We start from the raw sequence: 52331 nt of genomic DNA on the forward strand, positions 1-52331 counted from the left end.
TTTGACAGTCTGGAGAAACATATCAATCATTTCTAAGAATGATTTTTGTTACTTATATTCATAATAAAAGGACGTGTTAAATTTCAAATAAAGGCTAGTAAAAATAAAGATGTAATTTCCTCCCCCCCCCCATCTCTTTCACTCTACCATTTTTTCAATTCCTCTATTTTTGGTCCTGATTTTTCCCTTTCCATTGGCCTTTCCCTGAGTTTTTGACCCTGTCTCCTTGACCAATGCTACTATGATCCCATTACCCAGAGACCTTTAGGATTTTCACCTCCTTTGAAGGGGAGAAGAAATAATGGAACAGTATTTGAATAGCCAGAAGGAACCCACTGGAAGGAAACAAAGGGACTAAGGTCTTAGAGTTGTTAGTCTCTAGTCTCTTCAGTGGTCTCTTTGGCCTAGACACTATCCACAGGGTTGGGTTGGATGACCTGAGAGACATTTCTCACAGTAACCTTAATAATTTGCTTGTCTGTGGTTATACTAGTGAGAAGGAGGGATAGAAATCTCAGTGTGTAAATGGGCCTCTTTTCAATGCCCTTTCCCAGCCCTTAACTGTCTGAATGGAAAAAGGTGTGAATATCTGCATGTGTCTTTGAACTTCTACCAGCCTTCCTCCCTAACTCATCACTTACCTGGATGGTCTGCATGAGCTCTGACAGAAGGGACCACTTCAGTCATTTCCATGTCTCTCCCCTAGATAATGGTAAAGTCACAATGAAGACCCAGGGAATCTCTTGTGCAGCCACATAGGATATGGGCTGTGGGTCTGGAATATGGACACAGAGGCTTCCTTTTGGAGCAGACCCTGGGTCACAGTATAGTGTAAATTAGGAATGTCTCCCTGGATTATAATGTCTCCTTGGAGCACAGTCCTCTAAACTCCTCATTAAGGACAAAGAGTAATTCTTCATCCTCAGCTCCAGCTAGCCCTGGTTGGATCCCAAGGGACTCTTAGACAATGCAAGTGCAATCTTTCACCTGGTTCCCTTTTGGGGAGGGGCAAGGTTGGAGTGACACATTTTCTTGGGCTCCAGAGGAGCTCCTCTGTGGCCTGTGTTCAAGCACAAGGGAAAGACTTCTCTGAGCTTTAATTCACTTCTCTCTAAAATGAAGGGATTGGACGTGATGATCTCTAACATTCCTTCGACCTCTAAATCTCATGCTTCCATGATATTGACTAAGTGACCTTGGCCAGTGAAGCTGTTTAGCAGCACAAAGGGACGAATGAGAGCAAGATCTCAGCTACTTCACTATGTAGGGATTTCATAATTCTTCATTTTAAGAGGAGCAATGACAAGCTAGAGTGAGTTCAGTGGCAGGAGACCAGGATTCTGGGAGACTAGAAACTAGCCTATACAAAGAAGTCTTGTATAATGCAAAGTGATAAATTAGGAAGCAAAGAACCTGTGTTTAAATCCCAGATCTGCTACATTTGCTCTGTGTTTGGTTTCCTCATATTTAAAATGAAAAACAAAACAAAACAAAACACTGGATCTCTATTGTTCTTTCCAACTCTGAAATCATATGCATTCCTCTGTGTGATCTTGGCCAAGTCAACTCACCTCACTGGGTCTCGGTTTTCCCACCTGTGACATGATAGGGTTGGACTAGATGGCCTCTAAGGTTCCTTTGAGATGATTCTGTTATTTCTATTACCTAATAACTGGGATTGAGTAATTTGAAGAAGAGAAGACTTGGGGCAGAGACCAGGATTTCTTCCTTCAAACACCAGTAGAACTAGCAGTTGGATGAAGGGTTAGATTCCTTCTGCTTGGCTCCTAAGGGCAGAACTAAGATCAAAAAGAGAAAGTCGGGGTGGAGTCAAGATGCATGAAAATAGCATCTTACTGGAGCTGTCTCACAAGATCTGTCAGATTCCTATAAAAAAGTGAATTTGAGCAGATTTGAGAGAGTTAGAAACCATGAGCAGTCTAAGTGGGGCAAATTTCCAAGCCAGGAGAGTCTCAAAGGCCGAAGGAACAAATCTGTGGGCTTGAAGAGGGCTCAGCTTGCAGAGCTGCTCCAGACAGCACCAAAGCAGAAGTGGCTGGCCAGGAAGCCCACGTGGGAGATAGGCTGGGAGAAAGCTGAGCACCCGAAACCTGCGGAGATCCCCAGGCCTCCCAACACAGGGAGGCAGTCTGTGGAAGCGACGAGAGGCAGCACAACGCCCCCAGCTGGGAAACACCAACTCCTGAGGCTTGCAGCCCAAAGGTATGAAACGGGGCTTCTTGAACTTCCAGGAGACATAATGGCCAGGTAAATGGCTCTAATCCCTCCCCTCCTGACCCAGAGAATTCCTCGGGAAAAAATGCTGGAATAGAGGAGACAGAAGTGGGGCTTCAATGGCTGAGTAGTGGGAGTTCCTGAGTCCCAGAGGGGCAGAGCCAGCAGGGGTCAACACCAGGAGCCCAGACGTACTCTTGCTCCCCCAGGGGAAGTGCCAGACATCAGCTCAAACAACAAAGAGCTGAGACCATTGCTGAAGAGCAACAGTGCTGGAGAGCAACCCTAGCAGAAGAGACTTCAGGCAGCCAGACCCCTCCCCCACACCTCAGGAAACTGAAGGCTATAATTCATAAAGCCAATTAACTAGACTCACAATCCCCAGAATAAGAAAGCTGGGACAGAGAGCCCTGAGCCCCAAAAGCAGAAATTTATTGTAAAGCCAGGAGAAGGCTAACCAACATGAAGAAGAACCACCCCCCCCCCCCCAAAAAAAAACTGAGGACCATTGATTCTTTTTATGGAGACAGGCATGATCAAAATACCAATTTGAAAGAGGATAGCAATGACACTATAGCTACATCTGATACCTCAAAAGGTAATGTGAACTGTTCTCCAGCCCAAAAAGCATTGCTGGAAGAGCTAAGGGAGGATTTTAAAAACCAAATTAGGGAGGTAAAAGAAAAAATGGAAAAAAATCCACTGGTGAAATCAAGTCCTTAAAGAGTAAGATTGGTGAAATGGCTATGGAGATTCAGAATCTAAATAGAGAAAATGACACCCTGAGAGGTAAAATCAACCAATTGGAAAAGGACACTCAAAAGCAAAATGAAGACACTAACTCATTAAAAATTAGAGTTGAGCAAGTGGAAGCTAATGAATCTATGAGGCATCAAGAAGTAGTAAAACAAAATGTAAAGAATGAAAAAATAGAAAAAAATGTGAAATATCTGATTGGGAAAACAACTGACCTGGAAAATAGATCCAGGAGAGACAATTTAAGAGTTATTGGTCTACCAGAAATCCACGATGAAGAAAAGAGCCTTGACAGTATTTTCGAAGAAATTATCAAAGACAACTGCCCAAAGGTCCTAGAACCAGAAGGGAAAATAGTCATTGAAAGAATTCACCGATCACCCCCTGAAAGAGATGCCAAACTGAAAACACCAAGAAATATTATAGCCAAATTTCAGCACTACAAAGTCAAGGAGAAAATACTGCAAGCAGCCAAAAAGAAACAATTCAAATATCGTGGAACTACAGTCAGGATCACGCAGGATCTCTCAGCGTCCACATTAAAAGACAGGAGAAATTGGAATATGATATTCCAAAGGGCAAAGGAGCTGGGACTACAACCAAGGATCAACTACCCAGCAAAACTAAGCATAATTTTTCAGGCAAGGAGATGGACATTCAACGAAATAAGGGAATTCCAGAGCTTCCTGATGAAAAGGCCAGAACTCAATGGAAAATTTGATCTCCAAATACAAAACTCAAGAGAGACATAAAAAGGTAAACAGGGGGAAAAGCCCCCACAAACCTTATTAATCAATAAGGGCAAATTATTTACATCTTTATATAGGATTATATCATCTTGTGTATGTTTTATATATTTACATATATATGTCAGTCTTGAGAATAGTACAGCTATTATGACAATTGAAAGGGATACACATAGATTGTGAATGCCTGTATAAAATAACTGACATAAGGGTAAAAAACATAATTAAGAGATGTAAAAGGAGGGCTATGAGAGAAGAGGTAAGGAGGTAGTAGAAAAGGATAAATTACACCAAATGAAGAGGCACAAAAACATATTATAGTAGAGGGAAAGAAGGGAGGGAGAAGAGCAGTATTTGAGCTTTACTGTCATCTGAGCTGGTTCAAGAAGGGAATAACATACCCTGATAAGTATAGAAATCTAACTTGTCCTACAGGAAGTAGGAGGAGAAAAGGGGAAAAAAGGGATGGGGGTGGTCAGAAGGGAGGGGAGAAGTAGCAAGTGAGAAACGGTAACATAAGAGAGGGGAATAAAGAGGGAGGGTAAACTGAGGAAGGCGGCGGTCAAAAGCAAATCTTTGTTGAGGAGGGGAAGGGGGAAGGGAAAAATAAAAGCATAAACGGGGGAAATAGAATGGAGAAAAATACACAGATAGAAATCATAACAGTGACCGTGAATGGAATGAACTCTCCCATAAAATGGAAGTAGATAGCAGAATGGATTAAAAACCATAATCCTACAATATGCTATTTACAAGAAACACATTTGAAACAGAGGGATACACACAGGGTAAAGGTAAAAGGCTGGAGCAAAATATATTATGCTTCAGCTGAAGTAAAAAAAAAAAAGCAGTGGTAGTAATCCTAATCTCAGACAAAGCAAAAGTAAAGATAGATTTAATTAAAAGAGATAAGGAAGGACATTACATCCTGCCAAAAGGCACCATAAACAATAAAGCAATATCATTGTTTAACATATATGCACCAAGTGGTATGGCATGCAAATTCTTAGAGGAGAGGTTAAGGGAGCTACAGGAAGAAACAGACAACAAAACTATAATATTGGGAGACCTCAGCCTCCCCCTTTCCGAACTTGATAAATCTAACCTCAAAATAAATAAGAAAGAAGTTAAGAGAGGTAAACAGAATTTTAGAAAAGGCAGATATGAGAGACCTCTGGAGAAAACTGAATGGGGATAAAAAGGAATATATTTTTTTCTCAGTGGTACATGGCACATGCTCAAAAACTGACCATGTACTAGGACATAAAAACCTCACAATCCAGTGCAGAAAGGCAGAGGTAGTCAAAGCATACTTTTCAGATCATGATGCAATAAGAATTATTTGTAACAAATAACCATGGAAAAATAAGCTAAAAATTAATTGGAAACTAAATAATCTAATTCTAAAGAATGAGTGGGCCAAAGAACAAATCAGAGAAACAATTAATAACTTCATTCAAGAGAATGATAATAATGAGACAACATACCAAAACTTATGGGATGCAGCAAAAGCAGTTCTTAAGGGAAGTTTTATATCTCTAAATGCTTACATGAATAAAATAGGGGAAAAGGATATCAATGATCTTGGCATACAGCTGAAAAAGCTAGCAAAAGAACAAATTGAAAATCCCCAATTAAATACTAAATTAGAAATACTGAAAATCAAAGGAGAGATTAATAAAATTGAAATGAAGAAAACTATTGAATTAATAAATAAAACAAAGAGCTCGTTTTATGAAAAAACCAATAAAATTGATAAACCTTTGGTCAATTTGATTAAAAAAAGAAAGAAGAAAATCAAATTACCAGTATCAAAAATGAAAAAGGTGAGTTCATCTCTAATGAAGAGGAAATCAAAACAATAATTAGGAATTATTTTGCCCAATTGTATGCCCATAAATTTGACAACCTTAGACATATGGATGAATATCTACAAAAACATAAATTCCCCAGGTTAACAGAAAAGGAAGTAAAATTTCTAAATAACCCCATCTCAGAAAAAGAAATTCAGCAAGCCATCAATGAACTCCCTAGGAAAAAATCTCCAGGGCCAGATGGTTTTACATGTGAATTCTATCAAACATTTAAATAACAATTAATTCCCATACTTTATACACTATTTGGGAAAATAGGTGAAGAAGTCCTACCAAATTCTTTTTATGACACAAATATGGTACTAATACCCAAACCAGGTAGAATCAAAACTGAGAAAGAAAATTATAGACCAATTTCCCTAATGAATATTGATGCAAAAATTTTAAATAAAATATTAGCAAAAAGATTGCAACAACTTATCAGGAGAATAATACACTACGACCAAGTAGGATTTATTCCAGAAATGCAAGGCGGATTCAATATTAGGAAAACGATTAGTGTAATTGATCATATCAACAACAAAACTAGCAGAAACCATATGATCATCTCAATAGATGCAGAAAAACCCTTTGACAAAATACAACGCCCATTCCTATTAAAAACACTAGAAAGCATAGGAATAAATAGAGCCTTCCTTAAAATCATAAATAGCATCTACCTAAAACCATCAACAAGCATTATTTGTAATGGGGATAAGCTAGATGCATTCCCAATAAGATCAGGGGTGAAACAAGGATGTCCATTATCACCCCTACTATTCAATTTGGTACTAGAAATGTTAGCTGTAGCAATAAGAGAAGAAAAAGAAATTGAAGGAATTAGAATAGGCAAAGAAGAAGCCAAATTATCACTTTTTGCAGATGATATGATGATTTACTCAGAGAATCAAGTAAAAAACTACTTGAAATAATAAACAACTTTAGCAAAGTTGCAGGATATAAAATAAACCCACATAAATCTTCAGCATTCCTATACATTACTAACAAAGCCCAACAACAAAAGATAGAAAGAGAAATTCCATTCAAAGTTACTGTAGACACTATAAAATATTTGGGAGTCTATCTGCCAAGACAAACGCAGGGACTATATGAACATAATTATGAAACGCTTTTCATGCAAATAAAGTCAGATCTAAATAAATGGAAAAATATCAGTTGCTCATGGTTAGGCTGAGATAATATAATAAAAATGACAATTTTACCTAAATTAATCTATCTATTCAGTGCCATGCCAATTGAACCACCAAAAAATTATTTTACAGAGCTGGATAAAATAATTCATCTGGAACAACAAGAAGTCTAGAATATCTAGGGTATTAATGAAAAGAAATGCTAGAGAAGGTGGCCTAGCCATACCAGATATTAAACTGTACTATAGAGCAGCAGTCATCAAAACTACCTGGTACTGGCTAAGAAGCAGAGTTGTGGATCGGTGGAATAGGATAGGAACACAAGACGGAGAAGTCAACAACTACAGCAATCTACTCTTTGATAAACCCAAAGAGGCCAGCTTCTGGGCTAAGAATTCACTATTTCACAAAAACTGTTGGGTAAATTGGAAAATGGTAGGGCAGAAACTGGGCATAGACCAATATCTTACACCATATAACAAAATAAAATCAAAATGGGTTCATGACTTAGGAGTAAAGGCTGATACTATAAGTAATTTGGGAGAGCAAGGAATAGTTTACTTATCAGATTTATGGAAAAGAAAAGAATTCATGACCCAACAAGAGATAGAGAGCATTACAAAATGTAAAATGGATAATTTCGATTATGTTAAATTGAAATGTTTTTGTACAAAAAAACCCAATGCAACAAAAATTAGGAGGGAAGCAGAAAATTTGGAGAAAATCTTTACAGTTAGTGTCTCTGATAAAGACTTCATTTCTAAAATATACAGGAACTGAGCGAAATATATAGGAATACAAGTCATTCCTCAATTGAGAAATGGTCAAAGGATATGAACAGGCAGTTTTTAGAGGAAGAAATTAAAGATATCTATAGGCATATGAAAAAATGCTCTGGATCACTACTGATTAGAGAAATGCAAATTGAAACAACTCTTAGATACCACATCTCTCCTGTCAGATTGGCTAAAATAACAAAACAGGAAAATGATAAATGCTGGAGAGGATGTGGGAAAATTGGAACATTATTACATTGCTGGTGGAGTTGTGAACTGATCCAACCATTCTGGAGAGCAATTTGGAACTATGCCCAAAGGGCTATGTAAATGTTCATACCCTTTGACCCAGCAATACCACTTCTAGGGTTGTATCCCAAAGAGATCACACAAGTGGGAAAAGGACCCATATGTATAAAAATATTTATAGCTGCTCTTTTTGTGGTAGCTAAGAATTCGAAATCAAAGGGATGCCCATCAATTGGGGAATGGCTGAACAAGCTGTGGTATATGAAAGTAATGGAATACTATTGTGCTATAAGAAATGGGGATGATATGGACTTCATAACAACCTGGAAAAACCTACACGACATAATGCTGAGTGAGCAGAGCAGAGCCAGGAGAGCATTATACACAACCACAGATATATGGACTCTGTGAGGACCAACCCTGACAGACTTCGCTCCTCTCAGCAACACAAAGTACAAAGACAACTCCAAAGGACTCACGATGGAGAATGCTATCTACATCCAGAGAAAGAACTATGAAGTATGAATGCAGATTGAGGCACACTTCATGCTACCCATTTTTCCCCCTTTTTCTTCTTTTTCTCTCTTTTGTTTTTGTTTTTGGGTTGTTTCTTTTTTTTTTTTTGGTCCTGTTCCTTCTTTCGCATGATTCATTTCATTGATTACAATTCTTCTCCATAACTTGACTAGTGTGTAAATTAATTCAATGCAAAGTTATACATTGAAGTTATGTGGAATTCCATGCTGTCTTGGGGAGGGAGGGGGAGAGGGAGGGAAGAAAATCCGGAACTCAAAATTATGTCGAACCAAGTGTTGTAAACTAAAAATAAAAAAAAAAATTAAAAAAAGATAGTCAAAGGGAATTAGACTTGGTTTCAACATAAGGAATCATTTCCTAATAATCAGAGTTGTTCAACATCAAGTTTAAACCCCTTTCCCCATCACTAGAGGTGTCCAAGAAGAGTCTACTTCTCATGGGTGTTCTAGAGGAGATTCCTTTTTTAAGGCAGGGATTGTACTAACTGACCTCTGAGGCCCCTTACAGTCTTGGACTTCTATGTTTCTATGATATTAAAGATGGTGAGGAATAGGTGGAGAACAGAGGCCACCACACTAGTGGTACATTCTTATTTTGAAGCTATGATGGGGCAGTAGTGGTAACATACTAACTACGTACAGAGGTTAGTGATGGCAATACAGTGAATGGTGATTTTCAGGTGGTACCTGGACAATTGCTCAATACTCCCTCTGGGTGTGCCAAGCTATCTCTTATTTTCATATGTGGTGGCCTCTGTTAAAAATCATTTTCACATGAAATTTGAAAACAAGGAAATATAAAAATTTTTAAAATACCTGAGCTTGATGAATTTGATGTGATAAACTTGCTCTCTCCAGTTTTTTTCCCACTTGCAATCATCACCACCATTCTCGTCATTGAAATAATAATAATACATTCTTTGATGATCCATGATTGTACTAATATAAGTACTTCCTCCAATGGGGCAGATTACAACTCATTAGCTTGTTCTGGTTGTCCAAGTCTTTTCACAAGTCCTCCACAGTAGGTACACCCAATGTTCTTTTTTTTAATTTATTTTTTATTTTATTTTTATTTTTAGTTTACAACATTCGGTTCTACATAATTTTGAGTTCCAGATTTCCTTCCCTCCCTCACCCCCCTCCCTCCCCAAGATGGTATGGAATCCCATATAGCTTCCATGTATAACTTCGAATTGAATTAATTTACACACTAGTCAAGTTATGGAGAAGAACCGTGATCAATGAAATGAATCATGCGAAAGAAGAAACAGGACCAAAAAAAAAACCAACCCAAAAACAAAAACAAAAGAGAGAAAAGGAAAAATAAGGGGGGGGGGGAAGGCTAGCATGAAATGTGCCTCAATCTGCATTCATACTTCATAGTTCTTTCTCTGGATGTAGATAGCATTCTCCATCATGAGTCCTTAGGAGTTGTCTTTGTACCTTGTGTTGCTGAGAAGAGCGAACTCTGTCAGGGTTGGTCCTCACAGAATCCATATATCCGTGGTTGTGTATAATGTTCTCCTGGCTCTGCTCCACTCACTAAGCATTATGTCGTGTAGGTTTTTCCAGTGTTCTAAGGTGCTTCCTTTATATCTTTCTACATTGCATGAGTACTAATGAAACATATGGGATATCCCTTTGTTTTTTCGCAATATTTCATCTCCTTTTCAGATTTTACATCTCTCCTCTGACACATGCCCCTCTTGCTGTGAAATATATTTGAAAAGAGTTGCCATTTATCCACATCCCCCATGCACCTCTCCATTGTCTTTCATTTAAACCCACAACTTTAGTTCTTCAGGAATGGTGGTACAGACACATGGTATGAGCAGAAGAAATTGCAATACACACAGAAGACCATATTCACATTCCTAAATCCTCTGACTCCAAGTCTTAGGTTCTTGCTGCTACATCACGCTGCAATCAAAGCTATTTAGAAATGGAATACATTGCTTCATAGAGATGATGAACTTAAATGGAGAAAGAGGCATACGTTTTCAGACATGGCTAATGTGTGTTGCTGGATGTTGCAGCTATGTACTTAGGTCTTTATTTTTTCATTTTTAAAAATTTTACTGATTTGTAGGGGTAATGAGAGAAAGAGATTCATTTTTGAAAATGCTTGTTTGGGAAAAAATAAACTTTTTTTAAAAGAAAAATAAAATGTGATTATACACACATATGTAGCACTTGTCAAACATTATTCTTTTTTGGAACTTTTAAAACTTTAAAGCACTACATAAATGGTAGCTATTATTATTATTATTATTAAATAGGGAATTCAGAAAACAATTTTTGTGGGGAAAAGAAAGATGTTCAGTTCTATAACTGGAGGTGTCTAAGGGAATGTTTGAGATCCTTCTGGGAATGGCCAATAAGCAGTCAGTGATACAAGACTGGAACTCAGGAGAGAGATGAGGACTAGGTTTATGACAGTTATCTGCATAAGGATGATAATTGAATACATGAGTTAGTGAAATCAAATAGAGACAGTGTAGATAAAGAAGAGGGCCCAGAATCTAGTCATATAGTTGGTTGGTTGTGATCCTTTGTTCTAGAAGAGGACCAAAATTCCAGCACTATGTTGAAATCAAGGTACAGTGTGTCCAACTGTGGCTGATCAGACCAATATGAGCTAGGAAGGCTTTACCACAGGTCAGGTACAAATAGTTCATATGAACTTTTTCAGTAGTGATGTCTCTAAATTTCTACATCTCACTTTTCTTTTGACCTGCTGAAATTCTGCTTTGCTCATAGACCACAACGCCTTCTTTGATGTGGGCACACCTTTGCCAGTATCTCTGATGTCATACCATCAATTCCAAAGTTCTTCAGAGAGAATTTGAGAGTGTATTTGTATCACTTTTTCTGACCATCATGTGACTACCTGCTTTGTGTGAGTTCTCCATAAAATAGTCTTTTAGGCCAAGGTATGTTTAACATTCCAACAATGTGGCTGGCCCGAGTTGTGCTCTCTGCAGTAGAGTTTGAATGTTTGGCAGTTTAGCTCAAGAAAGGACATAAATGTTTGGTACCTCATTTTGTCAGGTGATCTTCAGAATCTTCCCAAGACAATTCAAATGGAAGCAATTCAGTTTCCTGGCATGGTGCCAGCATATATTTCTCTCTTATATTTAATAAATAATTTTTGTATTAGGACCAAGGTTTTTTTTTCTACTTTTTCTACTTCCTTATCCTGAAACCAACCAGTGTGAGAAATCTCTTAAAGGTTTACCCAGAAAGGATGAGGGAGGTGGGGTGAGGTGCGTTTGGGCCTCCCCTGGGAATTCCCCATGGGCCAAGGAAGTGGGGCTAAGGGGGGCCGGTCATGGGCCAGGCAGCCCTTGCCAACCGGGTCACTAAGGACCTGTGCGTGGGCCGGGGCAGCCTGGAGCTGTTGAGCTGACCCAGCAGCTCCCAGGCCACATCAGCAAGGACCAACAGGCCCCTGGGGTGCTTAGTGCTGGGGAGGGGAAGGCAAGGGCAGTGGCAGTGGCAGCTCGGGGCAGTCCACCACCAGCACCAGGCTGTGCCAGGAGCACTTGACCTATTGCAATGGGATTTGCGGCAGCTGCACCTCTGCAAGTTTTTCCTCTACTGAAAGTGCAAATTCTTGACATCTGTGAAACAACGTAAATATAGCCAGCACATTGATTCTACACACAGCATGGATGTCTTGAAAAGCCATGGAATTGCTGACCTAAGCTCAAACGAATTAAATCAGCTTTTTTTTCTGAATGATGGTATGCTCTTGACAGAGATCACACTATAATAAAGGAGACGGGCAACATGGTTCTTGTACCTTTAAAAATACTTGTGCCAAACTCCGCCTTTGCTAGTACTACTTGCAGGGGAACTGCAAGTTTGGCAGCAGTTGCAAGAGGTCCCATGCCTCTGATCCCACATGTCAGGAGAAGTTGAGAAAGTAGGGGCTTAACGCCACTATGATTAAAAGGTTGCCTTCCATTTGTAGAAATGCTTTTGACATCAAAAATGAAAGCCCAACAACACCTGAAAAGAAAGAAGATATAGTAGTGACTCTGTACCCATGGCCCCTAAAAGCAGTAAAGAGAACTATCAGATCTGCTTGCACCGCAATTGGAAGGCTTGTAGCTTTAAAGATAAGTGTTTAAAAGTCCATTTTCATTTGTTGTATAGATGGCAGTTCCTTGATGGGAACACATGGAAGGATTTGGAAGAAATGGAGAAGACTGAAAAAGCATACCGCAACCCCAGTAAAAGCCAGATCCTTACTAGGGTTGAATGGAGCCCTGGGATCACCTCCATGAATTAATTATACGACTTGTGCCCATAACAAAGCTCAATGCCTGTCCACAAGCTCTTCTGTTGTCAAGTCTTCACATTTCATCCTCATGACTGAGTGGCTTTGGTATTGGAAAAATGATGGTAATTTTGGGCAGGAGTATGGCCTAAAGGGTGCTAACCTCCATGTGGCTGACATTAGCAGAGTAATGTGCAGAAAGCCTACTTGAGTCATGAGTCACCTATCCTGCAGTTCTCATTTGGAAAGCACATGTATGAGTTGAATTTCAAAGCCATGACTCGGAAAAGCTTACTTTTTGGCACGGTCAGAAACTTTTATCAGAGACCGAAATTGTCTCTCCTGAAGATGTGAAACAGACTTGTGGTGACAAATCAGAAGCCCCAAAGGTTGTTCCATCTCATTGGGATATGTCTACATTGCCCAACCTGGGATTTATGCTATTCCCACTTTCCCCCTCCTCTGGAGAGTACCTGAAGGTCCAAGAACAGTTTTGTCATGCAATGCATAACTATATCATTCGTAAGATGGAGAGAATACAGAACTCAGCACTCTGGGAAGTATATCAGTGGCAGAAAGTACAGATGAAGAAGAGTAATGGAGGGCAGGAAGTAGATGAGAGTTTTCCATTTCATGGTGCTAGGCCCAAGTATGTCAATGCCATCTGCCATCAGAATTTTGACTGGAGGATCTCTGGTCTTCATGGTACTAGCTGTGGCAATGGAACTACTTTGTCCAAGATGCCACTTATTTTTACCCCTACAGTAACTCTTACCTGAATTCCCAGTCCATGTTCTTGGCCCAGGTTTTGGGTGGAGAGTTTACCAGGAGCAGTTCCTCCTATCTGAGGCCTCCTCCCAAAGAAGGTCAAAGCAACACCTTCTACAACATCTTTGTGAGGAGTATGAGCAATCCTTCCATTTTGTGGTCTTTGAGAAGCACCAGATTTACCCAGAAAATCTTATTTGGTACTGAGCCTCTCCATGGAAACTTGGTCTATCTGATTCTACTTTCTCTAAAGCAGCTAATACTGAAATGAAGATTTGGGGCCACGTACACTTCTCTGCTTCTTTTGGCATCTTCTTTCTTAAAGTGGAGGAAGAACCATGCATTGTTTTAGAAAAATATTTTTTAAAAGTTTTAGTGTCTTACTTTGAACTAATTTCCTTATACAGGTGTATCACTGACTTTTTGCTAAAGGAGAATTTTCTCTCATAGCTCTCCCACAGATTGTTCACTTCTCCTTCCTGTATTAAAACATGAACAACAGAGTAAGTGATGAATACATGGTGATAGCCAAGACCATTTTTCCTTTTGAACTGTGTCACAATTTTGTTTGTCTTCGTTAAGTATTCTGTTGTCAGGGTGCTTTACTGTTAAGAGCAAAATTGTGCTAATTCTTATAAAAAAAGCTTTTATTGAGATCTTGTGTGTTTAGATTACCTTCATTTCTGAATCTATCCCTTCCCTGCCTTACAAGCTGTGCCTTGTGACATTAACTAAAAAAGAGCAGCTCCACAATGCTAAACAATATATCAGCTTAGATTGGCAATATATGCAGTGTTCCTCACCTATAGTCCCCCACCTCTTCAAAGAAGGCAGTGCTTTCCTTAAGGGTTGGTTTTAGTTTGTGAATATACTAATGACCCAACATATTGCCCTATAATATCTGCTATTTGCATTTGCCTTGTCTCTCTTCCTACTCTTTACATCATGGCTGAAGCAACTGGAAATGTATCTGCTAAACCTGGCTCCTGTGTAGGGAAAAGCAAAAATGCTTCTGTGTTTTACTACATTGATTTGAGGCAGAAGGTCATAAATGATTCTTCCCTTACTGGGGTTATCAATTAGGATTTTTATAAAAATTAATGGCTACTCTGTGGTGTAGACTAATCATTTACACCCATCGACTCCCAACTTAGCCACTTTCTCCTTTGGTCAGTAGTATGAAATGTCATTCATGCTGGTTAGGAACAACTTTTCTGTCTGCATGAACTCGTGGGAATGTATGTCATGAATGAGCATGGAAATAAGAAGAAATTTATCTACAAATGGAAAAAAAGAGATTTGCCCAGGTCAAGTTGTAAAAACACAGTAAAAGAAATTCTAAATTTGGGCTAATGGGTGCATTCCTGCTCACTGTCTTTGCTCAGACAGGTCTAGGAAAATGTGAATCCTCTCTTTTGTCTTAACAAGTGATACGAAAATTAATGTTTCTTTGTCCAAGATTTGAGTGACAAAGGTCATGTACCTCAAGACCTTCATTTTAGTATAGCTCACCTCATATTGGGTAATCCAGTCAGGGTTGATTGCCATCCCTCAAGAAACCTATGTCTGAAGTGTATATAAAATGTGAACCCACTACCATGGTGGTCTTTGGTGTGAGAGAGACACACAAATGACCATTTATTAATTATGAGATGACCTTATTAATAAAATGAATAAATTACTCAGAAACTATGACTCTTAAACATTTTTGTGTGGAGTTTTTTGTATTTTTTTTTGGAGGGGGGAAGGCAGGACAGTTGAGGTTAAATAACTTGCCCAAGGTCACACAGCCAGGGAGTGTGTGGAGTGCCTGAGGCCAGATTTGAACTCAAGTTCTCCTGACTCCAAGGTCAGTGCTCTACTCACTGTACCACCTAGCTGCCCCTAAAACATTTTTTATCACCACAGTTTCACAGGCATACAACAATGAAGTCAGCACAATGGTTCTGTAGTCTTTCGCTTTGGTGGGCAGTCTAATACCTCTTCTCTACCACACTTTCCTTTGGAGCCTCCCAAACACTGAGCTAGCTCTGGCAATATGAACATCCCGGGAAAGTATACTTCCAAGGTTAAGTGAACTTATCCACAGTATTCAAAGTGTCTCCATTTGCTGTAACCAATGGTTCCATGTATGGATGATGTGGTGATGCCCAGTAGAGAACCTGTGTTTTCTTTGTGTTGATTGTGGTCTTACAGTACAGCCACATGTGTGGAATATGACATAAGTAATTAAACAAAGGAGATTAAGAAGGAGCAATCAGAAAGAAGAACTAGGAGAAAGTTGATTTATGAAAACTCAGGGAGGAGAAAGTGTCTAAGAGGAGATGGTGTCTCTACTCTTGAACAGAGTTAAATGTTGCCGAGAAGTGAAAAAAGGATGTAGACTGAGTAAAAGTCATGGTCTTGTCAATTGAGAGATCAATGAGAACCTTGGAGAGAGTAATTCCAGTAGAGTAATGAGGTCAAAAGTCAGCTTGCAAAAGGGTGAACAAAGCAAATAGAAGCAAAGGATGATCCTTGGAGTTTGTGAAAGGAAGAAAAGATGGTAGCTGAAAGAGCTTAAATAAAATTTTTGTTTGTTTTAGAATAGGGAGATTTTGGCCTCTGCAAGAAAAAAGAGTCATTATTTAAGGAGAAATTGAAAATTATGGGAGGGAAAGGGATGATAAATGGGCAAGCTCTGAGAAGAGACAGACAGGTATGGAAAGTGTGTGTAAGTAGAAGAGGTTGATACTGAGAAGAACGGGCATCACATCCTCAGAAATTGGAGTAAAGAAGGGAATTGATATTGAAATGGTTGGAGATACAGAATTAGGAAAGTGGGAACACAGAATATGTGCTTTTAAATTTTTTTTCAATGATGTGTGAGGCAAGGTTCTCTTCTGAGAGGAAGTTGGTGTCTTGAGGAGAGAAAAGAGGGCAGAGCAGATGATCTCTTAGCTCCCTCCTTCTCCAGCTCTCTATTCTAAGATTCCTTCTAAATTAAACATTCTACATTTCACATTCTAACATTCTACTTAGTTTTAAAGGCTTGGGGGCTTCTTAGCTTGATCTTGCTATTCATCCTGCACCATATTCCAACTCCAACTAATCTCCTGTAGCACCCAGCAGAAAGGGACCAAGTCCTAGTCCCTGACAGATAAGGGAGAAAGAGAGTCCTTTGCTAGTTGGTCCTTCCAGGAAGTGTAGTACAGTGGAAAAAGCAGCACACCCAGGATCCAAGCATTTGGGTTTTAATCTCAGTTCTGACATTTCCTAAATTGAGACCTTGGGCAAACCACGTCACTCACCTTTTAAGCTTATATTTCCTCATCAGAGCAATCGTCATAATAACGTTCTCATGACCTACCTTACAGAGTTATTGTCAAAAAGACATTTTGGAAAAATAATATAAAAATGTGAGCTTACTAGGATTTATTCTTACTTCCTCCAAAATGGGAATCCAGCTTCAGTCATGGCTACTCCCTTGATTTTCTTCAACTCTGAAGCTTCTACAGGTGAGAAAGACTCCCCTGGGAAGGGGCCAGGAATAATTTGCCTTTCCCTCACAGGTCTGAGGGGTGTGGGGACTGATTTTTGTATAATGTCACAAAAGGGGGTGTTTCTGACTTAAACCTGAATAATACCTCAGCTGACAGGTGTGATGATATTGGGTGGTGGGCAGGGAGAGGGAATGATTACTTCATAAAATTTGATAGGTATCTCACTGAGATAGGGCCCTTTTCAGTGACTTTATCCAAGCTTCAGCTTAGATTTTGGTGGATAATACCTTGTTGGGTTATTATTCTGTAAAATGGACATAATAATGCTTATGCTACCCACTTCACAGGGTTGTTGTGAGGAAAGTACTTTATAAACCTTGAAGCATCTTTCTTGTTACTTTCTAGGAGCAGCCCATTCTAATTTAGGACAACTCTTCTGTTAGGTGATTTCTCTTTATGTTGATACAGAATATGATGAACTCAAACTTCCCTCTTTGTTCTTAGTTTTACCCTTTGAAGGCAAGAAGAGCAAACGTAGTTCTTTTTTTGTAGGAATCCTTGAGATAACTGAAGACCATTAGCATGCACAATCTTTTCTAAACCAAACATCTCCAATGACTTCACCTGATCCTAGTATGTCATGGTTTCAAGTCTATATGTCACCCAGGTTGCCCTTCTTTGGACATATTCCAACTTGTTAATATCCTTCATGAAATGTGGTGCGCAGAATAACAGTATTAGTGTAACACCAGCTTCAATAACATCTTCTAAAGAAACTATAGATACTGTTACTCTATCTTTATGAAGCAATAGCATCTTGGGAGAATGACAGATAAACTTGTTCTAGAAAGTAACTTGCCATGGCTGAACAGATATTGAGTGATGGTAGAGTGGAACAGGATAAATGGAAATGTTTCCCATGAGGGAACTGTCTTGATTCTTGTTTTGAGGAGAAACATGAAGGGAATTCTTTTTTTAAAAGTTAGAATTTTTATTTTTAGTTTACAACACTCAGTTCTACATGTTCTTGAGTTTCAAATTTTCTTCCCTTCCCTCCCTTCCCCCATAACCCCAAGATGGCATTGATTCTGATATAGATTCTGTATATACCTTCACGTAAAACTTATTTACACAATCATCAGGTTGTAAAGAAGAATTATGACCAATGGAATGAATCATGAGAGAGAAGAAACAAAAGCAAAAAAGAAGAGAAAAATAAAAAAAAAATATTGTTACTACTGTGTATAATGTTCTTTCTGCTCATTTTGCTCCCCAGCATTTCATGCAAAAGTATCAATCTTTCTCTAAAACCATCGGGCTCATCATTTCTTATAGCACAGTAATATTCCATCACAACCATATACCAGAACTTGAATATACTATTCCCCAATTAATGTACATCCTTGCAATTTCCAGTTCTTTGCAACCATGAAGAGAGCTATTATAATTATTTTAGAACATTTTGTTACTTTTAATTTTTCCCTAATTATCTTTGGAAATAGACACAGTAGTGGTATTTCCTGGATCAAAGGGAATAGGCAGTGTGATAACTCTTTGGGCACAATTTCAAATCTCTCTCCAATATGGTTGAATCAGCTCATGGATCCACCAACAATGAAGTGAGGTTCCAGTTTTTCCACATTTCCTCCAATATTTGTTGCTTTTCCCTTCAATCATTTTAGCGATTTTGATAGGTGTAAAATGGTATTTCACGGTTGTTTTAATTTGCATTTCTATAATCAATAATGATTTAGAGAATTTTTCATATGCCTACAAATTGTTTTGATTTCTTTGTTGGAAAACTGCCTGTTCATATCCATTGACCATTTATCAATTGGGGAATGACTCATATTCTTATACATTTTACAAAATTCTTTATATATTTCAGATAGGAGATCTTTATTTGAGAAACTGTCTATAAAAATTTTCCCCCAGTTTTCTGCTTTCCTTCTAATCTTGGCTACATTTGTTTTATTTGTACAAAACCTTTTTAAATTAATGTAATTGAAATTATCTACTCTATGCCTCACAATGCTTTCTATCCTTTGTTTATTATGAAATTGTACTCCTGGGGGTGGAGCCAAGATGGTGGTGTGAAAACAGGGACTGGCTTCAGCTCTCCCTCAAATCCCTCCAAACACCAGTAAAAATGACTCTAATCAAATTCTAGAGCTATAGAACCCACAAAATGACAGAGTGAAACAAGTCTCCAGCCCAAGATGGCCTGGATGGTCACTGGGAAGGGTCAGTCACATCATGCTGGGAGAAGAGTGCAGCCCAGGGTGGGCCATGCCAGGACAAACCAGGCCTTAGCAGATGGGAAGGGCAGGACCTCAGGGTCCTGAATCACTGACACCTGTGGCAGTTTCCAGACTTCTCAACCCATAAATGGTAAAGACAACATAGCAGGTCAGTAGGAAAACTGTTGAACCTAGGTGAGAGAATTGCACAGTCTGGCCCCAGCCCCAGGGTGGCAGAGGTGGCTTTAACAGGTGCAGCTGCTTCTGGAGCTCCAGGCCCACAGACCATGGTGGGAATCAATAGGATGATCAGGGCAGAACTGCAGGGAGCTCTTTGCTGCCACTGAGGCAGGGTTTTCTTGCTTTGCCCTGCTTGGATCTGGGTTGCAGCGCTGTTTGGGGAAGGAGGACAGCTGGCTGTGGAGAGTGAGCCCTCCTGGTAGTTATACAGCAAGAAGGAGTGCCTCAGATCACTGACATACCAGAGTACAGGCCAGGAGAGGAGTATTATACCACCTCAGAATAGAAGTACCTCTGAAAACATCAGCACAAAACCCCTGAAGCCTGGGACAGAGCACTCCCCACTCTGGAAGAAGTCATTCCCAGACAAAGAGCTCGAAAGTCAAGTAATTGGCTGGGAAAATGAGCAGATAGCATACAAGGACTCAGACTATAGAATCTTTCTTTGGTGACAGAGAAGAGCAAAGCATACAGCCAGAAGAAGTAGAGAAAATCAAAGACCCAACTTCAAAAGCCCTCAAAAATATGAATTGGTCTCTCAGGCCATGGAAGAGCTCAAAAACGATTTGGAAAAGCAAGTAAGAGAAGTAGAGGAAAAATTGGAAAGAGAAATGAGAGTGGTGCAAGAAAATCATGAAAAAATGAGTCAACCACTTGCAAGACCCCCCAAAATAGTGAAGAAAATAACACTTAAAAATAGACTAACCCAAATGGCAAAAGACATCCAAAAAGCCAATGAGGAGAAGAATGCCATAAAAGGCAGAATTACCCAAATGGGAAAAGTGGTCCAAAAGATCACTGAACAAAATACTGCCTTAAAAATTAGAATTGAGCAAGTAGAAGCTAGTGACTTTATGAGAAATCTAGAAATTATAAAACAGAACCAAAAGAATGAAAAAATGGAAGACAATGTGAAATATCTCATTGGAAAAACCACTGACCTGGAGAACAGATCCAGGAGAGATACTTTAAAAACTATTGGACTACATGAACGTTGTGATCCAAAAAAGAGCCTAGATATCATTTTCTCAAGAAATTATCAAGGAAATTGCCGTGATATTCTAGCATCAGGGGGCAAAATAGGAATGGAAAGCATCCACCAATCGCCTCTTGAAAAATATCTCAAAAAGAAAACTCCTAGGAATATTTTAACTAAATTCCAGAGTTGCCAGATCAAGGAGAAAATATTGCAAACAGCCAAAAAGAAAGAATTCAAGTATTGTGGAAACACAATCAGGATAACACAAGATCTAGCAGCTTTTACATTAAGGGATAGAAGGACTTGGAATATGATATTCCATAAGTCAAAGAAGTAAGGATTAAAACCAAGAATCCCCTACCCAGCAAAACCAAGTACGATACTCCAGGGCAAAATATGGATATTCAATGAAACAGAGTACTTTCAAGCATTCTTGATGAAAAAACCAGAGCTGAATAGAAAATTTGACTTTAAAACACAAGAATCAAGAGAAGAATGAAAAGGTCAACAGGAAAGAGAAATAAAAAGGGACTTACTAAAGTGGAACTGTTTTGTTTACATTCTTACATGGGAACACAATATTTGTAGCTTATGAGACCTTTCTCAGTATTAGGGTAGTTGAAGGGAGATATATATATATATATATATATATATATATATATATATATATATATATATATATATCAGAGGGCACAGGTTGAGTTGAATATGAAGGGATGAAATCCAAAGAAAATTATTGGATGAGAGAGGAATATATTTGGAGAAGGAGAAAAGGAGAGATAGAATGGGGTAAATTATCTCACATAAAAGTGCCAAGAGAAAGCTGTTATAATGGAAGGAAAGAGGTGAAAGGGAATGAGTGAATCTTGCTCTCATCAGATTTGGCTTAAGGAGGGAATAACATACACACTCAATTGGGTATCTTACCCTACCGGAAAGTAAGGGGGAAGGAGATAAGAGGGAGGATGATAGAAGAGAGGGCAGATTGGGAGAGGAGGCAGTCAAAAGTAAACACTTTTGAAAAGGGAAAGAGTCAAAGGAGAAAAATGAATAAAGGGGGACAGCATAGGATGGAGGGAAATAAAGTTAGTCTTTCACAACATGACTATTGTGGAAGTGTTTTGCATAATGATACATGTATGACCTATATTGAATTGCTTGCCTTCTAAAGGAGGGTGGAAGGGGATGGAAGAAGAGAGAGAATTTGGAACTCAAAGTTCTAAAAACAAATGTTTAAAAATTGTTTTTACATGTAACTGGGAAATAAGATATACAGGCAATGGGGTATAGAAATCTATCTTGCCCTATAAGAAAGTAATGGGAATGGGGATGAGGGGGGCAGGGAGTGGAATGATAGAAGCTATGGCAGACTGGGGACAAGGGCAATCAGAAAACATGCCGTCTTGGGGTGGGTAGGAGGGTGGATATGGGGAGAAAATTTTTAACTCAAAATCTTGTGGAAATGAATGTTGAAAACTAAAAATAAATTTAGAAAATTAAAAAAAATTTCTCCTATTCATAAGTCTGATAGTAGTAATATGTTCATTGTTCTTCTAATTTTCTTATGATATCTCCCTTTATATCTCGGTCATGTATCTATTTTGATCTTATCTTGGTAAATGGTATAACATATTGGACTATGCTTAATTTCTGCCAGACTGCTTTCTAGCTTTACCAACAATTTTTAGAAAATAATGAATCCTTATCCCCAAACCCAAACCTTATCTTTATTTTGTCAAATACCAGATTACTATATTTATTTGTTGCTGTAAATCATAAATCCACTGTGTTCCATTGGTCAGCTTTCTATTTCTTAGCAAGTATTAGGTAGTTTTGATAATTTAGATCTGGTGCTGCTAAATTTCCTTCCTTCACATTTTTTCATTAGTTTCTTTGATATTCTTGATTTTTTGCTCTTCCAAATGAATTTTGTTATTATTTTTTCTAATTCAGTGAAATAATTTTGTGGTAATTTAATTGGGATGGCATTAAAAATATAACTTGTTTTAGATAAAAGTGTCATTTTTATTATACTGGCCCTGCCTACCCGTGATCAATGAATATTTCTTCAATTATTTAAATCTGATTTTATTTGTATGCAAAAATTTTCATCATTTTGTTTATGTTGCTCTTGGGATTGTTTTGGAAGATACACTCCCAGGTATTTTATATTGTCTAGAGTTATTTTAAATGGGGTATCACTTATGATCTCTTCTTGCAGGGTTTTGTTTGTGCTATATTGGAATGTTGATGATTTGTATGCATTTACTTTATAAAAGATATAAAGTAAATCCAAAAAAAAATATTTCAGAGAGCTAGAAAAAAATTAACAACAAAATTCATCTGGAAGAACAAAAAGTCAAGAATATCAAACAAATTAATGAAAAAAAAGGTGAAGGAAGGTGGCCTGGCTGTACGAGAACTCAAACTGTATTTTAAAGAGCTAATCATAAAAAAATCTAGTACTGGCTAGAATATATTAGTGGATCAGTGGAATAGATTAGGTACAAAGACATTTTACTAAATGACCATAGTAATTTGGTGTTTGTTAAACCCAAAGATCCAAGCTTTTTGGACAGAAACTCACTTTTTGACAAAAACTGCTGGGACCAACATCTCACATCTTATAACAAGATAAGGTCAAAATGAAAAAAAAAATTTAGACATAAAGGGTGATACCATAAAGCAAATCAGGGGAGCATAGGATAGTTTACCTGTCAGATATACAAATAAGGGAAGAATTTAGGATCAAACAAGAGATAGCATTACAAAATATAAAAATGAATAGTTTTAATTGTATTAAATTTTAAAAGTTTTTGCACCAACAAATCTAATGCAAACAAGATTAGAAAGAAGGCAGAAAACTGGGGGAATATTTTTATGGCAAGAATCCGTGATAAAAGTCTTATTTCTCAAATAAATAGAAAACTGAATCAAATTGATAAGGATACCAGTCATTTGCCAATTGATAAATGGTCAAAACAGACAGTTTTCAGATGAAGAAATCAAAGGTATCTATATTCATATTAAAAATGTCCTAAATCACTATTGATTATAGAAATGCAAATTAAAACAACTCTGAAGTGCCACCTTGTACCAATCAGATTGGCTAATATGGCATACCAATCAGATTGGGTAATATGGCAGAAAAGGAAAATGATAAATGTTGGAGGGAATGTGGGAAAACTGGTATCTTGATACAGTATTGTAAACTGATCCAACCATTCTGGAGAGCAATATTGAACTATGCCCAAAAGCTATAAAACTGTAGATACCTTAAGCTGCTAGTTCTTAAATACTAGACATCCCAAAGAGATTTTAAAAAGGAGATATATGTGTGTGTGTGTGTGTGTGTGTGTGTGTGTGTGTATAACACATACAATATTTATAAGAGCTCTTTTTTGTGGTAACTAAGAAGGAAATTGGGGAGATAGCCATGAACCGAGGAATTGCTGAACAAATTATGCTGTGATTATAATGGAATGTTAACGTGCCATAAGAAATGACAAGCAGGATTATTTCAGAAAAACCTAAAAGAGTTACATAGACTGATGCAAAGGGAAGTGAGAACAACCAGGATCATACTATACACTATAACAGCAATACTGTACAATGAACAACTGTGAATGACTTAGCTATTCTCAACAATATAATTATCCAAGACAATCCCAAACAGCTCATGATGAAAAATTCTGTCCTTCTCCAAAGAGGTCTGAATACAGACTGAATGATTCTCTTTTTCTCTTTCTTTCTTTTTCTTTTTTTTGTCCTTCTTCTTGTTCAGATTTCATTCCATGAAATAACTAATAACTAATATGGAAATATATTTCATGTGACTGTCCAGATTGCTTACTGTCTCGGGGAAGAGGGAAGAAAGAGAGGGAGATGTAGAATTTGGAACTCAAAACTTAAAAAAGAGTATTAAAAATTGTTTTTACATGTATTTGGGGAAAAAAAGTAAAATAGTATTTTTAAAAAAAATGAAAGCAGACAGAAAGAAGGAGGTCAAGTACCAAGGAGTCACAGGTAGGATTATAAAAGATTTAGCAGCTATCACTTTAAAAGAGCAGAGAATTTGTTATATGAAATTTCAAAAGGCAAGAAACACAGCGTTACAACAAAGAATAACTTAGTCATCAAAATTGGTTATAATCCTACAGGGTAGGAAATGGATCTTTAATGAAAAAGAAGACTTTCAAATATTACTGATGAAAAGATCAAAACTGAGCAGATACAAGTAAAGAGAAATATAAAAAAAGTAAATATGGATGGGGACCTGGGGGAAAAACTATACAACAATGATATGTTCAGATTCTAAAAGGGAATAAGCACCAAAAACATTGCATCTAAATACACAAGAGATATAGATAGTAAAACGGAAATAATAGGTGATCTCAAAATATCCTTTTCAGAACTGTCAAATCTAAACCTGAAGAATAGAAAGAAATTAAGTATATGAATTGAATTTTTGAAAAGTTGGACATGATAGGTCTCTGACAGTTATTAATTAGGAACAGAAATGAGTGTGCATATTGTTCAGCTGTGCATGTATACCCTCCCAAAAAGTAACCATTTACTATGGCATAAAAACTTCACAAATACAGAAAAGCAGACATATTGAATGCATTCCTTACTGATCATAATAGAATAAAAATTACATTGGATAAAAGACAATTGAAGAATGAATAAAATTAATTGCAGACTAAATGACTTAATCCTAAAAAATGACAAATCAAAGAACAAATCTTAGGAAAGATGGATAATTTCATTAAAGATATGGACAATGTGAAAATTTTGGGATGCAGTCAAAGAATCCTTAGGAGAAAATTTCTTTTTCTAAACATTTTCATCAAAAAGAAAGAAAAAATAGATCAATGAATTGATCATACAATAAATTAATTAGAATATTAACAAATAAAAAACAATGAAAAACTGAAAGAGAAATTTTGAAAATCAAAGAAGAGATTAACAAAACTAAACTGGTCTAAAATGCACTTAGTTACTAAAACTGTGTTGTTTTGACAAAACTACAATGAAATAGATAAAGTTTGGCTAATTTGATTTTTTGGAAACAAAAACCAAATTACCAGTCTCTAAAATTGAAAAGAATTTATAATGAATGAAATAAAAGAAATCATTAAAAACTGTTTTCTCAATTATATGCTAATAAAGCTGAAAACTTTAATGAAATGATGAATACTTATAAAATATAAAATGCCCAGATTAGCAGAACAAGAAACAGAGAATTTAAATAACCCAATCTCAGAAAAAGAAGTTGAACAACACATAAATGAATTCCCAAAGGAAAAGAAACCTCAAAACAGATGGATTTATAAGAGAATTCCATGAATTTTTAAAGAATAATTAATTTCAATATTACACAAACAATTTGCAATGACAAAAAAGAAGGAATGATATAAAATTCCTTGTGTGACATAAGCAATTTAGTCAGAAATTCCTATTTTACACATGGCCAAAAATTCATGTTTCATTGCCATGAACAATGTGGGCATTTGTTTTGCTTTATTATACAAATCTGCTAAAAAAAAAGAATTTTATTTTCCTTTAAACTGGGAGGGGTAAAAAGGAGAGAAAGTAAATGCTTGATAGTTGAAAAATTAAATTCCTAAATGTGACCATAATCTCCTATCCTTCTTTTAACTGTCCTTATTCTTCACCTCTCCTAAACCCATTTTCTGTTCTTTTCATTGTACTTTACTCTAGCCTTACTTTTAATGCCTTAAAATTTTGAATCTCGTAGTTAACCTCTCCAACTTTGCACTATCTTTGGCCCATGAGTTCTTTGATTTGTTGTTCTATTCTGCATCATCCCTTTCTGAACCCCGGCCATGGATTGCTCAAACCATCTCCCTCCCTCCCTCCCTCTTTTTTAGGTGCTAGAGGAAGCCATACAATCATACTTGTTGAGTCAATCAATCAACAAGCATTTATTAAGCAGTTGGAACTGTGCAAGGGGCTAATCAAACAAATACAGAAAAGAAAATCAAAGAACTTACATTCAACTGAGGGAAAACAATTTGTTTACAAGTAAGTAAATGCAGGATATAAAAATAAACATGCACTGATTTGGGTAGAGGGGAGCACGATAGACTTGGAGAATTAGGATGGGCTGCTTGAAGGAGGCAGCAATTGAGATGAGGTGAAAAGAACTATGAGTTCTAAGAGACATATGTAAGGAGAGAGAGAGAGGGAGCAGTCAAGACATGAGGGAATATCTCATGTATAGATATAGAAGAAATGGAATGTCATGCATAGAGAATTGTAAGAAGTTCAGCATAGCCAGAACATAGAGTGCAGGAGAATAAATTTAACCATCCCACGAATATAAGCTGTACCTCACTTGTGGGCTTTAAGTGCTAAAGAGAGGGGTTTGTATTTTATCCTAAGGTAAATGAGGAGTCACTGACGCTATTTAAGCAAGGAAAGTTACAAGATCAGACTTGAGTTCAAGAATATCAATTGGTCCACTATAAATTTATGTTATCTAGTCTCATCTGGACACTCACTACTGCATGCCAAATCCTTTTCCTTTTCCTTTTCCTTTATAGTCTCTATATCATACTCCCCACATTGGCTGTTTCAATATTTTTTTCAAACGACCTATATCACCATTTTTCCCTTCACCTCAGTAAAGGGTTTCACTGGAAAAAATGAAGCCATCTGTTATGAGCTCCCTCTCCTCCCCACTTCTACTCTTCAAATAACTACAGAATCAACCTCCAGCCTCTTCTACTTTGTCTCAGATGAAGAGCTCGTCTTTCTTGCCAACACCAATCCTTCTACTCATGCCCTTAGTTCATATTCTCCTCTTTCTCCTCCAAGAGTTTGTCCCATCAAGCATCCTTTCTTTTTCCTGATTTCCAAACAATTGGGCCTTTCCCAGATATTACAAATATGCTCAGATCTGTCTTATGCTTTAAAAGTCTTCATTTGACCCTACTAAGCCCTCAAGTTGCATTTCAAATCTTTCCTCTCTTTCTTTTGGCTTATAATTTGTATCCCTAAAATTTAGCACAGCGCTTGAAACATAGTAAGTGCCTAATAAATTCTTTCCTTTCTGTCTTTATATCTAATTCATCTGTTTATCTACATGGATGTCTCTCCATCCATTCATCCCTCTGTCCCTCGATACCTCCATCTGTCTATCTATTCATCTATCATCTATTTCCTCCCTTTCACGGTTAAACTGTGACAAAAAAGAGCTATCTACACTCATTGTCCCAACTTTCTCACCTTTCAATTATCAATCCCTTGGAATCTGTCTTCCATCATTACAAATCTACTGTTCTTCTCAAGATCACTAATGATCTTTTTCATTATTAACTTAATAAATATGAACATTTCAACTTACATGGTGCTCCCAAAGTCTGGACACGCAGGCCAAAACACATATTTTCAAGAAATGAAATGAATGAAATTTTCAACAACATTTTATTTAATTGGAATATTAACAAATAACATCTTCAATATGATTTCCATCATGTGTGATGCAAAGGTTGATGTGCTTTGCAAGATTCACATGAACTTGATGCAGTAACTCCACATTGCCATCAATTTTAGTACATTCACTCTTTATGCATTCAATAAAGTTGTTGCATCTGTGATTTCCATTGAGTACACCTTCTTCTTTAGCACACCCCAGAAAAAGAAGTCACTAAACAACACAGAGTCTTCAGCAAAACAGTTAATGAGATGTTAATGAGATTTCCTATGTGACCAGACTTTAGGAACACCCTGTATAAAGAAAAGAAGACTGCATATGAAACTCTGGTTAGGTAGAGTTTATTTTTTTAAGTGTACATTAAATTTAACATGATAGTAGCAGAATTCTCTGTGTCAGCTTCTTAACATTCTTCTGCTTCAGAATATTTTTAGAATGTTTCATTGATGATATTTTCTTTCTTTTTTGCATCAGCATTCTTACCCACGGATTCTATCCTCTTCCCAAATAGAAGCCCTTCCTTGTAACCCACTAATGAAGTCAAGTAAAACAAAAAACACATTGACTATATCTCATGTTGCATCTCTGTTCTTCCACCTGTATGCTAAGATGTGGGAAGCGTGCTTCATTATTAGTCTTCTGAAGTTATGACTAGTCACTACATTGATCAAAGTTTTGAAATCTATCAGGGTTGTTCATCCTTATACTACCATGGTCACCGTATAAACTGTTCTCTTGTTTCATCTCAATGCATTCTTTCTCAGTTCTTCATACAGTCCCATCAGGTTTCTCTAAATCTGTTTTGTCATTTCTTACACCATCATCATATCTTATTCCATTCATACAATTTGTTCAGAAATTCCCTCATTTGTGAGCACTCATTTTGTTTCTAGTTCTTTGTCACAACAATAAAAAATACTTCTATAAATATGTGTATCAGTTCTTTCCCTCTATCTTTGGAATCTTTGGGGTTATATGCCTAGTAATGGAATCACTGGGTCCAAGATTATGAATACTTTAGTGAATTTGGGGACACATACAAATTGTTTTCCTGATCAGATGTACCAATTAACACCTCTTCCAAAATAAATCAGTGTGCCTATTCTCCAAAAACACTTCCCATAACTGCAATTTCCTCTTTTCTACCTTTCCTAATCTTATTGGTATGACTTGCTTTAGTTGCCATGCCTCTTATTATTAGAGATTTGGAGCATTTTCAAATATTGGCTGTTGATAACTTGCATTTATTTCTGTATTTTTGAGTAACTACCTGTTCATATCCTTTGACAATTTACCAATTGGAATATGACTGTCATTCATACATATTTGTAGCAATTTGATACATATATTGAATATTAACTTATCCAAAAAATTTTGCCACAAAATTATTTTCAGTTAACTATTTCCCTTCTAAATAGAATTACCTTAATTTTGCACATATAAAAACTTTTAAATTGTATGCAATTGAAGTTTTGAATTTATTTTTTATGATCATTGCTACCCTTTGTTTAGTTAAGAATTCTCCCTGTATCCATCATTGTGAAAGATTTAACCTTCCCTTGTCCTCTAATCTGTTCATATTTATGTTATATACTCATTTGGAGCCTGTTGGTACATGGTATGAAATTTTGGTCTAAACCCAATTTCTGCCTGCTTTCCAGTTTTACTAGAGCTTTTGCCAAAGAGGAAGTTCTTATGTCTATTGGTCTCTTTGTTGCCACACTTACTGGCCTTTCCTCAGACCAGCATTTGATTTTGTAGATCTCCCTCTCCTCTTTTTGGAATTTTGTGGGACTTTGTTATTTCTCTTTTTATCTATTGGGCCTGATCTCAGACCTCTTTGCAGCTGAAATATCCACATATATGGAAGGCTCTGTCCAGGGGCTTCTCCTCTTCCTTATCTACACACTCTCTTAATGATCTCATCAATTCAGTTTATTAAATTCAGTCTCTATGAAGATAACTTCCAAGTAATCATATTCAATTCTTACCTCTCTCCTGAACGTCAGCTCTATATCTCTTCCTCCCTGCTTGCTATCTCCATCTGGATGTCCCACAAGTATTGCAAACTCATTATATACAAAACAAAACTAATTATCTTTCCTCCTAAATTGCCCATTCTCCTCAGTTCCCTATATCTACAGAGGGCAATACCCTTCTTCCAATCACCCAATTTTGGAGCCCAGGAGTCATCTCTAAATCTTTGCTCTCCCTCACCCCCATAGCCGATAAGTTTCCAAGTCTTGTCAATTGTACTTCTTCAAATATCTGTTCATTTTTCTCTACTAACACAGCCACCAGCCCTAGACTAATCATACACTACTGCCCCTTTACACTGTATAGGTTAGCTAGTCTGACCTACTTGCCATTCTCAAATACAAAACATTTCATCTCATTTATGAAACCTTGGAGGCTGGAGAATACATTGTGAATCTCCATACCTCTACACAGTGTTCCCCTTGCCTGGAATGCTCACCCTCCTCAACCTTAATTTCTTTTTTAAAAGAAACTTTTGGAGGGGGAAAGGCAGGGCAATTGGAGTTAAGTGACTTGCCCAAGGTCACACAGCTAGTAAGTGTGTCAAGTGTCTGAGGCCAGATTTGAACACAGGACCTCCTGACTCCAGGACCTGTGCTCTACTCACTGCTCCACCTAGCTGCTCCTCAACAATACCTCTTAAGCCCCCTCTTTTCTTTTGAGACTTGGCTCATGCCACCTTCTTTTTTTATGGTATTTTATTTATTCCGATTACATGTAAAGAAAATTTTCAACATTCCTTTTTGACAGATTTTGAATTCCAAATTTTTCTCCCTCCTTCCCCTCCTCCTCCCCAAGATGATAAGCAGTCTGATATGGGTTAGATATGTGCAATAATGTAAAACAGGGCTACGCTGAAGCACATAGAAGTCTGGCCAATGAAGGTTCTCTGTTTGCCTGGGGCTATGCTGAAGCATATGGCAGTTTTTGGCCTGTTCTCCTGGCTATGCTGAGGCATGTGGAAGGTACTGGTATTGACATTTGCCTGATACACTGTTTTGAGGCTCAGAATCTCCCCCTGGTTTGATGAGGTGGAGCTTGCTGCTGGTTTGCTAGGATGCTTCCTGTCCTAGAATGTATTCCCCTTATACAGGACTGAAATCTTGCTGATCTTCCAAGTTTCTTGGGCTGAAGGATTGTTTCACCCTATCTTTTTGCTTGTTCTGCTGTTCTAGGATTTGTTTTGGGGTGCTTTTTTATGGTTGCTTGGAGATGAATATGGAAGAATTATGGCAATTTACTGCTTTCTTCACCATCTCAGATCCTGGAAAATGGACTCTCATGGGCTTGTCTTTGACGAAAGTTGGAACTCTATCCTCTCTTGAAGCTGAAAGCCAGAAAAATCCTTTTTTTCCAATCTCTTTTCAACTCCACCTCCTATGAAGGCATGGATTATCAAGGAGTAATTCTCTCGACAAATAAGGAGAGTCTTAGGCAAATGTTTAGACTTGAACCTCAGGTTACATACAAAATAGGTGATTTGGAGTAGGGAAATATTGGCTGGGGAAACCAGGAAAGTACTCCTAAAGAAGGTTGCACAAAAGTGTCTCTGATAAAGGCCTCATTTCTCAAATATATAGAGAATTGAGTCAAATTTATACCACACCAGCACTAGGATCCTGGCTCAGCTCCAGGTAAGTTGCCAGACTCCTATAACTTCCAGCAGCACCAGCCATCCTACACCTCACCTTCTTAGCACAGCACCAGACATGAAGGTCCCCCATGGGCCTCAGGGCAACACTAGTGTAGCACCAAGTAAACAGCCAGAGCCTGCAGCCCCTAGCACAAGAAGCCCGAGACAGTACCCTTCTAACAAGGAAGCAGAACTTAACTTTAAAAGAAATGAAAAAGGCCAAAAAAGATGAGCAAAAAGTAACAACAAAAAAAGGAATGTGATCATAGAAAGTTATTATGGTGACAGGGAAGATCAAGACACAAACTCAGAGGATGGCAACAATGTCAAAACACCTATGGGCAAAGCCCCAAGGAAAAGAAAAATGGGAATTGGTCTCAAGCCCAGAAAGAACTCATGGAAGAGCTCAAAAGGAAGCTTAAAATCATGTAACTGAGGTAATTATGAAAAAAAGAGTCAACAGCTTGGAAAAAGAAAACAACTGCTTAAAAAATAGAATTAGCCAAAATGGAAAAGGAGATACTAAAATCCACTGAAGAAAACAACTCCTTAAAAAGTACAACTGGTCAAATAGAAAAGGAAGTACAAAAACTAACTGAGGATAACAACTCCTTAAAAGTTAGAACCGGGCAAATGGTGACTAAGGACTCTATGAGACATCAAGAATCAACCATAAAAATGTAAAAGAATGAAAAAAATGAAAGAAAATTTAAAACACTTCATTGGAAAAACAACTGACCTGGAAAATAAAACCAGGAGAGACAATGACAGAATCATTGGCTTACCTGAAAGCCATAATCGAAATGAAGATCTGGACAGTATCTTTCATATTTCACAAAAACTGCTGGGAAAATTGGAAAATAGTATGGCAAAAACTGGACATAGACCAATATTGTACACAAGTCAAAATGATTCATGATTTAGGAATAAAGGCTGACACTGTAAGCAATTTGGAGAGCAAGAAATAGTTTGTCTGTCAGATTTATGGAAAAGGGACGAATTCATGACCAAACAAGAAAGAGCATTACAAAATGCAAAATGGATCATTTTGGTTATATCCAATTGAAAAGTTTTTGTATAAACAAAGCCAATGCAACAAAAATTAGGAGGGAAGCAGAAAATTGGGAAAGAATCTTTACAACCACTGTTTCTGATAAAGCCCTCATCTCTAAACTATACAGAGAACTGAACCAAATTTATAGGAACACAAATCATTCCCTATTTAAGAAATGGTCAAAAGATATGAACAAGCAGTTTTCAGAGGAAGAAATTAAAGATATCTATAGTCATATGAAAAAATGCTCTAAATCACAATTAATTAGAGAAATGCAAATGAAAACAACTCTTAGGTACCGTATCTCTCCTGTCAGATTGGCTAACATGACACAACAGGAAAATGATAAACGCTGGAGAGGATGTGGGAAAAATGGAACATTGTTACATTGTTGGTGGAGTTGTGAACTGATCCAGTTATTCTGGAGAGCAATTTGGTACTATGCCCAAAGGGCTATAAAAATGTGCATACCCTTTGACCCAGCAATACCACTCTAGGTCTATATCCCAAAGAGATATACAAGTGGGAAATGGACCCGTACGTACAAACATATTTATAGCAGCTTTTTTTGTGGCAGCAAAGAATTGAAAATCAAGGGGATGCCCATCAATTGGGGAATGGCTAAAAAATTGTGGTATATGAATATAATGGAATACTATTGTGCAATAAGAAATGATGAACAGACAGACTTCATTACAACCTGGAAAGACTTATGCGAATTGATGCTGAGTGAGGGGAGCAGAACCAGGAGATCATTATACATGATTACAGACACATGGTATCTGTAAGGACTAACTTTGATAGACTTGAATCTTTTCATCAATGCAAGGTTCAAAGAAAGCTCCAAAATACCCATGATGGAAAAAGCTATGCACATCCAGAGGAAGAATTATGGAGTCTGAATGCAGATTGAGGCAAACTATTTGCTCTCTCTTTTTTTCCTTCTTTTTTGTTTTCATTTCTCCTTTCTCATGATTCATTCCATTGGTTATAATTCTTCTTTGCAACTAGACTATTATGTAAATAAGTTCAGTCTGAAGGTATATGTAGAATCTACATTGAATTGTATGCCATTTTAGGGAGCAAGGTGGGGGAGAAGGAGGGAGAGAAAATTTGGAACACAAAAATCTATGGAACTAAATGATGTAAATTAAAAATGAAAAAAGAAATTTATAAAAAAAGAAATTATCAGACAAGCCCCTGAAGAGAGAGAAATACTTCAATAGCCAAATGATGAGTAAATAAATGAATTCCTTTCCATATTCTTGATCTCTAGTTTGCTGCTTTAGAAATGTGGGGAAATTTCCCTTGGATTTCCTGGATTGAGACTGTGGACTCACTCTCTCAGTTAAAATGAGAAAACCCTAAGTGGGAAAGCTAATTCATGCAATATAGCATCTAGCATAGTCTAATCTGTACGATTTCTGTTATCTATTTGCTTGAATAAATTGTTTTTTTTTCATTTTCTGAGATTTAGGAAGTGAACAAGACGAGTTCAAATCTCTCTTAAGCTCAAATCTCATTTAACCTCTGTCTGTGCCAATTCCACCATCTGTAAAATAGGGATAACACCTACCTCCCAGGGTTGTCCTGAGAACAAAATTAAATGCAAAACTAAAGGTACTTTTAAAAAGGAAAGTTATTTTTATTGTCATTAACCAGAAAAGCAGCTTAAACCTAAAAAAAATCATTTCTCCTAGATTAGCCCCATTTAGGGAGAGTACGTGAATATAATTCTAGGCTCAAATACCCAACTTCTGCCTCTCCTTTAATCAGGAATCTAAGTCTCCATTTGTATGAGTCTGATAAAATTACAAAGATATTTAAAATGCCTCCCTATGAGCCACATTTAGACAAACCTATGTGGATATACACATAACCTATATGGGAAACATAGCCTGTATGTAAAAGTTTGTATGTGCTAATAGCCTATATTTACTTACCTATGAACATGCTATATTCCCCTAGTAGAATATAAATTTCTCGAGGGCAGGGACTGCTTTGTCTTTATACTTGTATTCCTAGGCCCTAGTAAAATGACTGGCACAAAGTCAGCACTTGATAAATGCTTCTTATTGATTAATAGTACCTAGCTAAAAGGCTTGTCATAAAATTTAAATAAGATCATAGATGGAAAAACACTTTGCCATATTTAGAGAGGTATATAAATACCAGTGATTGTCTTGAGCCTCATGCCTAGTAGGCATTTAACAAATTCTTATTAAATGAATTTCATATTAGAAGAAGCAAGGCAAATATCCTATTTGAGGTCTATGAATAATAAGAGATAGTAGAACAATTTAGATACCCCCTACTACCTATCAGGAAAAAGAGTACTGGCTATACATGGTTGGCTGACATTTTCAATGAGTGCTTTAATTTGGAACCTTCTTCTCTCCTTGGTTCAGGACCTACTATTACTTCATCCTCAACAGTGGCCCTTGTCTCTACCCATCTTCCCTTGGTCACACCTGTTGCCTTCCTTTATCCCCTACCTTCCTATTCTCCTCTATGATATTACCTTGGTCAGATTCAGTTGTCAACAGTTTGCAGTGGACTTTCAACGAAGAAACAGAGGTTTGATTGTCAGTTCTGCCACTTACCAGCTGTGGGACTCTGGTGGGGGGGGAAGGGTGGAGAAATTTCTTTGGGTTACATTTTCTCCCTCTGTAAAGTGAGAGAGCTGGATTCTTAATCTGTTAACTATGGTCACGGGGGTGTACTGGTAAATATTTAACAGTAAGCTCTCTGGAAAAAATGTATGCATGAAACACTTTTAATTTGTATTTGCATTATTAAAAATTTCTCTATCGTTTTCTTAAGTCTAGACAATCAACAAAACAATAGATCAAGCCTTCATTTGTAGAATTTGTTGATTTCTGAGATATAAACGCTCACACAGAAAATTTACCAAGGGACTCTTAACAGCCAATTTGGGAGGGTTTCAGCACACTCTGGGTTGTGGACTCTTGCTGGACCATGAAGTTTCCTCAAGAAGCCAATTTCATAGAATAAGTCAGTATGATAAATATACAAACTTTTCCTCTGAAAATTGAATGAATAATATACCTTCCAGATGTCTATATTTTTAACTGTATGTGCATCCTTTTGTGATTAATGAAACGTAAATCAATGTGAAAGTGGTATTTAATTCATGAAGTCATGCATTTTCTTAATCAATAGATACTAAAAGTAAAACTTCTATCATATGGGGAACCATGAAATTATTCTGGTTAAAAAGGCAGTGTCCTAGGAACCATTAGACTGCAAAGTCTTTTCCAGCCCTAGATTCTATGAGCCTGTAAAAATCTATTCACTTTTGAAAAGTGAATTAGCCTATTCTGCCACAAAGTTACCAAGTGATATACTACCACTGTTACTTACGTGATTTGTTTGAGAGGATAGAATGTGAGAGCTTAAAGGGACCTTAGACTACTAGACAGCCAGAGGCATTACAACATACAACGTTGGAACATAGTGTTACTACTGGAATGGACCTTATGGTTATTGGATACAACCCCTTTATTTTACAGAGAGAACTGAATCCCAGAGGGTAGATAAGTAGGCAAAAATTTTACTGAAACAACTTTTGGTGAGGTTATACAATGAAGAGAAAGTATGCTTTTCTTATATATTTTTTCTTATAAAAATTATACCCTCTATTAAAACAGATGAACTTATGAATGAAGCAGAAAGTTGAATACAGTAAACCAGCATTTATTAGGCACCTACTATGTGCCACACACTGGGCTAAATGCTAGGGATACAAAGAAAAGCAAAAGACAGTCCCTGCTCTCAAGGAGCGCCCAAGAAATTTAATGGGGAAGATAACATGTGAACAAATATGTACAAACAAGATATATGCAGAGTAAATGCGGGGGGCGGGGTAGAGTAGTGTCAGAGAGATAGTGTTAAGATCAAGGAGAACTGGAAAAGCCTTCTTAAAACAAGAGAAAACTTTGAAAGAAATATTGCTATACAATTTGATAACTTTTCCCACATAGCCTTAATTCATAGCAGACTCTCATAATAACTTCTATTATTCATACACCTAAATTGGAATATTCACCTTTCTTCTCCAGATATGATATTCAATTTCCCTTTGGAGTGTGAGCACATATTGGACTCCATAACTTTACCATTTTTTAAAATAAAAAATAGCCCTCTGTTTATTAAAAAACATTAGAAACATGATTGGTAGCAAAAATAAATTGAATTGGCAGACACAAAATTTCAGAACAATGGCAACAAAAGGTATATGGGGAAGTTTTTTTCATGCATGCAACCCCTCCTTCCCTATTACCTACCCATCACCTTTCCTACCACCTCACTACCTTCTTTCTGCCCTGTATAACTCTTCCAGTATAGTAGCTCAAAATCTTTTTATTCAAAACACCTTTAAAATCTGTTCCCCTTGAATCCCCTGGGTCTCTAGCAGCCCTGGGGTGTTTTGGGTCTGGGCTGACAGCATACTGACTGGAAAAAAAGCACAGAGCCTTCTCCCTATGTGTCTCTGATGCACTGCTAAAGTGGTACTGTTTTGTGGAACAACACTGTAAACCACACTGGCACCACACCGTAAATACCATGAGGACAGGTATCATGATTTATCTAAACTTTATATCATCACCAGTGGACATGGTAGGTGCATAATAGATACAGATTTGTTGAATAAATAAATGAATGAAAGGGAAATGAAAGAAATCTCCTTCTAATTCCCCATGGAGGGTTTGGCCAGTCTAAGCTTTACCCACTGCTGACTACTCAGAGAGCTCTCTCATAATAGCCCAAGGTAATTGACATTAGAAATCTCTGGACTAGAGAAGGTGGAGTGGAGTGAGATAGTCTTGGGTGGACTGGAGTAGGATGGAGTTGGCATCTGTAACAAGAATGTTGCTAGCACCTGCTGTGGGGGTGAAAGACCCAACAAGACCAGCAATACAAGCTGCCAGCACGGGTTCTTTGATCTGCTTTTCTAAGGAAAGCAACTTTAAGGGGTTATTAATCTCACTTTAATCAAACATATGTATATCATTCATTTAGTTCAGGGGGAAAAGCACCCTGAACTTCAGAGCAAATACAAACAGAAATTACAAACACAGATCATATAAACACAGCAAATAACACAAACCAGTCTGTCCATAGCAATACATAGTTACCAGAGAAGTACCAACATCTGGGTTTTTCCAAAGTTGGGGGATCTTAACAATGGCTGCCCAGAGTCTCCACACCAACACTTCCAATGAATGAGAGCCCCAAACATAATGCTAACCTCTGAGTTTATGTACCCTGTTCAGGGTCAAAGAGCATCACAACCATGTGACTCAAAACCATGTGATGATTCTTCAGGCGTCACAACCATGTGACTCAAACCTATGTGAACTAGGCTTTCTCTTGAGGTAAGCAGGCCACCGAGGACTCCTGGTTTAATCAAAGAAACAAAGGCCAGCATCATCAAAGGCACTTGATTACTTTAGCATTCTCAAAAGAGAAAAGAGTAAAAAAAAGTCCCACCTTAATTACCAATACAGCATCAGGAGCAGCCATTGCTGTTATGGAGAGGAGAGAGTTTTCCCATTGCCAAAAAGTCTCCCTAGTGCCCCTTTCATGTCTTTGTTCCTCAGGCTATAGATGAACGGGTTCATCATGGGAGTCACCACCATGTAGAGGACAGCAGCTGCACTTTTCCTTTGAACAGAGTAGCTTGATGATGGAAATAAATACACACCCATTAAGGAACCATAGAAGAGTAAGACGACAGTGAGGTGGGACCCACAGGTTGAGAAGGCTTTCCATCTACCTTCAGGAGAAGAGAAACCAAGGATAGCAGAGGTGATGTGGGCATAGGAGAGGACAATGAGAGCAAGGGGAACAATGAGGAATATTGCTCCCAGGATGATTACCATCAATTCATTTAAGTGGGCATCTGAGCATGCCAACTTTAGCAGGGGACTAATATCACAGTAGAAGTAGGGGATAGCATGATGGGTACAGAATTCCAGGTGGGCCAACAAAATGCAGTGTGTCAGGGCAGGAATATTGGTCAGTGTCCAGCACACAGTCAGCATCAGCGCACAGTGCTGGGGGCTCATGACTGTGGCATAGTGAAGGGGTCGGCAGATAGCCACATAGCGGTCATAGGCCATTGCAGCAAGGAGGAGGTTGTCCAAACCCCCAAATGTAAGAAGGAAATATAGCTGGGTGATACATCCAACATAAGAGATGGTCTGATGCTGGGACTCAATGTTCACCAGCATCTTGGGGATAGAAGCTGATACAAAACAGATGTCTGCAAAGGACAGGTTGGCTAAAAAGAAATACATAGGGCTTTGGAGGTGGGGGTCTGAGCTAATGGCTAGTATGATGAGAAGGTTCCCCACCACTGTGATCAGGTACATGATCAGAAAAAGCCCCAAAAGCAGTCTCTGCTGATCTGGTCGTTCAGAAAGTCCCAAGAGGATAAATTCAAAGATGCTTGTTTTATTTTTCTGTTCCATGTGTCTCCCATTGTCTGTGAAAATGAGAAAACTCTATAAGTCAACTCTTACTGAGCTCCCTCATTACACCTAGTCTTATGCTATAGACTTTGGTTAAAAGAAGGAGGAGGCATGATCTCTGTCCTGGATAAATGGTTGCCTTAATAAAGAGAACTTTCAACCTAAAGTCCGAAGAGCTGGGTCTGAGCCTGAGCCAAGTCAGCTCCTAGTGGTGTGATCAGAGAAAAGCTGCTTCTCTCTGTGACAGTTTCCTCCTCCATGAAATGGGTTTCCAGACCTATACTCTAAACTTCAAAGTTTTTGTGAGTAAAACACTCTAGAAATATGAGCTATTATTAAAATTAGAGGAGCTGAGACTTGATTATTATACTTGATTATTCTACTTGATTATTATACTTGATTATTCAGTGAACAATTAAGGACTATTTTTAAGCAAGTGCTAGGTTTCTTGATGCAATCTAAATGGGGTTGCTCAGAGAAAGAAGAGATCAGTGAAGGCTGGAAGAGGCTTTCAAGAGGTAGTAGTACTTGGACTGGGACCTAGTTGATGGAGAGTGTTTAATGAATTAGCCTTACCAGGTCAGGAATAGATTATTGTCTAATTGGTACAAATATAGGCCATTCTCTGCCACCCTACATCTACTATAGACAGCTTGTATTCAAGACTCAGGATCCTGGATGTGTGACGCTGGACGAATCTCCTTATCTCTCTGGGCCTCAGCTTCCTCACTGATAAATTATTAATATCCTTGCTCTGCTGAGTTCATAGGATTGTTGTGATGAATTAACACACTATTCTAAGGTAGTTATTCTGATCATAAAACCCGAGGGTAGCCTAAATTTGGACATTAAAATTACTACAAAAGTTTTGCTCTTTTGTTCAAGGGGAGAGATGGGAGAGATAGAAAATTTATTCTTATTAATTAGAAAAAAATAATTTAAAAATTATTTTTAAAAGGTACTTACAATATAATGGAAGTATAGCTTAGGCCTAACTAAGCAATAACAGCAAAAGAAGCAGCTGTAGCTTCCCTGCTAGTGTACACGAGTATGTGTGTGCACACGCATGTATGTACATGTGTGCATGTGTGTGTGTGTGCACGTATGCACCCCCTGAGGATTCTAATTGAGATGCCCCCACTGTTGGTGTTACAAGGTAAGAGAGGCAGATTTCAGTTTATCCCTCTTCTGAATTCCTTAGAGGTGTGAATTAATCACAAAACAATTCAATTTGCTCTTCATCCTCTGCAATTCTGAGGTTGGAAAAAAACTTCTTGGGAGTTTGTTATAGGAGAAAATTTCTCACCCTGAATTCCCCAAAAGTGTTGCACTCTGGACCTTGTTGAGGATCCATTTCATTCTGGTAGGCCATGCTCAAAGGTACAGGGTTCTGTGGAATCAAGGGCCAGAAAAGGAGACAGGTGTGGTTGATCTCTCATACTAGTGGGGCTTCTAAGCTTTAAAACTGAGTGAGGTGCCACTCAGGGAATGATGTTAAATGGTAGGGAAGAACAAATGAGTAATACATCTATGTTAACCACTTCCCCGTCTATAGATAAGGGCTATGTACTCGAAATACCATGGGTTTCAAATCATAAGACTTGATTTCCAGTTCCATCGACATTAGCTCAGTGATTTTTAGGTAAGTCACTTAACCTTTTTGACCACAGCTTCCTAATTGGTAAAATGAATGAGTTGTACTAGATGACTTGGAAAGTCTCTTTCAGGTCTAAAGGTCTATGGTCTATTAATACTCTGTCCAAAATGGGGTTGTGGAGACTAATATTTATGCTGTACTTGCTTTAAAATTGTCCTTTGCTTCTTCATTATGATGTGTGAACTTGGACTTTAGAAACTTGCACCAGCAGGGCATAAACTTTGGGAGTACTTGGTCAAACTAGTGAAGCTTTGGGTAATAAACTCACCACTGGATCCTCTGTTGTTTGAGGACCAGCCTCATCATGATATGAGCTAGAGTATTATCAACAAAAGGCTGCCCAAGGATGAAGAGTGTGGTTTTGTTTTTTTCTGTAGCAGCTCACAGAGACCTTCTACTAAGGGAGATGGAGATATAGTCAGCATCAAGAGAGGGAGTACTCACAATGAGGAAATCACAGATCCATGAATTGCTAAAGTATTGAAATAAGGATAAAATTATATACTCTGAAAGGACAGAAAATGGCAGACTGGAAAGATTCATTGGACTAACAGTGAGAAGGCCAATCTGACTTTGAGTCCTGGCTCCCTCCCCCACTTATTGGTGACTCTATGGATCAGTTCTTATTCAGGAACTGTCAATTTCTCTGTGCCTGAACTTACTCATCTGTAGAATGAGGAAATGGAAAAAGTCTCTTCCAGTTCTATAGGACTATGTTGTTTTTTCTTTCAAACGTATTTTAAGGGCATGTCCCCATATGTTAGGGGAGGCCTATGTCCAGCAATGTTCCAGTAAATGTTTTAACAAACAGTTCTCTGAAAAAATACATATACGACACATTTCTAAGTTTAATTTATATTATTAATCTTTTTCTCCATCACTTTCTTGAGTCTAGAAAATCAACAAAACAATAAATCAAGCCATGTTTTGTAACATTTCTGAGATGTCAATGCTCACAATGAAATTTTTTTTAATTTAATTTTGTTTATTTAACATATTTAGTTTTCAGCATTGATTTTCACAAGAGTTTGAATTACGAATTTTCTCCCCATTTCTACCCTCCCCTCCACTCCAAGATGGCATATATTCTGGTTGCCCTGTTCGCCAGTCATCCCTCCCCTCTATCACCCCATTCCCCTCCCATCCCCTTTTCCCTTCCTTTCTTGTAGGGCAAGATAAATTTCTACGCCCCATTGCCTGTATATCTTATTTTCTAGTTGCATGCAAAAACTTTTTTTTGTTTTTGAACATCTATTTTTAAAACTTTGAGTTCCAAATTCTCTCCCCTCTTCCCTTCTCACCCACCCTCCCTAAGAAGTCAAGCAATTCAACATAGGCGACATGTGTATCATTATATAAAACCCTTCCATAATACTCATGTTGTGAAAGACTAACTATATTTTGCTCCTTCCCAACCCATGCTCCTTTATTGAATTTTCTCCATTGACCCTATCCCCTTTCGAAAGTGTTTGTTTTTGATTACCTCCACCCCCATCTGCCCTCCCCTCCATCATCCCCCCCTTTTATTTTATCTTCCTCCCTCTTCTTTCCTGTGGGGTAAGATACCCAATTGAGTATGTATGGTATTCCCTCCTCAAGCCAAATCTGATGAGAGCAAGGTTCACTCATTCCCCCCTCACCTGCCCTCTCCCCTCCTCCCACAGAACTTCTTCCTCTTGACACCTTTATGAGAGATAATCCACCCCATTCTATCTCTTCCTATCTCCCTCTCTCAGTATGTTCCTCTCTCGTCCCTTAATTTGATTTTATTTCTTTTAGATATCTTTCCTTCATCTTCAACTCATCCTGCGTCTGCTCTCTCTCTCTTTTATATATATATGTATCTATATATATATATATGTACACATAGATATATACATACATACACATTCACTTATATATATATATATATATACATAAACATATATATATATATGCATATTCCCTTCAGCTACCCTAATACTGAGGTCTCATGAATCATATATGTCATCTTTCCATGTAGGAATGTAAACAAAACAGTTAAAATTGACTCTTACAAGCCTGTACAATCTGGTTCAATCACACCCTTGATTCTATCTAGCTATCTATCTATCTGTCTGTCTGTCTGTCTGAAGAATTCTGGCCTTTTTTTGTATCATGCACCCCTTTGACAGTCTGAAGAAACATATGGATCACTTCTAAGAATGATTTTTGTTACTTATATTCATAATAGAAAGAAGTGTTAAATTTCAAATAAAGGCTAGTGAAAATAAAGATGTATTTTTCCTCCCATCTTTTTCACCCTACTATTTTTTTAAATTCCTCTATTTTTGGTCCTGCTTTTTCCCTTTCCATTGGCCTTTCCATGTGTTTTTGCCCTGCCTCCTTGAACAATGCTACGATGACCCCGTTATCCAGAGACCTTTAGGATTTTCACCTCCTTTGAAGGGGAGAAGAAATAATTGAATGGTATTGAAATAGCTAGAAGGAACCCACTGGAAGGAGACAAAGGGACTAAGGTCTTAGGGTTCTTAGTCTCTAGTCTCTTCAATGTTCTCTTTAACCTAGATACTACCAGTGGGGTATGGTTGGATGGCCTGAGAGACATTTCTCACAGTAACCTTAAGAGTTTGTTTGTCTGCGGTTGTACTAGTGGGAAGGAGGGATAGAAATCTCAGTGCGTAAATGAGCCTCTTTCCAATGCCCTTTCTCAACCCTTAACTGTCTGGATGGAAAAAGGGATAAAGATCTGCATGTATCTTTGAACTTGTACCATCCTTCCAACCTCACTCATCACTTACCTGGCTGGTCTGCATGAGCTCTGACAGAAGGGACCACTTCAGTCATTTCCATGTCTCTCCTCTAGATAATGGTAAACTCACAATGAAGACCCAGGGAATCTCTTGTGTAGCCACATAAGAGATGAGCTGTGGGTCTGGAATATGGACACAGAGGCTTCCTTTCGGAGCAGATCCTAGGTCACAGCATAGTGCAAATTAGGAATGTCTCTCTGGATTATAATGTCTCCTTGGAGCACAGTCCTCTAAACTCCTCATTAAGGACAAAGAGTAATTCTTCATCCTCAGCTCCAGCTAGCCCTGGTTGGATCCCAAGGGACTCTTAGACAATGCAAGTGCAATCTTTCACCTGGTTCCCTTTTGGGGAGGGGCAAGGTTGGAGTGACACATTTTCTTGGGCTCCAGAGGAGCTCCTCTGTGGCCTGTGTTCAAGCACAAGGGAAAGACTTCTCAGAGCTTTAATTTACTCCTCTCTAAAATGAAAGGATTGGCCTAGATGATCTCTAACATTCCTTCTACCTCCAAATTTCATGCTTCCATGATATTGACTAAGTGACCTTGGCCAGTGAAACTGTTTAGCAGCACAAAGGGACCAATGAGAGCAAGATCTCAGCTACTTCACTATGTAGAGATTTTATAATTCTTCATTTTAAGAGGAGCAATGACAAGCTGGAGTGCGTTCAGTGTCAGAGGACCAGGATTCTGAAGGACTAGAAACTAGCCTATATAAATAAGCCTTGTATAATGCAAGCTGATAGATTAGGAAGCAAAGAACCTGGGTTTAAATCCCAGGTCTCCTACATTTGCTCTGTGTTTGTTTTCCTCATATTTAAAATAAAAAACAAAACAAAACAAAACACTGGATCTCCTCCACAGTAGGTACACCCAATGCACTAAGGCACTTACTTTGTATCTGTCTACATTGCATGAGTACTAGTGGAACACATGGGATATTCCTTTGTTTTTTCATAATAGTTCATCTCCTTTTCAGATTTTATATCTCTCTTCTGACATATGCCCCTCTTTCTATGAAATTTATTTGAAAAGAGTTACTATTTATCCACACCCCCATGCACCTCTCCATTGTCTTTCATTTAAGCCCACAACTTTAGTTCTTCAGGGATGGTGGTACAGACACATGGTATGAGCAGAAGAAAATGCAATAGACACAGAAGACCATATTCACCTTCCTAAGTCATCTGACTCCAAGTCCTGGGTTCTTGCCGCTACATCATGCTGGAATAGAACCTATTTAGAAATGGAATACATTGCTTCATAGAGATGATGAACTTAAATGGAGAAAGAGGCATACGTTTTCAGACATGGCTAATGTGGGAATTTGTGTTGCTGGATGTTGCAGCTACGTACTCAAGTCTTTATTTTTCATTTTTAAAAAATTTACTAATTTGTAGGGGTAATGGAAGAAAGAGATTCATTTTTGAAAATGCTCATTTGGGAAAAAATAAACCTTTTTAAAAGAAAAATGAAATGTGATTATACACACATATGTAGCACTTTTCAAACTTTATTTTATTTTAGAACTTTTCCAACTGCAAAGCACTACATAAATGGTAGCTATTATTATTATTAAATAGGGAATTCAGAAAACAATTTTTCATGGGGAAAAGAAAGATATTCAGTTCTATGACTGGAGGTGTCTATGGGAATGTTTGAGATCCTTCTGGGAATGTCCAATGAGCAGTCAGTGATACAAGACTGGAACTCAGGAGAGAGATGAGGATTAGGTTTATGAGAGTTATCTGCATAAGAATGATAATTGAATGCATGAGTTAGTGAAATCAAATAGAGACAGTGTAGATAAAGAAGAGGGCCCAGAATCTAGTCATATAGTTGGTTGGTTGTGATCCTTTGCTCTAGAAGACCAAAATTTTGGCACTCTGTTGAAATCAAGGTACAGTGTGTCCAACTGTGGCTGATCAGACCAGTATGAGCTAGGAAGGCTCTATCGCAGGTCAGGAACAAATAGTTCATATGAACCTTTTGAGTAGAGATGTCTCTAAATTTCTAAATCTCACTTTTCTTCTGACCCGCTGAAATTCTACTTTTCCCATAGACCACAACGCCTTCTTTGATGTGGGCACACCTTTACCAGTATCTCTAGTGTTACATCATCAATTCCAATGTTCTTCAGAGAGAATTTGAGAGTACCTTTGTATCACTTTTTCTGACCATCATGTGACTACCTGCTTTGTGTGAGTTCTCCATAAAATAGTCTTTTAGGCCAAGGTACGTTTAACATTCCAAAAATGTGGCTGGCCCATCTGAATTGAGCTCTCTGCAGTAGAATTTAAATGTGTGGTAGTTTAGCTCAAGAAAGGACGTAAGTGTTTGGTACCGTATTTTGTCAGGTGATCTTCAGAATCTTCCCAAGACAATTCAAATGGAAGCAATTCAGTTGCCTGGCATGGTGCTGGTATATTGTCCAGGTTTTTGAGAAATGAATATTTCTCTCTTATATTTAATAAATAATTTTTGTATTAGGACCAAGGTTTTTTTCTCCTTTTTCTACTTCCTCATCCCAAAACCAACCAGTGTGAGAAATCTCTTAAAGATTTACCCAGAAAGGCTGAGGGAGGTGGGGTGGGGCATGCTTGGGCTTGGGAATTCCCCATGGGCCAAGAAAGTGGGGCTGAGGGTGGGCCAGACAGCCCTTGGTGTTGTGTAGAAAATAACAGCGAGAGGAGACCTGGGTTCAAGGCAAATTTAAGTGTGGACAAGCGCAGGGACTTACAGGTTTATAAAGGCAAAAACCACAATTACACAATTAGGGAGTGTCGCTAGCAGAAGCAATGATGTACAGAAGCAAAGATCAGCCATTGGTTAGATTCATAGCTCAGGGCTAATTCTGGGAATATGGCACAAGCATACAGGGGTGCGAGCATCCTGTGACACAGGTGGTCCTTCTTAGGTCGTGATCAGTTTCCTATAACTGGGTGGAGGGTATAGGGTGGAATTTTCCAGAAAGTAACCCCTACTTGATCAGCTATGGTCTGAGTGGAGGGACCTAGCTTGGTCGGCAGAATAGTTGCAATATAACCCAGGGTGAGGACCTTATTTGGTAACAGGGGGGTTTCTCCTTAAGATAAACTTATACCCTACCCGGCAACTGACCCTTACACATGATGTTGATGTAGAGAGAATATACAGAATGCTGAATCAGAAGAAAAGGGGGTCAGGGGAGTAGCCTTGGGCAATCTACCCAGAATTATGCCTTAAGCTGTTTCAAGTCATTTCAGGGTATAGGGCAGAGACAAAGACAAGATTATAAAGGGGATTAATGATGGGCTCAAAGGGTATTAATGGTGGGTTTCAATGGGCTTCATTTGGGTGTAACATTGCCAACGGGTCACCAAGGACCTATGCGTGGGCAGCCTGGAGCTGGTGAGCTGACCCAAGAGCTCCCAGGTGGCATCAGCAAGGGCAAAAAGGCCCCTGGGGTGCTTAATGCTGCAGAGGGGAAGGCAAGGGCAGCCGCAGTGGCACCTGGGGGCAGTCCACCACCAGCACCAGGCTGTGCCAGGCACATTCAACCTCTTGCAGTGGGATGTGTGGGCCGCTGCACTTCTGCAAGTTTTTCCTCTACTGAAAGTACAAATTCTTGATGTCTGGGAAGCAGTGTAAATATAGCTAGCACATTGATTCTACATACAACATGAATGTCTTGAAAAGCCATGGAATTGGTGACCTAAACTCGAACGAATTAAGTCAGCTTTTGCTTCAGAGTGATTTTATGCTCTTGCCAGAGATCACACTATAATGAAAGAGATGGGCAACATGGTTCTTGTACCTTTAAAAATACTTGTGCCAAACTCCACCTTTGCCAGTACTACTTGCAGGGGAACTGCAAGTTTGGCAGCAGTTGCAAGAGGTCCCATGCCTCTGATCCCATGTGCAGGAGAAGTTGAGAAAATGGGGGCTTAATGCCACTATCAATAAAATGTTGCCTTCCATTTTTAGAAATGCTTTTGACATCAAAAACGAAAGCTCAACAACACCTGAAAAAAAAGAAGATATAGTAGTGACTCTGTACCCATGGCCCCTAAAAGCAGTGAAGAAAACTATCAGATCTACTTGCACTGCAATTGGAAGGTTTGTAGCTTTAAAGATAAGTGTTTTAAGGTCCATTTTCATTTGTCGTATAGATGGCAGTTCCTTGATGGGAACACATGGAAGGATTTGGAAGAAATGGAGAAGACTGAAAAAGCATACCGTGACCCCAGTAAAAGCCAGATCCTTACTAGGGTTGCATGGAGCCCTGGGATCGCCTCCATAAACTAGTTATATGACTTGTGCCCATAACAAATCTCAAGACCTCTCCACGGCCTCTTCTGTTGTCAAGCCTCCACCTCCACACTTGATCTTCATGACCAAGTGGCTTTGCTATTGGAAAAATGATGGTAATTTGTGGCAGGAGTATGGCCTAAAAGGTGCTGACCTCCACGTCGGTGATGTTAGCAGAGTAACGTGGAGAAGGCCTACTTGAGACAGGAGTCACCTATCCTGCGGTTCTCATTTGGAAAGGACATGTACGAGTTGAATTTCAAAGCCATGCCTCAGAAAAGCTTACGTTTTGGCACGGTCAGAAACATTTGTCAGAGCCTGAAATATGTCTCTCCTTAGGATGTGAAGATGAAGCAGACCTGTGGTGACAAATCAGAGGCCCCAAAAGATGTTCCATCTCATTGGGATATGTCTACATTGCCCGACCTGGGATTTAGGCTAATCCCACTGTCCCCCTCCTCTGGAGAGTATCTGAAGGTCCAAGAACAGTTTTTTCTTACAATGCATAACTACATCATTCGTAAGATGAAGAGAATACAGAACCCAGCACTCTGGGAAGTTTATCAGTGGCAGAAAGTACAGATGAAGAAGAGTAATGTAGGGCAGGAAGTAGATGAGAGTTGTCTGTTTCATGGTGCTAGGCCCGAGTATGTCGATGCCATCTGCCATCAGAATTTTGACTGGAGGATCTCTGGTCTTCATGGTACTAGCTATGGCAAAGGAACTACTTTGTCCAAGATGCTGCTTATTTTCACCACTACAGTCAGTCTTACCTGAACTCCCAGCCCATGTTCTTGGCCCAGGTGTTGGGGGGAGAGTTTACCAGGAGCAGTTCCTCCTATCTGAGGCCACCTCCCAAAGAAGGTCACAGCAACTTCTTCTACAACATCTGTATGAGGATTATGAGCAATCCCTCCATCTTTGTGGTCTTTGAGAAGCACCAGATTTACCCAGAAAATCTAATTTGGTACTGAGCCTCTCCATGGAAACTTGGTCTACCTGACTCTACTTTCTCTAAAGCAGCTAGTACTGAAATGAAGATTTGGGGGCATGTACACTTCTCTGCTTCTTTTGGCATCTTCTTTCTTAAAGTGGAGGAAGAACCATGCATTGTTTTAGAAAAACATTTTTTAAAAGTTTTAGTGTCTTACTTTGAACTAATTTCCTTATACAGGTATATCACTGACTTTTTGCTAAAGGAGAATTTTCTCTCAGAGCTCTCCCACAGATTGTTCACTTCTCCTTCCTGTATTAAAACATGAACAACAGAGTAACTGATGAATACATGGTGATAGACAAGCCTATTTCTCCTCTTGAACTGTGTCAAACTTTTGTTTGTCTTCATTAAGTATTCTGTTGTCAGGGTGCTTTACTGGTAAGAGCAAAATTGTTCTAATTCTTATAAAAAAACTTTTATTGAGATCTTGTGTTTTTATATTACCTTCACTTCTGAATCTATCCCTTCCCTGCCTTATAAGCTGTGCCTTGTGACATTAACTAAAAAGGAGCAGCTCAAAAATTCTAAACAATATATCAGCTTAGATTGGCAATATATGCAGTGTTCCTCACCTATAGTCCCCCACCTCTTGGCAGTGCTTTCCTTAAGCGCTAGTTTTAGTTTGGGAAAATACTAATGACCCAATATTTAGCCCTTTAACATCTGCTATTTGCATTTGCCTTGTCTTTCTGCCTACTCTTTACATCATGGCTGGTAGCAACTGGAAATGTATCTGCTAAACTTGGCTCCTGTGTATGGAAAAGCAAAAATGCTCTTGTGGTTTACCATATTAATTTGAGGCAGAAGGTCATAAATGATTCTTCCCTTACTGGGGTTATCAATTAGGATTTTTATAAAAATTAATGGCTACTCTGTGGTATAGACTAATCATTTACACCCATCGGCTCCACCAATTGCCTCTTGAAAAATATCCCAAAAAGAAAACTCCTGGGAATATTGTGACCTAATTCCAGAGTTGCCAGGTCAAGGAGAAAATATTGCAAACAGCCAGAAAGAAACAATTCAAGTATTGTGAAAACACAATCAGGATAACACGAGATCTAGCAGCTTCTACATTAAGGGATTGAAAGGCCTGGAATATGATATTCCAGAAGTCTAAGGAGCTAGGATTAAAACCAAGAATCACCTCCCCAGCAAAACTGAGTATAATACTTCAGGGCAAAATATGGATATTCAATGAAATAGAGTACTTTCAAGCATTCTTGATGAAAAAACCAAAGCTGAAAACAAATTTGACTTTCAAATACAAGAATAAAGAGAAGCATGAAAAGGTAAACAGGAAAGAGAAATCATAAGGGACTTACTAAATTGGAATGGTTTTGTTTAAATTCCTACATGAGAAGACAATATTGGTAGCTCCTTTCTTGGTATTAAGGTAGTTGAAGGGGAAATATATATATATATATATATATATATATATATATATATATATATATGTATATGTATATATTTATATATATGGACAGAGGGCACAGGGTGAGTTGAATACGAAGGGATGATATCTAAAAAAATTCAGGGGTGAGAGAGGAATATATTTGGAGAAGGAGAAAAGGAGAGATAGCATGGGGTAAATTATCTCACATAAAAGTGTCAAGAAAAAGCTGTTACAATGGAAGGAAAGAGGTGAAAGGGAATGAGTGAATCTTGCTCTCATCAGATTTGGCTTAAGGAGGGAATAACATACACACTCAATTGGGTATCTTACCCTACAGGAAAGTAAGGAGGAAAGAGATAAGAGGGAGGATGATAGAAGAGAGGGCAGATTGGGAGAGGAGGCAGTCAAAAGTAAACACTTTTGAAAAGGGACAAGGTCAAAGGAGAAAATTGAATAATGGGGGATAGCATAGGATGGAGGGAAATAAAATTAGTCTTTCACAACCTGACTATTATAGAAGTGTTTTGCATAATGATACATCTATAACCTATATTGAATTCCTTGCCTTCTCAAGGAATGTGGGAGGGGATGGAAGAAGAGAGAGAATTTGGAACTCAAAGTTCTAAAAACAAATGTTTAAAAAATTGTTTTTACAAGCAACTGGGAAATAAGATATATAGGCAATGGTGTATAGAAATCTATCTTGCCCTATAAGAAAGTAAGGGGAATGGGGATGAGGGGGGCAGGGATTGGAATGATAGAAGGATGGCAGACTGGGTACAAGGGCAATCAGACTAAATGCCATTTTGGGGTGGGTGGGAGGGTAGACGTGGGGAGAAAATTTTTAACTCAAGATCTTGTGGAAATGAATGTTGACAACTAAAAATAAATTTAGAAAAATTAAAAAAAGAATTCGTTCTCCAATTTTCTTATGATATCTGCCCTTATATCTAGGTCATGTATGAATTTGATCTTATCTTGGTAAATGGTATAAGATATTGGACTATGCTTAATTTCTGCCAGACTGTTTTCTAGCTTTACCAACAATTTTTAGAAAATAATGAATCCTTATCTACAAACCCAAACCTTATCTTTACACTTGTCAAATACCAGATTACTATATTTATTTGTTACTGTGAATCATAGGTCCACTCTGTTCCATTGATCAGCTTTCTATTTCTTAGCAAGTATTAGGTAGTTTTGATAATTTAGATCTGGTGCTGCTAAATCTCCTTCCTTTACATTTTTTTCATTAGTTCCTTTGATATTCCTGATTTTTTGTTCTTCCAAAAGAATTTTGTCATTATTTTTTCTAATTCAGTGAAATAATTTTGTGGTAATTTAATTGGGATGTCATTAAAAATATAACTTGTTTGCCTACCCGTGATCAATGAATATTTCTTCAATTATATAAATCTGATTTTATTTGTACAAAATTTTTTTTGCCATTTTGTTTATGTTGTTCTTGGGATTGTTTTGGCAGATACACTCCCAGGTATTTTATATTGTCTAGAGTTATTTTAAATGGTCTATCACATATGATCTCTTCTTGCAGGATTTTGTCTGTGATATATTGGAATGCTGATGATTTGTGTGCATTTACTTTATAAAAGATATAAAGCAAATCCGAAAAAAAATTTCAGAGAACTAGAAAAAAATTAACAACAAAATTCATCTGGAAGAACAAAAAGTCAAGAATATCATGGAAATCAATGGAAAAAAAAAAGGTGAAGAAGTGTGGCTTGGTTGTACAAGAACTCAAACTGTATTTTAAAGAGATAACCATAAAAAAATCTAGTACCGGCTAAAATATACTGATGGATCAGTGAAATAGGTTAGGTACAGAAGACATTTTACTAAATGACCACAGTAATTTGGTGTTTTATAAACCCAAAGATCCAAGCTTTTTGGACAGAAAGTCACTTTTTCACAAAAACTTCTGGGAAAATTGAAAAACAGTAAAGCAGAAATTAGTCATAGACCAACATCTCACATCTTATGACAAGATAAGGTCAAATTGAAAAAAAAAAGATTTAGACATGAAGGATGATACCATAAGCAAATTAGGGAGCATAGAATAGTTTAGCTGTCTGATCTATGAATAAGGGAAGAATTTAGTTTCAAACAAGAGATAGCCTTACAAAATATAAAAATGGATAGTTTTAATTGTATTAAATTTTAAAAGTTTTTGCACCAACAAACCCAACACAAACAAGATCA

General features: G+C 37.9%; 1 protein-coding gene and 2 pseudogenes across 1 annotated transcript; 2 read left to right on the top strand and 1 right to left on the bottom strand.

Annotated features, from left to right (window-relative positions):
- Positions 1-11636: 11636 nt before the first annotated feature.
- Positions 11637-13565, top strand: LOC118841529 (annotated as a pseudogene).
- Positions 13566-38037: 24472 nt separating this feature from the next.
- Positions 38038-38985, bottom strand: LOC118842196 (olfactory receptor 1N2-like). The gene has a single exon (XM_036749801.1). It carries the CDS (start codon positions 38980-38982, stop codon positions 38038-38040), a length of 945 nt encoding a protein of 314 aa, XP_036605696.1. The 5' UTR covers positions 38983-38985.
- A 7791-nt stretch (positions 38986-46776) lies between these two features.
- Positions 46777-48692, top strand: LOC118842197 (annotated as a pseudogene).
- The last annotated feature ends 3639 nt before the right edge of the window (positions 48693-52331 follow it).

This window comes from Trichosurus vulpecula, chromosome 3 (assembly GCF_011100635.1).
Source record: "Trichosurus vulpecula isolate mTriVul1 chromosome 3, mTriVul1.pri, whole genome shotgun sequence".
Classification (NCBI taxonomy): Eukaryota; Metazoa; Chordata; class Mammalia; order Diprotodontia; family Phalangeridae; genus Trichosurus; species Trichosurus vulpecula.

Coding starts and splice junctions, on each gene's coding strand:
- LOC118842196 (XM_036749801.1), bottom strand. CDS start 38,982: ATGGAACAGAAAAATAAAACAAGCATCTTTGAATTTATCCTCTTGGGA.